This window comes from Ranitomeya imitator, chromosome 6 (genome assembly GCF_032444005.1).
Source record: "Ranitomeya imitator isolate aRanImi1 chromosome 6, aRanImi1.pri, whole genome shotgun sequence".
In the NCBI taxonomy this organism is placed as follows: Eukaryota; Metazoa; Chordata; class Amphibia; order Anura; family Dendrobatidae; genus Ranitomeya; species Ranitomeya imitator.
Genome location: NC_091287.1, coordinates 28,883,794 through 28,955,882, shown reverse-complemented (window position 1 = coordinate 28,955,882; position 72,089 = coordinate 28,883,794). Strand labels below are relative to the sequence as shown.

General features: G+C 46.0%; 1 protein-coding gene and 1 long non-coding RNA gene across 2 annotated transcripts; both read right to left on the bottom strand.

The window, feature by feature from the left end:
* Positions 1 to 22,952: 22,952 nt before the first annotated feature.
* Positions 22,953 to 32,506, bottom strand: LOC138643548 (uncharacterized). Its single transcript, XR_011314177.1, has 3 exons — positions 32,293 to 32,506; positions 26,622 to 26,810; positions 22,953 to 23,062 (listed from the first exon to the last, which is right to left on the bottom strand). It is a non-coding gene; the product is annotated as an uncharacterized lncRNA (long non-coding RNA).
* Positions 32,507 to 34,756: 2,250 nt separating this feature from the next.
* Positions 34,757 to 54,006, bottom strand: LOC138641741 (glycoprotein-N-acetylgalactosamine 3-beta-galactosyltransferase 1-like). Its single transcript, XM_069729368.1, has 3 exons — positions 53,566 to 54,006; positions 44,930 to 45,597; positions 34,757 to 40,215 (listed from the first exon to the last, which is right to left on the bottom strand). Exons 1-3 carry the CDS (start codon positions 53,801 to 53,803, stop codon positions 40,033 to 40,035), a joined length of 1,089 nt encoding a protein of 362 aa, XP_069585469.1. The 5' UTR covers positions 53,804 to 54,006; the 3' UTR covers positions 34,757 to 40,032.
* Positions 54,007 to 72,089: the final 18,083 nt, after the last annotated feature.

Sequence of the window (72,089 nt, the reverse complement as noted above, 5' to 3'; positions counted from 1 at the left end):
AGTTTCAGATCCCGGTCCCAGACTGTACTGAAAGAACTGATGTATTTAGCAGCAATTCTGCAAACATGAAGTGACCTTCCTGCAGCAGCCAACACAGGTCAGTGTCCCGGGCTGCGGGCAATGAACTTTTCAGGGTAGTTTTCCTTTTTTTAAGCCAACTCTATTTTGGCATGCCAGAGAATTGCTTATATAATCCGAATCCTTTGGAAAGATCCAATAGTGCAGGGATACTCCTATTTTGCATGATTTTGTACAGGCTCGGAAGGTACAAGCTTTATTCCTGCCCTTGTTGTTTTAACCCTGGGTGGGGTAGATGCTCTTGTATAGCGCTGTTGCACCAGGAATCACAGTGCATCAGATATTTTAGGACAGGACGTTATTTTGTGGTCACGAATCATCAGAAAGAGGAGACCTTGGCGATGCGGTCCCATCATTATTATTCCTTGCTCATCCCTATTCATTTCGTTCTGGTAGTTGGTGGGTTGCCAGACGTCAGGCCTCCTGTAATATCACGTTGACGTCATATCCTCCTCTCAGGTTAGGCCAATATGGTTGCGGTAAAATTGTAGAGTTCCAGAAAAAGTCATGTAAAATTCAATAAATTCTACATCGGCATTGTCAGACCCCGGACTAATGAAATTAACTGGTTATATAGAAATGTAGGAAGTTATATTTGGGGGTGAATTTTAAATTTACAAAATCCTAATTCTTTTTTTTTTTCACTTTTAATCCATCAATAATACTCATGATCCCCTGCTATACATACATACATACATACATACATACGGGTTGTGTACGCCTGCTATTTATATGATAGGAATGTGTCCACCCCTGGTTGACCTAAAGCTTGTAACCCAAGTTCATCCAGTCGGAGCACTCACACATCTTTTCTTGACTTTCCCTTTTTTGTCCACAGACATTTCCAGGAAAACAAAGTAACATTGTGTACAGAGTCATCCAGCTCTTCAGAGAAACCAGTAAACAAGTCCCAGAGTCACCCACATCACAGCCCGCGTGTCCTTATGAGCCAATGGGGAGTGCGGTTGTACAGAAGACAGGATCACACCTCCTGTTGTTTTCACCAGTGGGGAAAATTGCTGGAAAAGCAAAGAAAACAACCAAGAAACGCCGATTTCCAGCAGAATCCTTGCTGGCTGGGAGGCGTTTACTTTCAGTTTTCTGCAAGCGAAACACTGGGTTCTTTTTGTTGAATTTATTTCCGTGCTGTAAAAAAATAATAAAAAATAATAATAAAAAAAAGAAAAAAATCAGACAATGGGTCTGTAATGCTTAAAAATAGGAAAATAGACTTTTTTTTTACCCTGCCATCCTATCAGTCCTTGTGTATATGGCTGCAGCAATGTGACCGCTGCAGCCAATCACTGACCTCAGTGTGATCGCAGATTGGCCTCCGGTGGTCACACGTTGTAGGCAGGATGTCACTTCTGAAGCTTTATCAATAAAGAACTCCACGGGGCAGTGGAGAGACACCACTGACAATGGTTGGGCTTTAGTGGGTAAATAATGCCTATTTTATTATTTTCCAGCATTACTGACCAGGACAACCACAAATAAACTGCATTCAAAATGAAAAACATTTATTTTTTGAATTATTTTCCTTATTATTTTAATAACAAACTAGTAACATTCGGCAAATCAGCGATGGCCATCACTCACATTGTTCCCTGTCCCTGTGTACTGTAATATCCTTGTACTAATATTTTGTAAACCTTAGTCGTTCCTTTGCATACAGGAGCTTACAATCTGATTTACTGCATATATTGGAATATATGTCGGAGGCAAGGACAGAGGTGTATCTAGGTTTTCTTGCACCCGAGGCAAGAATTCAGCTTGCCCCCCACCGCGTACATATGCGGATTGCACACTTAGTCGCGTGCCAACGACCTGCTTGCCCTAATTCAATGTTCAGAGAAAAACTGAGAAAAGCAGGAAGAAACGATCGTCGTCACGTGACCGTAAGATTGAAAATCGCAGATGAGTGAAGCGGCCATGAGATGACTGCTCAACCAATAAGCAGATCTGAATCCTGACAGTGAGGATATTACACGCTGTTAGGATTGGCTACAGGGCTTTCTTTTGTAATTAAAGGGCTCGTCCAGGTTTGAGATGAAAGTCTGCAGTCACTATAGGTGACTGCAAGCTTCTGAATTCTCACAGCGCATGCACTGGACACTTTTTGGATTCTCCCTTGCACAAGTATGTGATTTGTACACTTCTGGCCCCCTTCAGACAAGACGTGTCCGGCCTCGCTCAATTCATTTTCATTGAGCGAGTCAACGCATGTCCAGTCGGCACGTGACCACATCTATGCAAAGCTCCGCCACAAGAGAATCCTGACAGCGTGTAGTGTGCACTGTGAGAATTCAAAAGTCTGCAGTGACATAGAATGACTGAACACTCATCACAAACTTAGACAACCCCTTAATGCTCCTAACAAAAAAAATACGAGCATTAGTATCACAATTTTTTTTTTTTTACATCAAGGTACCTGATAGATGACGTTGTCTCTGGAGCCGTTCTCCTTCTTTTCTTCATCTTGTCCATACCCCATAATGAGTTTTCTCATCCACAGCTCATCTCTGCAGACCTCCATCTTTTCCGGTCTTCTGCAGCACATCCCCACACGATGCCCTTAAAGATAGCAGTGTCATTATAATGCACCTGAATAAAAATATCTATCCTATGCTAAGCCCCTGAGTAAATAATTGTCCCTCACTATATTCCCCACACAAAATATGACCCCCAAATTGTCCCTCTTATGGTACATGCCCTCCACACTGCCCCCTCCTTTCCATACTAGGCCCACTCTTCACACTGGGTCCCCCTATAATGCTCAGTCTATATGCTATGCCCCCTCAACACATTTACCTTCTCACTTTCCATACTGCCTCCTCACACATCCCTCCTACTCCCCATACTGTGTCCGCATACATTTTCCTCTCATTCCTCATACTGTGTCTACACCCATACTGCCACTCACCATACTATGTCTGCACCTATCCCCACCATACGTGCCTCCCATATCACCCCATCCTCATCATATTATGTCCTCAAATTTCTCCCGCTCGCCATATTGTGTTTGCACCTGTCCCTTTGCTTGCTCCCCAAACTTATGTCCTCAAATCATCACCCTGTTACATTAAACCTCCCCCAGTTGCACTAAATACCCCTCCCCACACACACACAGTAAATACACCCCCACACACAGTAAATACCCCCTGGCGATTTTACACTAAATCCCCCCTCCCCCATCTTTGGTGTCTTCAGCTCTGCCTAGGAGTGGTACCTGGCAGTTACCTGCAGCTCAAGTTGTCGCCACTATCAGGAGCTCCAGTGAACACCAGGTAGCCACTCAGCTATGCCCGTCCTAGGTATGTCAGGGCCCGTGGCATAGTGGGTCCACGAACCTATGCGCCACCTGCGAGCGTGACATCTTAATAGCAGTGAAGGAACTGGTGAAAGACCTTTAACACAGTTTCATTGTATTCTACATAGGTACAACGTCCTTTATATCTTCATAAAAGTTTAATCCCCTTATTTACTGATACAGGGCTCCAAATAGGCAAAGTGGAATGATACAATTCTGTCCGCCGGTTGCCACCACTAGAGGGAGCTCTGGAGCTTTATGTATTCAATTTATACATTGAGCTCAATGATAAATAAGTATGCATTAAGCTCCCCCTAGAGGGGTATGTATGAAGTAACATTGTTAAAATGTATTGTTTTAAGTATCTATAGAAGACCTGTAGTATAATACATAGGTCCTGCTCAGAATCAAACCATTCAGTACCAGTGTGCCACTATAATACACAATGTAAATTCAAAGAAAAAAATAAGCAATACAAACTCCAATGTACTTGTCACGATCCGTTTTTGGATTTGTGACAGCTCTGGTTCCGCTATAATTTAAATGTAGCTTTTTCCTTTCAGGTCAGCAGGGCTTAATGTCAGTTTTCCATGCTGGCAGTTTGCTGCAGCTGTTGAATTGCTAGGTCAGCTGATGTGGGTAGTGACCACTCCCACCATCCGTTAAATAGTCATCTGATGCATCAGCTGACCATTGGTGATAGAGTAATTGTAGCGAACATAGAAAAATTAAAAAAAAAAAACACATATCATAAGATACGGCCTTCCCAAAACCCTGTCTGATGACAAATGCACATCTAGCAGGATATAGCAGGCCTCCACTAATAAAGACAAGGGGCAGCATAGGTGCAAACTACTGATAAAAAAAGCCACCCCCACACCTACCAGATTATGGAGGGGTTGGCTGCCTAGTAGAAAAAAATGCACATTGATATGGCTTGCGTAGGACGCCAGTCACACAGGTAAGTGTGATGCAATGTGTCTGGCTTGCAGCCTATTAATGACGCCCTTGTATTATCAGGCGGGCTGCTCTGCACTATAATGGTATTTGATAGCGTAATTCTATGAAAACCAGTCCTGGAGTGTGCAGCTCTCTGGTGTTAGTGCTGTATCAGCTACAGTTCGGGGTCCTGTTTCCATGTCCTCTGCAGTGTGGAGCTTGGCATCGGTGCCTGGAGCTAAGTTTTGTGTTTTTTACCTTGTCCGTCTTATGCTTGTCACTACCCCCTGTGTTTGTATCATCTACAGTGGTGAAGCTAGCGCCCTTGCTGACCAGTGCACTAGCCAGGGCAGTGTGAGGTGACAGCAAGTGACGAGGTTTGTGACAGCGGGGGGGGGGGGGGGGGGAGGACCCGCTTAGGGCGTTAGGGGAGTGCAGGGACAGGCTAAGGTTGTAGCTCAGGAGGTGTCCCATCCCTCATTTCCTATTTGTTAGGGCCTTCTTCGCCCCTTTACCATCCCGTTGAGTGTGTGTTGTGCTGACCGACCACCCTTCTGGTTGTAACAATACTAGTGCTACCCCTTGTATGTCAATTATTGACAATAGACCAAAATGGTGTCCACTGTTGGCCAGTTGGTTCTGGTACATCCCAGTGCAGAGGTGTTGCTTCCCCCTCACCCCTTTGCAGGAGACCATTTTCATCTGATTGCTAGCCTCCTCGACTATCATTGTGGGAAATAGTAAATGTCATGGGCCCCATGTACTACTTATGTGGAAAGCATAACTGAACTCATAATATTCAGACTGCTACTCCTGTCCTTCGTTATTTGACCTTTGGAGGGTTTCATATCGCCACATCTAGTTCTTCTGCGAATTACCTGCCCTGGTGCACATACACAGGTCGGGTCACCTCTTGCAGCGTGTAAACTTGTTTGTCAGAATATTATTAGTACTTTGCCAGTTGCACGTCCTGATATTGTGATGTAGGACAAAGGTAAAGCAGATAATACTGTCTGCCATATCATGGAGAACAATGGCCAGATTATTTAAATTGGATACCTAGTAGTATAGAAACATCTCTGTTGCTCACTGCTGGTTTTCTCAGCCGAACCAAAGTCCGAAACACACTTGAAAAGCGATGCGTCCAACATAGGGCTTAATGGCGGCGTTAACAGACTGCGTAACACCGCGTTATGCCACGGTGTAACGTAGTCCGTCTAACGGACTGCCTATAACGTAATGTGAACCCAGCCTTAGAAAACTCAGTTACCGACCAAATTCACGGTGTGCATGAGCATCTGCGGAATTTAGAACGTTGTCCTATTCTTGTCTGATGTTGGATTCTCGCTGCACCGCAGTTCGGGGGCTTTGCCGGATTTCTCCTTTCATAATGCGCAAGATGTTTTCTGTTGCTGAAGATCGTGGACTGTGTTCATCACCTGAACTCTTCTTCCGTCGAGCCGTTCTGCTGTGATGGATGCAGTATGTGGTTCCTCCTTGTCTTGCTGAAATATGTCTTTACAATTTTACGTTGAGGAACGTTTTTGTGAAATTGCTCAACATTTTTTCAACACAGTTGTGCACAGATTGGTGACATCTGACCATCTTCGCTTCTGAGAGGCTCTGCCTCTCTGACATGCTCTTCTTATACACAGTCATGTGTCTTAGCTGATAACCAACACTCCAGCTTTTTTTCCCATTAGTACCACTTACTTTTCCAGCCTTGGTCTAACTTTTTTGCTATGTGACAACATTTTTGATCTGTGAGACGTCAGGCCCCACCTGGTGGTGTGGATTCTCTAAGCCTCAGGCCAAGTTGGCATTGGTGCGGCAGCAGGAAGGCATGCGGGCAGCCAGGACTAGGCACACGTCACAATCTCAGGAGCAGTACGATGGATGTAGTGGAACTCAGCAGGAATGAGTACAAACACAGATGATGGAGCACACCAAACATAGGACTAGAGGCTCAATCCCAAGATACAGGTGTGTGTCTTAATAGGCCTCGACTAGGCCTAGGGAAAGGATGTCACAGATCCGCGCCACACCTAGTAAATTGTAAAACCCGACATGGAGCACAACAGAGGGCAGCAGACCCAGGGAAAAGAAGTAGAAAGAAGTAGAACGTGAGATACCCGCAAAAAGTTTGTAACAACATTCCTCTTCTCTCAAAACTCCAGAAATTGGTCTCCAACCTTACCAGATGTTTACAGACTGCCGGAGAAAGGAGAGGGGACCCTACATAATGGTAGACATGGCCCGGGCACAAGTTTTGGAGACGCGTCGCTGCCATCAATTTCTTAATAGACTTACATTTTTCAAATGAAACAAAAAAAAATGTTCGACGTTCAAATAATCGCATTCTTGTTTTCTTTACATTTTACACAATGTCCCAACTTTTTTGCAATTTGGGTTGTATTTTCTTGGTCGTATTACGCAATTTGCCATTTGCAATTTTCATGGCTTGAACCAATAAGACGGTTTCTTGGTTATCTTAGATATGGAATGAACATGGACTAAATGTAAATAAGTTCCATTGGAAAGTCCCCATAAACAGTATTATTGGCTACTTCACCCTATTGCCACATCCCTATACCGGACTGTATAAATGGCGAGGCCTAATTATATACACTTTTACCATTGTATCTCTTATAAACTCCTGTGTGAACTTTCCCCTTGTTGGCTCAGAATGGCGACTATACTCCCTGTAAATGTCATGGGATACTTTGAGGATGATTAATCAGCACCTTTTTACTCTGTATCAAATTATTCTTATCTTTTGGGATACGCTAAAAAGAATGAAGAGAAGGAATAAATAAAAAGAATGAACATAACTTATTGGCCCACAAAATATGGAAATGTATAATAGGATTCTTGGGCGTCTTAGACATGGAATGAATCTGGAATATATGTAGATAATAGGGGAATGGACACATATCTCATATAAACAAGTGTATATTGTATTCCGCATACTTCTTAGCCGGGGAATGAACATGGAATATATATGTAGATAATAGGGGAATGGACACATATCTCATATAAACAAGTGTATATTGTATTCCCCATACTTCTTAGCCGGGGAATGAACATGGAATATACTGTATATGTAGATAATAGGGGAATGGACACATATCTCATATCCATATTCATTCCCCACTTAACAAGCACAGGGAATACAATATACACCTATTTATATGGGTTATTTGTTAATTTCCCTACTATATATATATATATATATATATATATATATATATATATATACACATATACATATATATATATATATATATATATATATATATATATATATACATATATATTTATATATATTTCATGTCTAAGGTGCCCAAGAATCCTATTATATATCTTCATATTTTGGGGGCAAATAAGTTATATTTACTTCTTTTTTATTTATTGCTTTTCTTCATTCTTTTAGCATATCCCATAATAAATTAAGAATAATTTGATACAGAGTAAGGCCGCCGTCACATTAGCAGTATTTGGTCAGTATTTTACATCAGTATTTGTAGCCAAAACCAGGAGTGGAACAATCAGAGGAAAAGTATAATAGAAACATATGCACCACTTCTGTATTTATCACTCCTGGTTTTGGCTTACAAATACTGATGTAAAATACTGACCTAATACTGCTAATGTGACGGCAGCCTAAAAAGATGCTGATTAATCATACTCAGAGTATGAGGATCCCATGACTTCTACATGGAGTAAAGTCGCGGTTCTGAGCCAACTAGGGGAAAGTTCACACAGGAGTTTATAAGAGACACAATGATAAAAGTGCATATAATTAGGCCTTGCCATTTGTACAGTCCGGTATAGGGATGTGGGACAAGGGTGAAGCAGCCAATAAGACTGTTTATGGGGACTTTCCAATGGCAGGTATTACTGCTGACCTCCCGCAGAGGATATTATTGTGGGGAAGGTTACTGGGACTGTGCAATGCAACGGATGGAATTCACACGCTGACATCCGCATCATGTGAGCTGCCCTACAACCTGCAGCTCTTGTCAATTTGCCTGTATCCACACGTTGCATAGTTGATGCAGATTTTATGTATTTCCATGTCTAAAATCCCTGCATATTTTTCTGCAATTCCTCTTGCTATTTTATGCACTTTTTTTTTTGGCAACACACCAATAAAACACAACAAAAACAATACTTAAAATCTGCAACATTTGGACCAAGCTGCGGAATCATAAAAAGCAACAAGAGACTGATTTCCCAACAATGGATTCCGCTCCAAAAAGAATAAAATAACAATGCAGCATGTGAACATCTTCAGATTCATCCACTTTGCTGGTACTGAAAAAAGCTGCAGATTTTACAAGGAAGATCAAGGCGTAAAATCCGCACCAAATACATGACGTGTGAACTTAGCCTTTGACATCACGCCTTGCTGAGACGATTTATTTTTTAATAAATTATTGCCATACATTTATTTTACCTAATTTCTCACCAGCATGGTTTTCTGTAGTAACAGAGAGATTTATTGAAACGCTTGGGTGCAATAATAATAAGGTGGGGGTTGGGCGTCATCAGGCCCAGGATATGTAGCATAATGTAAGTGCTGGAGAGGGTAATATTTTACAACTGGGCTCTTTTTTTTCTAGATAAAGGGCCACATTGTACATTCCTGCAGCTGCTTCATTCACAGAATCACACAACACTGCTAATCTGGAGTGTGGGAATGATGTAGCTGCAGCCTCCTTAAAGGAGCGGCGCACACCCAGCTCTGAGCCTCACTGCCAAGTAAGGGAAAGGTCACACAGAGCTGTTTACCAGGAGACACAATGAGGAAAGTACAATGTGAACATATTTCCAGCAGCACAGCACGACTGCTATAATAATCCCTATCAGTCATAAGCGTCATCTAAACTCTGCGCTGAACCAGACGTAAGAGATGTTCCCGGATCATCACAAGTGTTTACAGCAGAACTTTCCATTGTGACAGAGACCGGGTCCATTACAAAGTGCAGGCGCGGAGGGAAAAAACTGCATCAGAGGCAGCGCGCTATAGAGGAGTAATAAACAGCATCAAAATACTCATTATCTGTGAACCGGAAAAATGTAACTTACTAATATACGCTAAATGGAGCAAAGTATCGGACACATCTTAATCACTGAATTCGGGTTTTTATTCATCCCCATTTCCTCCGGTGTATAACATACTGCCTCCCACCCCAGGTGTATAATAATCGGCCCCTCGCCTCCAGTGTATAATATCTGACCCTTCACCCCAAGTGTATAATAACCGCCCACTGCCCCGGTGGATAAAATCCGGCATCCCATCCCCTGTGTATAACCTCCAGCCCTTCACCCCCCCAGTGTATAATATCTGGCCCCTCGCCACCTGGTATATAATATCCAGCCCCTTGCCCCCCAGTGGGGGTGGTGGATAAAATCGCTCCCCAGTGGGAAAGGTGTAACCGCCCCCAGCCCCCGGTGGATAAAATCCGGCATCCCATCCCCTGTGTATAACCTCCAGCCCTTCACCCCCAATGTATAATATCCAGCCCCATACCCCCCAGTGTATAATATCCAGCCCCTTGCCCCAATGTATAATATCCAGCCCCACACCCCCAGTGTATAATATCTAGCCCCATGTGTAGAATATCCAGACCCACACCCCCAGTGTATAATATCTAGCCCCATTTGCCCCAGTGTATAATATCCAGGCCCTCGCCCCCAGTGTATAACATCCAGCCCCTCACCCCCAGTCTATAATATCCAGCCCCGTTACCCCCAGTGTATAATATCTAACTCCATTTTCCCCAGTGTATAATATCCGGGTCCTCGCCCCCAGTGTATAATATCCAGCCCCATTGCCCCCAGTGTATAATATCCGGGCCCTCGCCCCCAGTGTATAACATCCAGCCCCTCACCCCCAGTCTATAATATCTAGCCCCATTGCCCCCAGTGTATAATATCCAACTCCCAGTGTATACTATCCTGCCTCTTGCCCCCAGTGGATAAAATCTGGCCCCCCATCTCTGGTGTATAACCTGCGGTCCCTCGTCATGCCACCTGCCTTTACTAACATGACAGACTGGCCCCCAGCGCGGTCCTGTAATAGGAGCCACCGGGGTAACAAGTCCGGTCATGACAACGCTCCCTCCTGAATTTTCCACGATCTCATGTAAGTGATATTATTGAAAAGTGGAAGGAAACGCAGCAATTCAGCCACAAAGAGGAGACCCCTTAGCATTACAGATTGGGGGGCCGAGTGCTGAGGAGCAGGGGGCCGAATAGTCACCACCGCTCTGCTGACTCCATAACTGCAGAGTGCAGACCTCCTCTGGTATAACATCAGCACCGCCATTTGTAGAGTACTCCTTGCAAGTAGGGTTTACAGAGGCAGCATCCCAAAGTAACTGTACCCCATAAGAAGACACAATGCTGTAAATAAAACATGGCCGGTGGGGGCTCTGGGTACACACTTTACACTGGGGCTCAGGAGTGTCGGGTTTTCGCCGGCATTTGTGTAGGATCGGAACAATCCCTTTTGTCAATGTCCGGCTGAATTCTACAGTAACTTACACATTATAAGAAACAAATGTAGCAAGTTTATTATTGATGCGGAGATACAAGGAGCGTCTCCACCATTTATAGGACGTCGTCTCCTGCGGGTTTATAAGGACCAGACCCTACCGTCACATTACATGGGAGCACACACTGTCAGCAGTGTCTGTGTGTCACGTCTGCAGTCCGAGCCCCATTACCATTACACAACAAGAGGGGCAACAAACACCGACTGCTGCACAACTACAACGTCTTCCTTTTTGCTACCAATTATATTTGGCGCCAGATGCGGTGGAAATATACACCCGAAATCTGCTGCAAAATTTGCCTTGGATTTAACCCCTTCCATCGCTAAGGATGAAATCGTTCATGTAAGCACGCACCCGCCCCATGCAGTGAGGTCTGCAACAAATCTTCCGGGTGCGGTCTTACCCTTAGGGAATCATGCACTATGGGAAATCTATGGCTTTTTTTCCCAATTTTTACACTTCGGATTTAAAAAAAACCAAAAAGTTTCAATAAACGATATTTCACTTATTGAAGCAGTTTTCATAAGAATTCTGGTGGCAAACTGCTGCAGGAAGTCAGAATCTGGGCTCAGCCCTGGATCTAGGACCCGGGTTCAAGTGTAAATTTCTATCCTGCATGAAGCTGACGGTGGGCATTGACCCAGCGATGGCATAAAGACCAACGCAAAAGGGCACCAACATGGGGGGCATTGGCACCTTTATGGCAGCGCTGTGATTTTCCTTGGGCATCTTTCTTGAGTGGTAGGAAATAAGTACATTTTGCATTGCTTGGAAATAAAAGCCATAGCATCTGTAAGTTAGGCTACTTTCACACTAGCGTCGTACTCGGCCCGTCGCAGTGCGTTGGGCCGAGGTACCGACGCTAGCAGTGAATGCGCCGCACAACGGGGGCAGCGGATGCATTTTTCCAGCGCATCCGCTGCCCCATTGTAAGGTGCGGGGAGGTGGGGGAGGAGTTCCGGCCGCGCATGCGAGGTCGGAAATGGCGGACCGTCGGAAGCAAAAAACGTTACATGTAAAGTTTTTTGCTCCCGGCGGTCCGCCACAACACGGCGCAACCGTCGCACGACGGTTGCGACGTGTGTCAATGCGTCGCTAATGTTAGTCTATGGGGCAAAAACGCATCCTGCAAACAACTTTTGCAGGATGCGTTTTTTCCCCTAAACGACGCATTGCGACGTATTGAAAAAAACGCTAGTGTGAAAGTAGCCTTATGGCGAAATTCTTCTTGAAGGGGTCTTTCAGTTTACTACTGAATTATCGCGATATATATATGCCTATATCATGTGCAGCCACGTCCCCTGCATTCACCTGACAGTTTATTAACGGAAACGCGTCGTGTTTATCAGGAGTGGCGAGAAGGGATCTATAAGTAGAAGCGGTTTACGTGTTCCATGGCCGGCACGGTGATTCCTGTACTCTGGAAGGCTGGGATCGCCAAGGTCATCGGGGCAGATTCTGTGGATGACGTACACGGGATTGTATTCTGTAGTAAAAGAAGAAGGTGGACGTGCAGAACGCACATTGCATTACCCAATAGAGACGTAAGGCTATATTCACACTTTGCGGATTTTGCTGCGGATCCGCAGCGGATTTGACCGCTGCGGATCCGCAGCAGTTTCCCATGAGTTTACATTTCAATGTAAACCTATGGGAAACAAAAAACGCTGTGCACATGCTGCAGAAAAATCCGCGCGGAAACGCTGCGGATTACATTCCGCAGCATGTCACTTCTTTTCTGCGGATTTTCAGCTGCTCCAATAGAAAACTGCAGTTGAAAATCCGCAGAAGAAAACGCAGTAAAAACCGCGATAAATCCGCAGTAATAACCGCGATGGGTTTTCACTGCGGATTTTGCAATTCCGCTGCGGAAAAATCCGCAGTGGAATCTGCAAAGTGTGCACATAGCCTAAAGGGGCGCTACAATCGTGCACATTCACCTTCCCATTTCTAGCCATATAACATGGATTCTTACCCACATTTCTGTTGCGGGGAATATGAATGAATAAAGGATTATGTGTTTTCAGGAGCGCACGAATCCCCCTCCATCTCCACATCCTTCTCGTGCCTTATGATTGACAGTTCGGACCCGCGACATGGCGGACTGGTGGTCCCGAACTGTGCCCTCAGGGGGAGTGAAGACGGTCAGATCCGGACAGCTTCACAGTTGCACTTGCAAACGTTCACTCCTTGACTAGAGAGCAGAGGTGGCCAGTAACCTAGGCAACGAGCGGTAAACTATAACATTAAAATTCCTCTATGTTTGAGATTGCAGAGGGGTAAATTGCAAAGTTGCTTATTTTTTTTACAAACAATTTTACCAATATGCACACATGGGTGGCAGGAAAGACGGATTCGGGCTCGCTATTGTGCTGCTGGGTTTTGCGACCCGATTCCCCGTCCTCTTGTTTGTTAACAGTGTGCGCCACAACTTCTCACCATCCATTAGCAAAGTGGATGGAACCACATGGGCCCCTGATCTGGTGTCTATGCCATTATACCTGGTGAAAACTTGAATCTGCTACTCCCTCCATCTAAATTAATATCAAATGACACAATATCTGAAGCTGGCAGCCAATCTCCACCTATTAAAGAACTACAACTCCCAGCATGCCAGGAGTTCACATCTCTATAGAATATCTATAAGCTATACTTACTGCATTCAGACATTGCACCACCGATTCTTGCTTTCGTACATTCAGGACGGGTGTATGTTCACACGTAGATTAAATATTTTTTTTCCCGCAGTGTGTGCGGATTTTATTTTCCATAGGTTTACATTGTACTGTAAACGCATGGAAAACTGCAGCAAAATCCGCAACGTGTGCACATAGCCTTAAAACGTCATTTGTTAGTTTTCAATTGTGAAAAAAAATAAAATAAAAGCCCAACTTTATAACTATCTTTAAAAAAAAAAAAATGGAGGCGAAGGGAGATCATTTGGAAAAAAAATAATTATATATCTATATATATATATATATATATATATGTATATATATATATATATATATATATATATATATATATATATATATATATATATATATATTTACATTTACATGTGATGAATTTGGCAAAAACATCTTGATTAATCACACCCGCATTGAGGAAGCTCATAAAAAAAAGTGCAAAACCGACAATGAATTAGGTAAAAAAAAAAAAAAAAAGATTAAAAAACAAAACAAAAAGAGAATATAATTCCAAAAAAAAGCGCAAATGCAATGAAGAACCGGCCCCGTTGTCTTATAGATTAATACATAACGTATCGGGTGTGATCTGTATCTGGATATTGCACACACAGGACCCTGCAGTATGTACAACCGTCCTCATCATTCTGCAGCCTCGTTACAATGTATCGGCGCCGCTCTATTACACGGAAGTCTTGCGGTTTGGCGCAGACTGGGGGGAGGGGGCAGCTGCAGAGGAAGTAGGTGAGAGGTCGTGAGGCTGACCCTGGTATAAATAGATCAGTGACTGCTCAGTGGAGCCGCCTGCTGGACACTTACAGAATGGATTTACCGAGAAACTAGGTGAAAGGTCGTGAGGCTGTGTAGTATAAATCCACTACGCGGTGGAGCCACCTGCTGGAGACGGAGAGAATTAGCGCTTAATGCAGAATGTTTTGCTTTTAGACTGTAGCAATTATTATTATTATTATTTATTTATACAGCACCATTAATTCCATGGTGATGTACAGGGTTATAGATATCGTTTACAGTAAACAAATTTACAATGACAGACTGGTACAGAGGGGAGAGGACTTACATTCTATTCTATTGTGCTCATTTATATAACAAATTCATAGTCCACAGCTCTTTACAGACATTTTTATCATTTTTCTCATTGGGCTTCACAATTTAAATTCCCTATCAGATTTTTTTTTTGTTGGAAGGTTTTATTTAAAGGGGTTGTCTTAAACGAGGGTACTCTGATCAGGGAGAGGGGTGGGGGTCACTCGATCTTGCCTAAAGGCAGTGACAGCAGCACTGACAGGTATGATGATATTGCAGTGCATTATAACAGCGATCAGAGTGATAAAAGCTACAATCCCACAGAGGGACTAAGTAAAAAAAGATTTAAAAAAAAAAAAAAAAATAGATATAAAAAAAAAAAAATCACAAACTAAAATGAAAACAGTATTATACCAATAAATACAAATTTTTCTGTAAAAACTAAAAAAAAAAAAAAAAAGTACACATATTTGGTATCACTGCGTCCGGAATAACCTGACCTATAAAAACGGTCACATTCATTAACCCCCTTCAACGAATATCGTAAAGAGAAAAGTAAGGTGAAAAACAATATTTTTTTTTTTTCATCATACTTCCGAACAAAAAGTGGAATAAAACACGACAAAAAAGACGAATGTAAATACAAATGGTATTGCTGAAAAAGTCATTTTGTCCCACAAACACAAGCTCCATCACCGGAAAAATAAAAAAAAAGTTATTATTTAGTATAGCTCTTAGAATAAAATCGATGCAAAAATTATTATTTTTTTCTATAATAAAGTTATTATTGTGTAAAAGCTCCAAAACACAAAAAATATATATAAATCTAGTATCGCTGTAATCGTACTGACTCGAAGAATAAAGCTGCCTGATCAATTTTACCACATGCGGAACGGCATAAACCCCCTCCCCCCCCAATCAATAATTCTTGAATTGTTGGTTTTTGTTCATTTCGGAAAAGAAAGCAATAAAAAAAGTCATGTGCCCGAAAATGATACCAATAAAAACGTCAACTTGTCCCACAAAAGATAAACCTTCACATAGCTCTAGAAAAATTATATCTCTCAAAATATGGCAAGGTAAAAACTTGTTTTTATAAAAAAGAAAATGTATTTTAGTGTGTGACAGCAGCCAAACAAAAAAAACAACAATATAAATGTGGTGTGATAAACCTGCACCTCGCCACCCTGACGTCATTATTACGTCAGAAGGATCACGTAGTACAGTCTCCCCACTTGCACCAACGTAACGTTTTGCACCCTCCTAGGGACATGTAAGGGCAGCTTGGTACAGTCTTAGGCCGGCGTCACACCTAACGTATAAAAATACGGTCCGTTTTTACGGCCGAGATACGCAGAAATGTTCCTGAACAGTGATCCGTATGTCATCTGTATGCAATGCGAGGATGCGATTTTTTTCTCAAAAAAATATCTGTGTCATCCGTATGTGAGACACACACACACACATATATATATATATATATATATATACATATATATATATATACATATATATATATATATATATATATATATATACATATATATATATATATATATATGTATATATATATAGTATATATTTAACATTTTTCGTATTATAGACATTACCACAATGAATTTTAAACAAATCAGTTCAGATGCAGTTGAAGTTCAGACTTTCAGCTTTCATTTGAGGGTATCCACATTAAAATTGGATGAAGGGTTTAGGAGTTTCAGCTCTAAAAAAAACTAAAAACATCTGCCCCCAGACACCCCAGAAAAGGCGCATCTCGGTTAGATGCACCTATTCCGGCACTTAGCTTCTCGCTTCCCACTGCCCTGTGGCATTGGCATATGGGGTAATAAGTAGTGATGAGCGAATATACTCGTTACTCGAGATTTCTCGAGCATGCTCGGGTGACTTCAGAGTATTTTTTAGTGCTCGGAGATTTAGTTTTCATAGCCGCAGCTGAATGATTTACATCTGTTAGCTAGATTGATTACATGTAACCGGGCAACCCCCACATGTACTTATGCCGGCTAACACATGTAAATCATTCAGCTGCGGTGATAAAAACTAAATCTCCGAGCACTAAAAATACTTGGAGGACACCCGAGCGTGCTCGGGAAATCTCGAGTAGCGAGTATATTCGCTCATCACTAGTAATAAGGGGTTAATGTCACCTTGCTAATGTAAGGTGACATTAAGCCTGGTTAATAATGGAGAGGTGTCAATAAGACACCTATCCATTATTAATCCAATAGTATGAAAGGGTTAAAATACACACACACACATTAAGAATAAAGTATTTTAATGAAAGAATGAAACACACAGGTTTAATATCTTTATTGCACACTGAATCCAAGCGAAGCCCTCGTTCTCCTTGGAAAAAATTCCAAAATAAAAAAGCAACAATATCCCATACCTGTCCGCTGTACAGTCAAGTCCCACGCAGTAATCTATATCTGGGGGCACTTACATTTACAACCGGGAATGCTGCTAATGCGTCCGCTCCCGGCTGTAAACGACTGGGGAATGAATGAAATGCAGGGAGCGAAGCTTCAGGGACGGCACCGCTAGTATGAACTCTGTAACGTGGGAAAATATTCAGCAACTTTCTCACACTACAGAGTTCATGTGAGTTTATGCCACCAGGGGGCGCAGCTTTGGTGACGGCACCGCAAGTCACCAAAGCTCTGCTTCCTGCATTTCATTCATTCCCCAGTCATTTACAGTTGGGAGCGGTCGCATTAGCAGCGCTCCCGGTATAGACTGTGCTGACGAAGTGGTGTGATCACCACGAAACGCGTAGGAATAAAGTCTATTCTCTATTACACCTATCTGAACTTCTCTGGTACATTATCCTGACAGGCGAGCAGCGCAGTCTGATGCCCCATTCTCTTCACCTAGCAAAGGATCATCACATCGGGGCTTGCAGCAGCCGCCAATGCTAAGTGCAGTGGTTGTGTCTTACACAACCATAATAGGTGAGTGAATTTATACTATCTCTCACAAATATTCCCTTTATCTCGGATAAGACCCTATGTGCGCTCTATATTCCTTCTAGCTACGGAGTAAAACATTTAAATTACTAGTTTCGTTCTTCCTGCTATAAAACGTACCCTAAGCCTTCTGAAGGGAATTACGCTACTGTTTTGGGTTAGCTTCAGGCCTGTTAATGCAAGCTGGTGGCAGCATACCTCGTCCTGCGCTTTTGGGAGTCGTTGTAGCGACGGCGGCGTTGATAATTATTGTTCCTGCATGAGTGGGAGTAGTTATATCGCCTCGCTGCAGCGTGCCCAATAGCCAGTACATAGCAGGCAGCCTTTCTGGCGACTAATTACCCTAGGTGCAGTACCTAATCTGACCAGAGGGTAAGTGGGCGCCAAAGAGCTGGAAGTTTTCAAGCAGAACTGTAAAGAGGGACATACATAAATCCCTGCAGTTCGTGTTATATTGAAGAGCAGTGGGATAACTAAAATAAGCCTCTGCGGTAAACTAAGAGGTCAATAGCCTTGTCTATGTTTTTCATCACATTGGAGCAGTGGAGGGATAACTAAGATAAGCCCCCTGCACATGTGATAGCCGTCTGTTGGCCTAAAGTCACCCCGATCCGTGACGTAAGGGTGACAGTCACAGTGTGAATCGTGACAACCCCATATGCCAATGCCACAGGACAGTGGGAAGAGAGGCCAAGTGCCTCTAACTGGTTCACAATGGTTTACTGTATGTAAACCATGTCTCATATCCTGTCAGGTTCTGCAATGATTTTACAGAACCCAACAATTGAATTATCGGCTATCTAGCTCTGTATGAAATATATATATATCTATATCTATATATATATATATATCTACTAGATTGTGGCCCGATTCTAACGCATCGGGTATTCTAGAATATGCATGTAGTTTATTTATGAAGATTTCAGAATAATGCAGTGACTACACAGAATTCGGCAATCTGGGCGTGACCAATTAGCGAAGCGGGTTCAAATCCAGGGCCAATTCGTGGCTGGACTGCGTCTGTCGTTGATTGGTCGCGCCCGGCCGGCTGCGAACAATCAGTGAAGCCAGGGCCAGCTCCAGGTTTTTGAGGGCCCCGGGCGAAAGAGTCTCACAGCCCATGTAGCATATAACACAGCCCACGTATTATATAGCACATCCACATAGTATATAGCACATCCACGTAGTATATAGCACAGCCACGTAGTATATAGCACAGCCATGTAGTATATAGCACAGCCACGTAGTATATAGCACAGCCACGTAGTATATAGCACAGCCACGTAGTATATTGCACAGCCACGTAGTATATAGCACAGCCCACGCAGTATATAACATAGCCCACACAGTATATAACACAGCCCACGTAGCATATAGCACAGCCCACGCAGTATATAACAGCCCACACAGTATATAACACAGCCTACATAGTATATAGCACAGCCCACATAGTATATAGCTGAGCCCACACAGTATATAACAGCGCACGTAGTATATAACACAGCCACGTAGTATATAGCACAGCCACGTAGTAAATTGCACAGCCACATTGTATATAGCACAGCCCACGCAGTATATAGCACAGCGACGTAGCATATAACCCAGCCCATGCAGTATATAACACAGCCCACGCAGTATATAACACAGGCCACGTACTGCATAACACAGCCCATGTAGTATATTGCACAGCGATGTAGTATATAACACAGCTCACGCAGTATATAACACAGCCCACGCAGTATATAACACAGCCCACGTAGTATATTGCACAGCGATGTAGTATATAACAACTCACGCAGTATATAACACAGCCCACGTAGTGCATAACACAGCCCATGTAGTATATTGCACAGCGACGTAGTATATAACCCAGCCCATGCAGTATATAACACAGCCCACGTAGTGCATAACACAGCCCATGTAGTATATTGCACAACGATGTAGTATATAACACAGCTCACGCAGTATATAAACACAGACCACGTAGTATATAACACAGCCCACGTAGTATATAACACAGCCACGCAGTATATAATACAGCCCACGTAGTATATAACACAGCCCACTTAGTATATAGCAGTGTGGGCACCATATCCCTGTTAAAAAAAAATAATTAAAATAAAAAATAGTTATATACTCACCTTCCGGCAGCCCCGGGTCTAGCCCAGGCCTTTAGCGATGCTCGTCGCGACGCTCCTTGCGGCAATAACCCATGATGATGTAGTGGTCTCGCGAGACCGCTACATCATCTGGGGTCATTGCCGCAATGCATTCTTGGGACCAGAGTGTCGCGATGAGCGGGAAAGGCTGCCAGGGACGCCGGAAGGTGAGAATATAATGATTTTACATATTTTTACTATTGATGCTGCATAGACTGGGACATGATATGACTTTTTCTATGGGGCACCTGTTATTTCTAGGTACGCCCCTGCTTATTACAGTAAAGAGGCACTCACAGTCAATATTATAAGGAGGCACAATGGGAGGATCGTTATCATTAAGGGGAAAGTAGAGAGGCATTCTTATTATATAAAAAAAAAAGCCCGGGGGGTGTTTTTATTATTATTATTATTATTATTATTATTATTATAAGGAGGTACAGAGTTATTATTATAAGGGGTCAAGAGGAATTATTATAAGGCAGTACAAGTTGTGGTTTGTGTAGAGGTGATAAAATGTGAGTAAATTCCTGGAATAGCAGTAAACTAAAATATCTGCGTGCTACATTTTGCAGGGATGAGTTATGGATGGAAGCAGAGGTCAGGGCAGTCTGGACCGAATACGAAAGGAAAAGGAAAATTAAAGACAACAATCGGCGAGACGTCCCTGGTGAGAACCTGCACAGTATACACAGATATGGTCTGCAGAGCCTTCTAATATACACATTGGTTTGTTTTGAGGTTTTTAAGATGGCACGGTTTTTGTCTCCGTTTTTAAGTATAATATTGGGTGTATCAATATGGTGTGATTTTTAGAGCATTTTTGCTGCAAAACCTCGACAAAAAACATGCAAAAAAAAAAAACACTTGTATTGTTGCAGCTTACAGAAAATGTGCCATTTAAATTGAACTTACATATTACATTACATATAGATTTTTCTCAGTACATTTACATAGATGAGGACCCACAAATGGCAGGGAAGTCCTCACCTTCCCTTCTAGCTATAGGGGACCATTCACTTCTTGTAAGTAAGATAATGAGCGCCATCTGGTGGCCTCGGTTAGGACCAGTCATTTCTGATTGTAGCTGGTCACCGACCTGAGCATCCTAAGGTGGCAATGCACTGACGTGCCAGCCTGTGACCAGCCCCTCTCTAGAATGCTCTGATATTTTCTATCCCATATCACTCACATACGTCTCTTTCAACTGTGCCGTTCTCTATCACATTACCGTAGGCAAAAGAAAAGTAATACTTTCCAGTATCGAGTCCTGACATCCAGCCTCTATGAACTATCCTCTCCTATCTTATGGGTGAAAAAAAGTGAAAAAATGGCAAGTATTATCTGAACCTTCTTTTAGGGTATGTGCACACATCAGGAATCTTCGCATAAAATTTCCTGACAAAAAAACGGACGTTTTTCTTGCATTTTTTTGTGCGGATTTTTCGCGGTTTTTTTTTTCCCGGAGCTTCCCAATGCATTAAATAGCGGAAAATCCACCCCCCCCCAAAAAAAAAAATCAGCAAAATTAATGAACATGCTGCATTTTTTTTCCGTGATGCGTTTTTAGCATGGAAAAAACGCAACATGTGCACAAAAATTGCGGAATGCATTAAAAATGATGGGATGCATAATGTATGCGTTTTTTTAAGCATTTTTGCTGTGGAAAACCACCGAAAAAATGGGCAGAAAAATCCGGAACGTGTGCACATAGCCTAAGGGTTTGATTGTAAGGCTATGTGCACACATTCAGGATTTCTTGCAGAAATTTCCTGAGAAAAACCTGAAATTTTCTGCAAGAAATCTGCATGCGTTTTTTGCGCGTTTTTTACTGCGTTTTTTTTTAGGATTTTTCCAGACATTTACCAATGCATTATATAGTGGGAAATCAGCAAAATTAATGAACATGCTGCGCTTTTTACCGCGATGCGTTTTTTTCATGGAAAAAAACGCATCATGTGCACAAAAATTGCGGAATTTCTTCTAAATGATGGAATGCATAATGTATGCTGTTTTTTTGTGGTTTTATAGCGTTTTTATAGCGAAAAAACCGCAAAAAAAGCGAAAAATCAGCAACGTGTGCACACAGCCTTAAACAACAGCTGAGAATAATCTCCAAATACAACAGAGCTACAATGAGAAATTACCAGCCCTAAAGAGGACCTTTCAACACATTTTTCACGTTGAACTGGACACACAATGTAAAAGTGGCTTCAGTGTGGAACAAAACATTTAATTTTTAATTTAGCCTCTGTTGCAAAGATATTAGCAATCAAAGTATTTGGTACCTAAGCAGTCAATGTTCGTTAAGTCCAATTGGGTGTTATCAGACAAGGGAAGGGTCAATACAGCAGAGGTGCAGTGCTCTGAGAAGAGGAGAGCTGATAGATGGGTTTGTAATGTGGCACAGCTAAGCTCAGCTGTGCTGCTCCTTCCCCACATTGACTGCAGGGATGTTATCTAAAAGGTGTTTGTCATCTGTACTCTGGCATTTTCTAATCATGTAGGAGGTGAGACCAGGAGATCAGAGCTGTAGCCTTGCATCTCACACACTGAGAAATCTACTCTGAGGTATGGTGGGGGCGTATTATTTCTCTACTCTGTTTTTTTCTGCCTGCTTATGATTGGGCAACTCATACAGGGAGAAGTAGTACACGCCCACAGTGAAAACTGTCAGATAACACCCACTTGGACTTTACAAAAGTTAACTCATTAGGCGGCAAATACTTTGATTGCTAATATTTCCACAAGAGAGGTGAAATTTGAAGAAAAAAACCCCAAAACATAATAGTGGCTGCAGAGGGGAATAAAATATTGCATGTCCAGTCCAACCTGAAAAATTTGGTGAAAACAAAAGTCCTCATTAATAAACGCTGATAGAAGCAGTTTTGCTCTGCGTGTCCACCAGATGGCACTCAATAATCACATTACCTGCAGACTCCTAAATTAACCAGACCCTTTACAAGACAATTAATTTAGACATTACTCTTCAACCAGTCTGGGGTAAGATGAAGACTGCCTGACCAGAGCTTCATCTCACCCCAGACTGGTGGAAGGGGGGTGTCTAAATTAATAGTCTTGTAAAGGGTTTGGTTAAATTAGGAGTCTTTTTTGGAGTCTGATAAATTTAGGGGAACTGGGACGGAGCCTGATAAATTTGGGGGCATGAGCTTGCCTTTTCTGTTGCCAGGAGAAGTCATCATAGAGGTCTGGGCCAGGTAGAGAATGGAGACCTTGTCGCTGCAGTAAGGGAGCGCTCCCGAGTCCTTTTCTACATTTGTTTAGTCGATTTCGAAGCCTGAAGTGGGTAAAAGAAGGTAAAAAGGATGGCTCATTTGCACAAAATATCATTTTGATGACGTTTTGAACCCTTTTTTCGACAGGTTCCAGATGCAATCTGCCTGAAAATGACGCCATGTGTTCACTCCCTAACATTGAGCCACAGGCAGCACTGCTGGGCCTAAGATACATTTCTCCGCCTAATTATGGCATTCTTTCTCTTACTTAGCATAATGTTCTGGTATCTAAGATACATCTCTGTATACCACTACATAAGAGGGTCAACAAAAAAAAACAAAAAAAGCTGAAAAGATAAAATTCAGATTTTTTTTTTTTTACAAAACCTGGAAAAAACAAAAACAAACAAAAAAAAAGTATAATAATCAGATTTTTCTATACATTTTTTCACCAAACAGTAAATAACATCGACATACATGGTATTTTTGTAAATGTGACAACCTGTATAATAAACTCAACATATTATCTATGATGACAGGTAAATGGCGAAATAAAAATGAGGCAATTTTTTTTTTTTTTTTAATATAACTAATTTTAAAAATTAACACAAATTTACATATATATATGTATGTATATATATATATATATATATATATATATATATATATATATATATATATATATATATATATATATATATATATATATATATATATATATATATGTATGTATGTATATATATATATATATATATATATATATATATATATATATATATATATATATATATATATATATATATATATATAGTAATATGACATTTAACTATTTCCAGACCACCCGTAGGCTTTCAATGACCGGACGGTCTGAATGTTGCTCCACAATAATATTCTAAAACTTTAAGAATCCGCAGGAGGTTGTCAGCTGCAGGAGCCCCACATAGAAAAGGCAGAGACGGTTTATTACTATCTCTGCCTTCCTAAATGCTGTACACACAGAACCGAATGAGCGCAGTGCAAGATAAATGAAGAAAAATATAAGAAAAAAAAAAACAGGAAAAATAAAATGAGATTAAACAGTTGCTAATCATGGAATTCTTAAGAAAAGGGGGACACAATTAATTATTTTTCTTTTATGTAATCATAAAAAATAGAAATCAGACAAGTTTTCACTTTTATTTTTATTTCCATCCCCCCCAATATTGGCAATAAAAAAAAAGGACAAAAATTAGGCTAAAAAAAAAATTATGAAAAAAAAAAAAAAAAAAAGAGGGAAAAATTATTTGAATAATATGTAAAAAACAACAACACACAACTGTGCCCGGTCTTGAACTGCTTGGGACCAACCAAAAAATCTAAAGCTAGTCTCTTCAACCACAAGACCTCAAGTAACAAAGTTTATGCAAAAAAAAAAAAAAGTTATGGTTGTTTTGGTTAGGGTTTTGTGGGAAGGTAAAAAGAATATATTGTTCTGGTCAAATGAACAAAACCAAAAAGGTTCTAACAGTAAAGAAATGAGAAACTTTTCCAGCGTGCAGCAGCTGCCCCTGCATTATTCAGGGTGCTTGGCATTCATTCTTAGAAATGATAGGAAAATATCAGAGATAAGCGAATTGATGAGTAGGGACGGTTACGGATTGTGACCTGGGCGCCCCCATTATTCTCCTACTCAAGGGTCAGAAATCAGTTGTGATGACTCCGCAACCAGCAGGTGGCAGCATCACTAGAGACCCTAATGGGGAGTATAGCATAAACGGACAATGTGGCACTAACTCTGGAGGAAAGCGCTGTATTATAAGGTTATTGGGGGTTATACATGTCTATAATGGCTGCAGCATGCACCTTTGTTGCAGATTGTCCTTATGCATGGGGAGTAGCGACTTACATCAATGTGGCTCTATCACCACATTTTACAATACAAAGCGTATACATTATTAAATAGATATTTTAGACAGGACAAAGCTGGTGTACTTACTATGAAAATCAATTTCAGGAGGACTTTATAATCACAATATTAAAGCGAGCATTTTATGAGTCCAGCTAAAGAATGAGAGGTGATCAGTCCAAGTGTATTCAGTCTCTGGCCGCCCAGCTTGACAGCTATACAGTCTACATCAAGATCAACCCGAGACCTACAGCTTGTACTGAGTTATATGAGATCTCAGTAGCTGCAGCAGAGAGGAGGAACACTGAGGAGCAGTTACACAGGCTAAATGGGTGGAGATTCTACAACAGCAGAGAGTACGGACACTGAGGAGAGGTCACAGGCTATATGGATGGAGATTTTACAGCAGCAGAGAGGAGGAACACTGAGGAGACGTCACAGGCTAAATGGGTGGAGATTCTACAGCAGCAGAGAGGAGGGACACTGAGGAGAGGTCACACAGGCTAAATGGGTGGAGATTCTACAGCAGCAGAGAGGAGGGACACTGAGGAGAGGTCACAGGCTAAATGGATGGAGATTCTACAGCAGCAGAGAGGAGGGACACTGAGGAGAGGTCACTCAGGCTAAATGGATGGAGATTCTACAGCAGCAGAGAGGAGGGACACTGAGGAGAGGTCACTCAGGCTAAATGGGTGGAGATTCTACAGCAGCAGAGAGGAGGGACACTAAGGAGACGTCACTCAGGCTAAATAGATGGAGATTTTACAGCAGCAGAGAGGAGGGACACTGAGGAGACGTCACTCAGGCTAAATGGGTGGAGATTCTACAGCAGCAGAGAGGAGGGACACTGAGGAGAGGTCACTCAGGCTAAATGGGTGGAGATTCTACAGCAGCAGAGAGGAGGGACACTAAGGAGATGTCACTCAGGTCAGGCTAAATGGATGGAGATTTTACAGCAGCAGAGAGGAGGGACACTGAGGAGAGGTCACTCAGGCTAAATGGATGGAGATTCTACAGCAGCAGAGAGGAGGGACACTGAGGAGAGGTCACTCAGGCTAAATGGGTGGAGATTCTACAGCAGCAGAGAGGAGGGACACTAAGGAGATGTCACTCAGGCTAAATGGATGGAGATTTTACAGCAGCAGAGAGGAGGGACACTGAGGAGACGTCACTCAGGTAAGTCAGGCAAAAATTCAGCAGCAGAGACACTTAGGAGCTGTTGATCAGGAAAGCTGATGGAAATTCAGCAGCAACAGTGTGGAAGGACATTGAGAAGTTGTCAATTGGATTACAAGAGTGGAGATTGAGTTAAAATGTTCATTTTCATAGTAAGTACAACAGCACTAACGGGTATTAAATCTAACATTGTATAGTTTATATTGTGAATGTAAACAATATTATCTGTGATCACTCATATCCAGAAAAAAAAAAGAAATCTATTACTGTATTTACATAAAATTCCAAAGTTTAAGAATTTTTATAAAATAGATAATAAAAATGTATTTAAAACAAGGACACCTCAAAAGGACCCTACCACTGCTGCAAAAAGTTCTACTGCTAGACCCAGAAAAATGGATAGAAGATCACAGAAATTCATACATAGTATATTGTCGGCGCAAAAAGATGGCATGTGCTATGTCTCTACCTCTTTTCCACAGTTTACTGTATCAGGTCTCATTAATAAACCCACTTCTCTCCTAAATAAATAGTAAATAATTGTATTGCGAGTTATTTACCTGGTCATAAGTAATTTGCTGAGGGCCAAAAAGAAATCAAGCAGATCTGGATGGTTCCGTTACCCGTGTTTCGCCATCGTGGCTTCTTCCTGGGGTCATGCAGATTTGTGCCCTGTATATGCCGCTTGTCCTGTTCAGCATTTTTCCTCAATCTTTCCTCTTTTGATTATTACACTGTTGATTTTCTACCTGTAAAATAGGGATTTTTGTGTTACTCACCGTAAAATCCTTTTCTCCGAGATGCTCATTGGGGGACACAGGACTGTGGGTGTATGCTTCTGCCGCCAGGAGGCTGACACTAAGTAAACTTAAAAAAAAAAAAAAGTTAGCTCCTCCTCCATCGTATACACCCTGACACTGGCTACCAGAGACTCCAGTTTGGTGTAAAAAGCAGTAGAACAAAACTCAACAGATAATATAACAGCATAAATACAGAAAATTTTATGTCTAGAAAAGATTCTGACTAACGCAATCAGATATAACAAAAGCAGCCATAAGGCTACCAGGGAGGGAGCTGTGTCCCCCAATGAGCGTCTCGGAGAAAAGGATTTTACGGTGAGTAACACAAAAATCCCTATTTCTCCTTCGCCTCATTGGGGGACACAGGACTGTGGGATGTCCTAAAGCAGTCCCTGGGTGGGAAAAAAATAACTCACCAGTAAAAGACCTCCATATATTGGTTGTCTATAAATGCGCCACTGCCGCTTGAAGAATTCTTCTACCCAGACTTGCATCTGCAGAGGTCTGGGAGTGGACATTATAATGTTTGACAAACGTATGCAGACTAGACCAGGTCGCAGCCTTGCAAACCTGTTCTGCTGAAGCCTGGTGCCGAATGGCCCAGGAGGCCCCCACTGCTCTAGTCGAATGGGCCTTAATTCCATCCGGAACCGTCATGCCCATGGTGCGATAAGACTCCTGAATGGTCGCTCTTATCCACCTGGCCAGGGTAGATTTTGAAGCCGCGCATCCCTTCCTGCGACCCTGCGGAAGGACAAACAGAGCATCTGTCTGGCGAAAAGGAGCCGTTCGGGAAACGTACCTCCTCAGAGCCCTCACCAGATCAACGTATGGAGAGCTTTTTCTACACGGTGCGTAGGTGCCGGACAAAAAGAGGGCAGAACAATATCTTCATTGATGTGAAATGATGAAACAACCTTCGGCAAAAAAGACGGTGCTGGTCTGAGCACTACCTTGTCCTGATGAAAACGCAAAAAAGGGAGGCCGACAAGAAAGGGCTGCCAGCTCCGATACCCGTCTTATGGACATTATGGCCACTACAAATACGACTTTCCAAGAAAGAAACATCAAAGAAACATCTTGAAGAGGCTCAAAAGGAGCGTCCTGTAAAGCCTTTAAGACCAGATTAAGGTCCCAAGCTTCCAAAGGAGTCTTATAAGGAGGAACCTTATGAGCGACTCCCTGGAAAAAAGTCCTGACTTGACGATTAGGAGCAATCTTGCGCTGAAAAAGGACTGATAAAGCCGAAACCTGCCTTTTAAGGGTACTCGGAGCAAGCCCAGAATCCAGGCCTGTTTGAAGGAAGGCTAGAATGTTAGGAACGGAAAAACGCAGAGGAGGCAGCCCGCGCTCTCTGCACCAGGAAAGGAACACCTCCCAAGTGCGATAATAAATCTTGGACGAGACGGACTTACGTGCACTGATCATGGTATCAGCCACTTCTTGAGAAAAACCTGCCCGAGTTAAAACCCAAGATTCAATGGCAAAGGCCGTCAAACGTAGGACCTCTGAGTTCTGGTGGTAGATCGGCCCTTGAGATAGAAGATCCGGCCGATCGGGGAGCCGCCAAGGAACCCCGGCGAGAAGTTGTACCAGGTCTGCATACCAGGTCCGTCGTGGCCAATCTGGAGCGATCAGGATGGCCGGCACTCTCTCTGATTTGATCTTCTTGAATACCCTCGGTAGCAGAGCCAGAGGAGGGAATAGATAAGAGAGATAAAACTGGTTCCACGACATAACCAGCGCATCCACGGCAATTGCCTGGGGGTCTCGGTACCGAGAGACAAACCTGGGAACCTTGGCATTCATCCTGGACGCCATTAGATCCACGTCCGGAGTCCCCCAGAGATGGCATATCTGCAAAAACACCTCGGGATGGAGAGACCATTCCCCGGAGGCTAGGCCCTGACTGCTTAGAAGATCTGCCGCCCAGTTTTCCTCGCCCGGAATGTGGACTGCTGAGATTACAGAGCGATTTTTCTCCGCCCAGAGTAGAATTTGTTTTACCACCTGCATGGCTGCCTTGCTGCGGGTGCCCCCCTGGTGATTGATGTAGGCTACCGCCGTGGCGTTGTCCGATTGTATCCGGACAGGACGACCTGCCAGAAGATGGTGGAAATGTAACAAGGCTAGTCGAACTGCTCGAATCTCTAAGATATTGATGGGGAGATCTGATTCCCGAGGAGACCAGCGTCCCTGAGCTGTGTGTTGAAAAAACACCGCTCCCCAACCCAGGAGACTGGCATCTGTGGAAACCACTAGCCAATTGGTTGGGGAAAAGGGCTTCCCCCTGAGTAGAGATGAGCTGTTTAGCCACCAAGAGAGGGCCTGCCTGACCTGGAGAGACAACCGAAACCTGCGGTTGAGGGAGAGAGGATTTTTGTTCCACACCGATAGGATTGCTTGTTGGAGGGGTCGAAGATGAAACTGCGCAAAAGGAACCGCCTCTATAGTAGCAACCATCTTTCCTAACACCCTCATGCCAGACCGAATCGTATGAGGGCATGGTTGTTGAAGATTCCTCACTTCCCGCCGAAGGGCTAGGACCTTGTCCTGGGGAAGGATTGATAGGGCTTGAGAGGTGTCGAAGATCATGCCTAAAAATGAGATCTTTCGAGACGGCTGTAGGGATGACTTCCTTAAATTTACCAGCCACCCTAAGCGAGAAAGGGTGTCCAGAGTGATGCTGACATTTTATGAACACCCTGGGAGCGGAAGCCAGCCCGAAGGGTAATGCCGTGAACTGGAAGTGTAGATTGTTTACGGCAAACCGGAGAAATCTTTGATGAGGCGGAAAGATGGGAATATGCAGATAAGCATCCTGAATGTCTACTGAGGCCAAAAACTCTCCTTTTTCCACTCCGAAAGTGACGAACGCAGACAAACTTGTTTAAAAGTTTTAAATCTAGAATAGGCCGTACCGCTCCGTCCTTTTTGGGGACTACAAAAAGATTGGAATAAAAACCCCGAAACCTTTCCTCCCTTGGGACAGGAGAAATTACACCGCTGAGATGAAGGGACTCTATGGAGTTGTACAGGTCTTGTCGGAGGGACTCGGACTTGGGAAGACGGGATGGGAAAAAACCGGGGAGGAGGTAGACGGACCAGCTCTATCTTGTAACCTGAAGATACGAGCTCCCCCACCCACCGGTCGTGGACTACTTGAAGCCAGACCTGGTGAAATAAAAGTAGACGTCCGCCTACTCTGCTGGAGGTACTCCGAGGAGGCCTCCAGTCACTTGGCTGAAAATCTTTGAGTCCTAGATCCTCTGGATCTGGTAGACTGGGAACGCATTCTTCCCCCCTGGTTGGCCGAATAGGGCATCCGAACGTCTCGGTCCTGATTGGGTCGACCTTGCGCAGCAGAACTCGATGCTGGAGCCCATCTAGCATTGCGGAAGGGTCTGAAACGTGCTTGAAATTGGCGGCGAAAAGGCTGTCTAATCCTCTGCTGGGGAAGAAACTTACTCTTCCCTCCTGTGGAATCCGAAATCAGCTGATCCAGTTTTTCACCGAACAAGCGGCCACCCTGAAACGGAAGAGTTGTAAGCGATTTTTTAGAGGTAGAGTCCGCCCGCCCTCCTAATAGCAATAGCATTAGCCGCGGCTGCAGAGGCACAATCTGCAGCATCCAAAGATGCATTAATCAGATAACTACCAGCCAGTGCTATCTGAGATGACATTTCCGCCAATTCTGCTGACAAATCGCTTTCTTGACGAGCCCTTGATAAAGACTCTGACCAAGACATCATATCCTTAGCAACCCAGGTTGCCGCGAAAGAAGGGAAAAGCGCCGAACTTGATGCCTCGAAAACGGAGCGAGCCAAGCTTTCAATAAGACGATTCGTAGGATCCTTAATAGCTGAGCCATTAGGGAGCGATAATAAAGTGTTAGAAGCTAAACGGGACACCGGAGGATCCACAGCAGGATTTTCCGCCCAATTACTACAAAGTTTAGTAGCAAGGGGGTACCTAGCTTTCAGAGCCCTCAGCCCTGAAAAACGTTTGTCCGGGTGCTCCCGGTTGCGGCGAATCAGATCCTCAAATTCCGGATGCGAGGCAAATACCCTATGGGTCCGTTTTGCCCGCTTAAATGTGACCTTATGATCTGAGGATGAGGCGAGCTCGTCCTCTATCCCCAGGGACTGATTGACAGCCTCAATGAGGCTATCTACCGACTCCTGAAATCCAGGACTCTCAAAATTAAGGGACCCTTCAGACTCATAGTCTGTCTCAACTTCTCCGCTCTCTGCAGGGGAAGGAGATCGAGATACAGAGCTCCAGGATGCAGAAGCACCTGAGGGCCTGTGTGACGCAGTGCGAATCCGCTTTCCACGCGTCTGTCTAGTGCGAGCGCGACCCCTGCAGGCCGAAGGCTCCTGAGACCCTGCTCCGAGACAGATGGACTGCCAGCCCCGACCGCCGGGGACTGAAGGGATTTGATTGCTTCAGAGAGGGACGCCATGGATTGCGACAAGGACGTGACCCATTCTGGCGGAGCTGCCCCAGAATCTTGAGGGGCAGGAGCCGGAGGGATTGCTGGGGAGCTGGCAGGGGGGGGGGGCTCCTGGGCGCGTTCAGATTCACAGGCCTCGCAGCGGCGATTACTCTGGGCATGCGGGAAAGGGGCACGACAATCTACACAACCGGTAAATAGAACCGTGTGAGATTTAACTCTTCTAGACATAATTATCCGTAAAGCTCTACCCAGGGACAGAGACTGGGACAAAAAAAATACTGCTACAGCAGGTGGAGGTAGAAGCACCTACCCCAGTCCTGTGCCCCCAAGGTTGTAGCAACGGATCCAGACGCACGCTGCCCTCTTCAGAGCCTGGGCTGATAGGGAGCGGTACCGCCATACAGCGCTACGGCCTGTAGTAGGCCTAACGCCGGGAACTCAATTTTTTTTCCCCCCAGAGAGGAAAGGCGGAAACCGGAAGTGGACGCGCCGGAAGGGGAGGAGCCAAATGACGCGGTCTGCTGGACGGAAGCCCGGGCCCTGTGCTGCCCGGCCCACACCAGGAGAAGACAGAGCGGCACAGCCGCACTCTAGCGCCGCACACCGGAGCGCCGCGGCGCCGCCGCCGCAACGCAGGACTGGCCGCATATCAGCGCCAGCCGCCAGGACAATGGCGTCGGAAATGCCACGCTGCAGCACCGCAGCACAGCCACCGGACCTGGCGCATGGAGAAACCAGAAGCGTCAGGTAATTCAAAATCAATAGCGCCCTGCCAGGAGCCCCCCAGCGCCCCAGCAGAGGGGGAAAGCCAAAAAGAAAAGACGGTGCAGGAACCCTATCTCCGTTATCTGCCAGGATAAGGAGAGGGACCGTCCACCACCCCATCTATCACCGCAGCAGAGTCGGGGTGTAGAAAACCTGGGGGGAAACACGGACGACTACGGGCACCTGTACAGCCCAGGGTCTCAATACCTTAGGGTGGTCAGGGCCAAGTCCGGTGAAGAATCCCACGTAGCGGGAAAGGATACGTGGACATGGAATCACACGTGCTTGCCCGTTGATGGTTTTGGGGAGATCGGACCCTCAAAAGGATCCGTCGCCCCTTCAATTCATCGCGTTGAAAAAATGGAGTCCAAGAGAAAGGACTCAGAGGTGTGCCTCCTTGAGACACTAAGCATAAACTGGAGTCTCTGGTAGCCAGTGTCAGGGTGTATACGATGGAAGAGGAGCTAACTTTTTTTTTTTTAAGTTTACTTAGTGTCAGCCTCCTGGCGGCAGAAGCATACACAGTCCTGTGTCCCCCAATGAGGCGAAGGAGAAAGGTAGAAAGGAAGATCCGCAGCATAGCAGATGTATACATAGTGGTGAGAATAAATGTAATCTGAAATATTTGTGCAATGTTATCTCCGGAGGGTGATTGTATTCGGAGAAAGAAGAAGCCGCACAGGTCTAACACGCTGCGCTGGTCGCCGGCACGGATTCATCTGTCTTTCTGCTGAAAACCTGGGAATTAGGTAATGATTTGCAGATGGAACATTTAGGAACATGAAAACTTCATCCAGAACAGATGTCGGCACCTGAAAGTTTTATTTTACCCACTTACATAGCGCCTTTAATTCCACAGCACTTTACAAACATTATTTCTACAGTTACCGGAGGAGTGAAGGCCCTGCTCGCAAGAGCTTATAATCTACGAGGTAGGACAGATACTGGAAAAGAGGTAATTTCAGGTAAATTGACAGTGACAGCTGGGTTGAAGGAGGTGTGAGGGAATAGGGTCATTGGTGTAGGTTGCAGGGCAAGAATATGTAGTTTTGAAGGTCGAAAGGTTTGGGAGTGAAGGGGATTGTCAAAAATGTCATGACGGATAAGTTGATTTTTTTTTTCTCTCAAAGATAGGTGGCCAGATAGTCAGCGCGGAGGTTGTTGACAATGACTTGTACTATAGGGCTCAGGAGGAAGTGGAAAGTTTCAAAGAGTTGTTTTGGATTGTCAGATAGTGATGTGATGAGGGCAGTGAAGTCGCTTGTTTGGCCAGATGGAGAGCAAAGTTATAAGTTTTGAGTATGAACTTGTAGTGGATAAAGTCTTCTGCTGAGTAATTTTTTCCACTGACTCTCAGCTCGGTGAAAACATGTTTGCAGCATGTGACAGTGATGCCATCGTCTTTTTTTGGGTCTTTCCGCGTGTAGCAGGCGCTGCTTCATTCAAGGCATTTTTCCAATGTCTTATTATAATGTGACTGCTAACTCTGGCCAGGAGAGGGATGAGATTGGAACTAAAAGGTGACTGTAGGTTGTGAATCGATACGTGAAAAATATAGCTCTCCATATAACAAAGTGGTGACAGACTGCTGGATCCAGGTTTCAGTGAGAACCAGAAGATTAAAGGAAGAAGTCTTGGATGAAAGGGAGTTTGTTGCACACAGAGAGGGAAAACCAGAGAGCACAAGTAAAAGAGAAAGGAGAAGGCAAGCAAGTAATGTTGATAAGACTAGCAGGGTTTCTATGTGCAGCGGGAAGAGAGTTATATTTTTCCTAGTGGAAGGAGGGCCAGGGTTAGGGAAGATGTCATCTGCAACTAGGAGAAGGAGGGGGACAAAAAAAAATAAAGAGAGCAGGAAGTTCAGAGATATGTACAAGCATTTTGTGTTCTGTATGGTGGTAGTGGATTATGTGAAGTGTTTCAGAATTGTGAGTAGAGCCTTAGAGCTGTACATAGGAAAGGGGAGGAGAGAGGGACTGATGTGGCGAGAGTGCACAGACTATGTAAAAGGGTGAAAGAAAGCAGCAGCTGGGACATATGAAGTAAAGAGATATGGAAAATAAATAATGTAGTACAATTGAAAAAGCAGAGTTTGTGTGAATATCTTGCATAGCTTACCAGTTTCCTGTCCTGTCGAACTGACATATTAAACTGCATAAACATCGACGATATTGAACTTTGAATGATACTGCACACAATCACCTGGAACCAAGCACACATTCTTTCCCTATGCCCATCTGAATATACTCATGTGTCTCCAATGTATTTTTTGTTGACACCGTTTCTCGCCCAAGCTCTGTCCACTTTTCCAGAGATCCAGGACTGCCGTAAAGAGTCCGAGACTTGCCGTAAAGATGATCTTCCAATATTTCAAACAGTTATAAGCCAAATTTCTGATGAATTAAGGGCAGCAGTCTCAATTCTTCCAGATTGCAATCCTATCGATCATCTGTTGATTGATAGGATTGCAATTAAAAAAGTCCAAACCATGGAGTAACGTACAGAATAGAAAGGATATGGCGTGACCAAGATGGTGCTGGATCCCGCAGGACACTTCAGAGATCACGTGGAGCCCACGCATTGATGGGTCTGAGATGTTTGGGCAGCAGGGGTTGGAAACATTATGGCGGATCGGTGTGTAAGAAATGTCTAATAATCACAAATTTCAGGGAATCGTTAAGACACAGGTTTTAATAATAAAAGTCATTACAATCAACTATCAAATCAAAAAAGTCACAAGGCTTCAGTACAAACAGGATATAAAAATATAGGCTTTCCCTAGTTTTTCCTCCACTTCGTATTTCTCCTCGGGGCCCCATGAACTGTTGATGGTCGACCTTTGGACAAAGTTAATGATTAATGGTAAAGGAGAGAGGAAAGCGCTGTCATTGCTGATGTGAAAACACGAGACGTCTGCTGAACATCTGTACGCACCGAGCTTCACCTCGTACCCTGCACCTTCTCTAGTTGGAAAAAATAGGGCTCACTTTTTTTTTTGCAAAACGAAAAGGCAGAAAAAAAAAGAAAAAGGCAATTGTGGAAGTGCGTGGAGGGTAGTGTTACTGCACAAAATGCTAAATATTTGCTAATGTGCATTAGCCTTAGGATGCATCATCTGCAGAGTCTACGTAAAGCGTCCAGCAGGAAATCTGCCGATGTGAACGATGGATGTATCCATAGTCCCCTATTACATGACTACAGTCAGGCTGTAATAGGTCTGGAAGGAACATAGGAACTACAGAGGAACTGAAATATGAAAGCGGGAAACGGATGGCATCGGAGAAATATGCTAAAGTTCCAATTGCTTTGAAAAACACCAGAAAAAGCACCAAAATGCCGACAGGAAGCGGAGATACGAAGAGCTGCTTGGAGCTACGTTGGTTATTCCTGGTGGGCACGATGGGTTCGTTCCATCAAACAGCTCCCTATAGCTCAGCTAGAAACGAGAGGTACATGGCTAGTAGGATCTGATCACAGGCAAAAGCTCAATTCTTCAAAGTTTTATATAAAGAATCCCTCACTCGTAATATCCTATAATGAAGTGCAGCAGACGATACAAGGTCTCAAGTTGCCGGATCCATAATAGCATCATCATATAATCCAGAACACAACCGGTAGGCACTGTTGCGATGACATCTCCAGTTCCTCAGGAGGGTCACGGGATCTGGCCTTCAGGAAACAAAGTAAGATAAAAGGAAGTGCGGTAAACACAGGCAACAAGTCACTAAGAGAGCAGAACTCGAGGGAAAGGGCCAAAGTCTCCAGAAGGAACCGTCCCAACACCTCACCAACCATCACTGGTACCAGCACAGGACTCCACATAGTGCATGGCTGCCCCCTTACACCACGTCTGTGGAGATACAGGAGCCCAATGTGCTAAGGGAATGGGGCAAGAACCTCCATATAAGATCTGAGGTTTGGATAGGTGCCGTTTCCAAATATCAAGAAGACAAGCTTCCTAGACTCTGCGGAAAAGGGTTCTACGACCAGACAGACCCCATAACATCCATGGTAATGGGGGCAGCCATGCTTACAACACAGTCCTTCAATAGGGCACACAAGTTTTGGCATCCGATATGTCAATTAATGCATCATAGGGGTTGAATCCTTGTAGAAAAAGCTAAGTGTGAAGTTAGGGAAACTTCTATCTGCAGGACAAGTGATTACTGGGGTTCCCACTAATTCTGAGAATGGGGCTCTGAAGTGCCCAGACTCAATGGTCGCTCTATTTATGCTGGAAATAGCTGAAAGCGGTCCTACACAGCTCCATTTTAGGCACTAGTGGGACCACCAGTGACCTGCAAGGTACCACTGTTGGGAACTTGCTTAGCTGGTACATCCCCTTTAGGCTAATGTGGACCCCCAATTTGCCCATGTGACTGTATTGTCCCCATTAACAGGGTCCATCTGGAGACGTGAGTTTTTTTTTGTATATGACACTCAGGAATTATGATATTTCCATTATTAACACTAAACAATATACATTTTTTTCTTTTCTAGACTCTACAGCACATCCCCGTCAACCCCTAATAAGACAATGCCCCAGTTAGTCGTATCAGTCCACAAGCACAATAAATAAAAATAAATACTTGATGGGTCACAATGAAATCTCCAGAAACAGATAATCCACTAAAAAAATATCGTCTACGTAAAGTAACGGATCACAGGTGACAACAACGGGAAAACGAAAGTTTGCTCTTTGGTTGAAGCGATTCGGTCCTTCAAGTGGCCCTGTCCAGTGGAGGGCGCTATAAACTACGGGGTAAAAGTACGGGCCTCCAAGAAAGCGGATCAGCCACAATTCAGTCGCAAAGTTCCTCCTGAACACTTTCAGACACTTTATGGCATCGACCTTAACATAGTTTATTTCACTTGAAAATTTTACTAAAGAAATAGAAGGTTTTTTTGTCGGATAGGGATAAAGGGGGGAATTTTGCTATTTTTCTGCATCAGTTTGGTGGCAAAGAACAAAAAAAAACAAATCAGCATGGAAATATTTTAAATAGCTTAAAGGGGTTTTCCCATAAATATAATTTATCCACGATAGGTGATAGATGTATGAGGGCTGGGGTCTGATTGCTAGCCCCTCGCAAATCTCAAAGACAAGGGTCTTGTGGCTCTCAGTGCGAGCGACATTGTAGTGAGCGTGTGAGACCACAAAAGCACACACATTGGACACACATGCACACTCTCAGGATGATCGCACATGCGCACTCCTGCAGAAAGGAACGATGACGTGGTCCCACATGCACGCCCTAGCGGAAAATGAATGAAGCGGCGGTCACACATGCACGCTCCAGCGGAAGGGGAATGAAGCGGCGGTCACACATGCACGCTCCAGCAGAATGAAGCGGCGGTCACACATGCACGCTCCAGCGGAAGGGGAATGAAGCGGCGGTCACACATGCACGCTCCAGCAGAATGAAGCGGCGGTCACACATGCACGCTCCAGCGGAAGGGGAATGAAGCGGCGGTCACACATGCACACTCCAGCAGAATGAAGCGGCGGTCACACATGAGCGCTCCAGTGGAAGGGGAATGAAGCGGCGGTCACACATGCACACTCCAGCAGAATGAAGCGGCGGTCACACATGCACGCTCCAGTGGAAGGGGAATGAAGCGGCGGTCGCACATGAGCGCTCCAGCGGAAAGGGAATGAAGCGGCGGTCAGACATGAGCGCTCCAGCAGAAGGGAATGAAGCGGCGGTCACACATGAGGGCTCCAGTGAAAAGGGAATGAAGTGGTGGTCACACATTCGCACCCTAGCGGAAAGGGAATGAGGCGGCGGTCACACATGAGCGCTCCGGCGGAAAGGGAATGAAGCGGCGGTCAGACATGAGCGCTCCAGCAGAAGGGAATGAAGCGGCGGTCACACATGAGCGCTCCAGTGAAAAGGGAATGAAGCGGTGGTCACACATTCGCACCCTAGCGGAAAGGGAATGAGGCGGCGGTCACACATGAGCACTCCAGCGGAAAGGGAATGAAGCGGCGGTCAGACATGAGCGCTCCAGCAGAAGGGAATGAAGCGGCGGTCACACATGAGCGCTCCAGTGAAAAGGGAATGAAGCGGTGGTCACACATTCGCACCCTAGCGGAAAGGGAATGAAGCGGTGGTCACACATGAGCACTCCAGCGGAAGAAAATGAAGCGGCGGTCAGACATGCGTGCTCCAGCGGAAATGGAATGAAGCGGCGGTCAGACATGCGTGCTCCAGCAGAAACGGAATGAAGCGGCGGTCACACATGCACGCTCCAGTGGAAAGGGAATGAAGCGGCGGTCAAACGTGCACGCTCCAGCAGAAGGAAATGCAGCGGCGGTCACACATGAGCGCTCCAGCGGAAAGGCAATGAAGCGGCGGTCACACATTTGCACTCGCATACTGTAGAAGGGAATGACGTGGTGGTGACACGTGTACTGCCGCAGAAGGGAATGAAGTGGTAGTTAAGCATGTATGCTCCAGCTCCCACAGAAAAAACATGGTGGTTACACATGCGCACCTCTATAGTAGGGAATGAAGCGGTGGATGTGACACATGCGCAATGCTGCACCATTCACAATTGGGGACCCCTGTTCTCATCATTGGCGGGGGTCCCAGCAGTCAAAAAACAACCTCCTATTATGAAGTAATAAATCCTGTTTGTGGGACCATCCCTTTAAAGGGGATCCTTTCAATAAAGCCTCTCGGTCCCACTGTACTGATAAGTGGGCCATCCTGTCCTACAGCCCCCCACCGCGGGAACGCACCATGATATTAGAACAGGGCAGGCAGTGGCGAGTGCACCAGAGCTCCAGGGTGACATACTGAAAAATCACAGCTGATCTCTAAAAAAGAAACAGTGCCCCACCTGACCATGTCTGGAACTGCAGCTCAGCTCTTTGTGGTCAGTGCGGCTATGCTGTTATTTTTTTACTCCAAAAAGTACATTTTGTCCTAATTCTGCACAACCCCTTAAATAAGTAGCTTATTAAATAAGGGCTGAAAACTAAAAAGTTCTGATAAATTACTTGCACAAGACAAAAAAGGAAATTTTAAGGGGGGGGGGGGGAGGAGGCCATGCTTTTTTTTATAACGGAATCTCACCGGCTGTCGGTGCAGCGGCAGCTTCACCGTTCCCACCGGACCGGGGGTGGGGGACATTTACCCAATTGATTGTCAATAGGCTGATTCATAATGCAGTAGCGGGCGACGACCACAACACGTCGTGTCCTTATAGCTGCCGTATATATAAGTGCAGAAACCTTGACAAGTAGTCGGTAACGATATCATGAGACAAGGCCAACAAGCAAAAAAAAAAAAAAAAAAAACTTCATACTAAAGAATTCTGGGTAACGCAAACTATTCAGTGCCAACCACAACAACCGGAGCCATACAGGGGTTGTCGTTTTTTTTTTACAATGCCTTTGTGTTAGAAACGTTCCTCTAAAGTTACATAATAGGTGGATGTCCTGCTGCTGCGGCGGCGATCGGAGACAGATTGGCGGCAAGTGCTTGATTTCTCTGCAGCGCCGCCACTGGGGAAATAAAGTATTACACACCGCCCAAGGACATCATTAGACAGTCAGGGTCACTACGTGATTTGCATCATCCGCAAGTCAATTTCCTAAAAATGAAAAAGTGGCTTGTTGAGTTCCTTTATAGAATTAATATCCTTTAAGAGCATTGTTTGTCCCACCGAAGTCCGGGGACGCAGGACAAGTCCCAAAATGGCTTGGAGTCGATTAGGATGTCCATAGGAAGAAAAAAAAAAAAAAAAAAGAAGAAAAGGCTTCCAGGAGTGCAGGCGAATGTCAAAATGGGTCTTCAATATTTAAGAACCCCCCCACTTCGCCAACGGAGCATTGCACAGATTCCAAATGCCGCCTTTACAGGGGGTGACGTAACCCTCCGATACGGTCACACAGGGGTTCACGACCAGTTTTTGGCTCCCTGGTGATCGTGCCCTCCATTACTCGGCTTTCGCATCTTTGTCCTTCACATTGATTTGCTCTGGATTATTTTGGGAATCTGGACTGTATCTGTAAGAGTACCCGTAGGGACGGAGATGGTTCACCAGGTATTCTAACTGGTACATAGTCGAAGAGTCCACATAATGGAAGGAAACAGCCAGGTCAGAGCAGCAGCCGGGACCCTGAAACACAAAAATACAGGAGGATCACTGCTTGCTTACATGGTACAGAGCTGCTGATTACCACTACCGAGACTTAAAGAAAATCTACATTTTACTTCACCCTTCCAGGTATATAAAGTACTTGCTCCATGTTTCTCCCTCTAAATCCTGTAGGTACAGATAGTACTGCCTCCCTGTTTTCACCTGTAAAGCATGTAGATATAGGCAGGTCATTTGTAGGATAAAAACAAGGAGGCGGCACTATCTGTACCAACACCATATACACGTAGAGCAACAAGGAGGCGGCACTATCTGTACCTACACCATATACACGTAGAGCAACAAGGAGGCGGCACTGTCTGTACCTACACCATATACACGTAGAGCAACAAGGAGGCGGCACTATCTGTACCTACACCATATACACGTAGAGCAACAAGGAGGCGGCGCTATCTGTACCTACATCATATACACAGAGCAACAAGGAGGCAGCACTATCTGTACCTACATCATATACATAGAGCAACAAGGAGGCAGCACTATCTGTACCTACATCATATACACAGAGCAACAAGGAGGCGGCACTATCTGTACCTACATCATATACACAGAGCAACAAGGAGGCGGCACTATCTGTACCTACATCATATACACGTAGAGCGACAAGGAGGCGGCGCTATCTGTACCTACACCATATACACGTAGAGCGACAAGGAGGCGGCACTATCTGTACCTACATCATATACACGTAGAGCGACAAGGAGGCGGCGCTATCTGTACCTACACCATATACACGTAGAGCGACAAGGAGGCGGCGCTATCTGTACCTACACCATATACACGTAGAGCGACAAGGAGGCGGCGCTATCTGTACCTACACCATATACACGTAGAGCAACAAGGAGGCGGCGCTATCTGTACCTACACCATATACACGTAGAGCGACAAGGAGGCGGCGCTATCTGTACCTACACCATATACACGTAGAGCAACAAGGAGGCGGCGCTATCTGTACCTACACCATATACACGTAGAGCAACAAGGAGGCGGCGCTATCTGTACCTACACCATATACACGTAGAGCAACAAGGAGGCGGCGCTATCTGTACCTACACCATATACACGTAGAGCAACAAGGAGGCGGCGCTATCTGTACCTACACCATATACACGTAGAGCAACAAGGAGGCGGCGCTATCTGTACCTACACCATATACACGTAGAGCAACAAGGAGGCGGCACTATCTGTACCTACACCATATACACGTAGAGCAACAAGGAGGCGGCACTATCTGTACCTACACCATATACACGTAGAGCAACAAGGAGGCGGCACTATCTGTACCTACACCATATACACGTAGAGCAACAAGGAGGCGGCACTATCTGTACCTACACCATATACACGTAGAGCAACAAGGAGGCGGCGCTATCTGTACCTACACCATATACACGTAGAGCAACAAGGAGGCGGCACTATCTGTACCTACACCATATACACGTAGAGCAACAAGGAGGCGGCACTATCTGTACCTACACCATATACACGTAGAGCAACAAGGAGGCGGCACTATCTGTACCTACATCATATAAACAGAGCAACAAGGAGGCAGCACTATCTGTACCTACATCATATACATAGAGCAACAAGGAGGCGGCACTATCTGTACCTACATCATATACATAGAGCAACAAGGAGGCAGCACTATCTGTACCTACATCATATACACAGAGCAACAAGGAGGCGGCACTATCTGTACCTACATCATATACACGTAGAGTGACAAGGAGGCGGCGCTATCTGTACCTACACCATATACACGTAGAGCAACAAGGAGGCGGCGCTATCTGTACCTACACCATATACACGTAGAGCAACAAGGAGGCGGCACTATCTGTACCTACATCACATACATGGAAAACTATTGGCACTTTGGTAACATACAAGATAAAACCAGGGAAGACCAAGTAAAGATTGTACCATTGTACCCTCATTCTCCGTGTAAGTGATCTAGATATTACTGCCTCCCTGTTCCTTTATATTTATGATCTAGGCACAGACAGTACTACCCCCTTGTTTTTCTCCATATAAATAATGTAGGTTCTGCCTCCCTGTGTAACCCTCTATATCAGGGATGGACAATTAATTTTCCCAAGGGGCCACATGAGAAACTGACACTGCTGTAAAGGGCCAAACCAGTCGGCACAACTTAAAGGGGCGTTTCCAAACCAAAGGTGAACTTAATACTAAATGTCAAGCTAATTAAAGTACTAATTTAAATATCCTTTTCTAATATACTTCAATTTTATATTCTCTAATGTACCCTCTCCAGTCTGAATTCCTTTTTTTTTTTTTTAAACCTCCAATGGCATTTTGTTTAAGAATCCCCCCTGTATATTCTGGAATGCTCACATAGCACATCATCAGGCGGCAGAGGCTGTGGTCACATCAGTGATGTCTGTTTCAGGGACTGGGCTTGTTCTTGCTCTACAGATAATGCCTTTGTTGTAAATTCTGACGTATGCTCAGTATGAGCTCCCTGTGCTGTATTCCTCTGAATGCACAATGACAGTGCGCTCCCTTGTGCCAGCCAGTAAGAGAGTGCACTGTCAGTGCAAACTGTAATGAGACAACACGGTGACCAGGGACTTGCCCAGTTATTGCTTTATAAAAAGCAGCTGATTATATGGTTATATTTACATGAGCGCATAAAAAACAACATGATTTTCTTTTGGAAAAGGAGATTATTTTTTATCCTCTGTGCCTCTCCTGCACAGGGCGTACAACAGCACAATAACACACAAGTGAGAAGGCAGCAGAGTATATGGTGGGACGGGGGAAGAACAGTTTGGGGAAAACATATCCCATCTGAACGCTGCGTGTAGCGGAGGTGAGGGGGTCATTCACTAGGAATACAAGTGTTCTCTGCTATCAGCCAGAGCTGACACAGTGCCGCCTCATAGGTGCTATTTAATGCAGCAGATGGGTGTTGTAGTCCCTGCTTTGGAAAATTCTGAGAAAAATCAGAATGGTGGATCAGTCCCTCTCCGGCCGGACAGAAGCAGTCAGAGGACGTGGCCCGCTCTATATGATGTAGATACGGGTAGTTCTGCCACTTCCGGCTGCTGGGGCCATTAATATGCAGGACATGTGCTACATTTTCTAATTTAAGGGACCCGCCCAGGTGAAAGGAGAATTCCTCCCAGGAATAATAATCCAGGACATGTGTCATTCAGGCCTCATTTACCATTACACGTCCAGATTGCAGAACGCAGAGCCGAGCCTTTACATAATGGAATGCGAGGAGCCATCATAACCGGAAAGACCGGCTCATCAGGAGGCAGAAAAAGCGCAATAAAAGTCTAAAAGTAATTGCCTTGGGTGACGCCCTAACCCTTATACATACATGTAGCGCAAACGGCAGAAAGCTCAAAACTCAACTCCCCACCCCTGATAATGAGGACCTTATGGTGGTGGTGGATGAGTACAACTCAGGTGTTACCCGTGCAATGGACGGCCAGCAGTGTACACCGGCAAAAAAAAAAAAAAAAAATTTTTTTTTAAATTTGCAGCAGCCAATTTACATTGCAGATTTCTCGTGTACACGTCATTTTGCTGCTACACGCTTGATATCCAGTTGGAACACACGTTAAATCTCGGGTCCATGAAAGGGTTCGGGTTATTCACTTAAAAAAGGGGTTTAAAATAATAATTTAAAAAACAAACAAACAAAAAAAAAAAAAAACTGAAAAATGCGCAAATAGTTTTTTTTGCACATGCATATGCCAAGAATTTTGTTCTTAAAAAAAAAAAAAAGTTAACAAACAAAAATTGCAGAAATCATAACCATTGTATTCGGCGTTTTGGAAAGAAAAAAAAAAAAAAAAAAAAACACAAAAATCAAAACATAAGAAGTGTTTAACATGTAAAAAACCCTGCCACAAATACTAAAACAAACAACCCCTCCTGCCATAAACAAGTATACGAATGGTCCTAATATGGCTAATTGAATATGTGATGGATCATCAGTGGCAAAAAAAATAATAATAATAGGGTAACGCTCTGTGAAAACGGGCGGTGATCACTTTACATTTCTGACGACCATGTCTCAAGTTTTCCATTCGCATTGTTTGGCGATCAGATCCTAAAGTTAAAACATTGGATGAACCCCTTCATGGACAATTTTCAGTTTTTTTCCCCCTTCTCTCCTTAAAAGGTCTATAGCTTTTTTTTTTTTTAATATTATTGTTCTGTTGACATATCTTGTATGAGGGCACCCTGCGATCACTGTGGGGGTCGAGGGCCGATGAGTCCTTGGAATGGATGCTCGGGCAGGATTGCTCAGCTCACTGATTGGAGCCGGCTGTGTAACAGCTGGCACCTGCCCCGTGTGGCGTGGGCTCAGCTCCTGAGCCCGCTCCCTACACGCTGAATGGCTCCGTGAGATCTGTCATTGAGCATTAAGGAGTTAAAAAAAAAAACAAAGTTACACTAACCCAAAACCAGTTTTTAACCCACACCCTCTACCAAGAGGACAGGAGCCCTAACCTCCCCCATCGGGGCTGGCATTATGGGAGACATGCTGGCTAGCCGAACCCAGGTGTTTGCATTCCTCACGGATTAGTTCCAGTTACTTAAAGGTGAAAATCATCTGGTAAAACCTTTATCCTCCCAGAGCCTTGAACATGAAGGCGCTTACACAACTAGGCGGAACAATACACCGCCTGGGTCTTACCTCGATGGCAGGATAATAGTTGTAGTTCCAATACCAGAAAGTCTTTGGCAAATATCCCTGGATGAGATGATGCTCTGGGACGAACGGGTGGAAGGTCTCCTTCCCGCTGGTGTCCCTGGAATCTCCAGCCTTGACGTTAATGTTCTCCATGCACTTCCCAAGCGCCAGGTCCTCCACAGACGAACTGTGCGTGCACTTCTCCTCCTTGAAAGCGTTCACGAACCTTATTAAAGCCTCCCTGCTGAGGACGTAGCCGGCCCCTCCGCTCATGTAGCCCTGTTTGACGTAAGGCTTGAACCTCCGACCAAAATAAATGGGCTCCTCCGGGCTATGCTTGGATAAAAGCCACCGCAGGTTGTCCACCACCACATACGTGTCGTCGTCCGCTTTCATGAACCAGTCGGCTTCATCCAGGTGGTGGTCATGCACATACTGGAAGGCCTTGATGGTTTTCCAGTAGAGCTGGTCCCGGCCCTCCTTGGTGTCCAGCCCCACTGTGGGGAAGTCTTTATTTTCTTCGGAGCTCATGTATAAGACTTTATTGCACCTCTGCGCCCAGGTGGCCTTCACGTGTTTGGTCTTCTTGTCCAGGTTTTGTGGACCAGTCATGACCCAGCACAGGATCCTCACCTTTTTGTGGAGGTCTTCAGAAACATGGACGTCCTCATCTGAAGGAGACAGACAGAGATGTTTAGAGACAACACTGTAGTTAAGTGGTCTCCAACCTTTGGGTGTCCAGCGGTTGCAGAACTACAACTCCCAGCTGTGGCTGTCAAGCAATTATAGGAGTTGTAATTTTGTAAGAGGTGGAGAGTTCCAGGTTGGTGATCACAGCTGTAGACCGAAGATTGTCTGACGCTCTGGAGGACCGGTCCTGTACTACACAGACAGCTAATGGATATCTATGGACACTGGTTTTGGGGCGCCAGGTGTCTGGGAGCGACAGCACCCACCTGGGGGAGGGGTTGGAACATGACGACAGCCACTAGAGGAGGCAGGTGTCTGGGGCAGCCACCAGGAGGGGGGCGCCTGGTGTGACAGTGCTAATGATCCCCATCTTGAGAAAATGGCAGATCCCCCTATCCATCTGTACTAATATGGTTGTATGGAGCAGTGGCAATGCCTTGACGCCTCCTCTCCATCCATTCTCTATGGTACTGCTGAAGATCCTGCAGCGTTCCACCTTTTCCGGAAGTCCCACAGAGAATGAATGGAGCAGAGACGTGGATGCGGCAATTTCCCCTCCACCAACCACAAAGTGACATTTACAAGATTTGGGGGTCGCTGGGTGCTAATAGCCATCAAGGCCGCCGGGGGCCTGCTGAAGGACCCCCATCTACAATGTTAGTACACCTATACTACAGTATTACAGTGTAATCTACGACTGATCGCAGGTTCAACACCCCGAAGGAAAAAAAAATAAAGAGAAATATTAAAAAAATAAATAAACCTAAACTTCTAGATCCCCCCTCTCCTCCCAGTCTTCAAACAGCTCCACTGTCCGAAAAAATAAACGGAATGTATTTCGGAATACAGAGGGCAGATATTTTTCCTGACAGTTTATTATCTTACTGTTAGTAACAGCCCTGTATACATTGGGTAGCTCCATAACAGAACGGACTCATAACAAAAGTTACCGGGTCAAAGAGAACTTTGCAAAAACACAAAATGGCTGTTACCAGGGGGTCACAGAGGTCGGACCCCGCTCCTAGCCGTAAACAGGCGCCATAGCCCAGCACACCGCCTGCGCACGCTGCTGCCTCTCCGTGGGTCTCCGGCAGCTGATCTGGATTTTCTGATTGAATACTTGGCTGTAACCCGACGATCAGAGTGTTGACTGTCAATATCTCTGCTGCCCTGGAATAACAAATCCCCGGGGTGTGCGCCTCCGGCGGCTACATGTCACCATTGTTCCCCTTGTGTGCTGGTGTCTTCATCCATCATCCTCTATGGGGAAGATGGATGGAGTGTGTGACGGGAGCAGCACCTCACTGACCGACCTTCAATGTCTCACTACATTCAAGATCTCTGATTGCCATCAGTGAATGGGAACCAATGACTTAGTTCTGTAACTAAGATCCGAGCCCGATGAGAAGGAAGCCATGTGATCTGACACGGGAGCAGCCGTGGATGGCCGGGGTGGGGGGACGCTGTTTGCAGCAGCTCTCGGTCCCCTTCCATACATCAGGCCATATGTGCAGGAAAGCGAGCCTCTGTTTGCAGCAGCTGGCTGCTCTGGCAGCAGTGTTGGTTGGGGACCCCATTATATACCCCAATAGCCTTGCCATGCCTCAGCCCGACTGAAGAAGAATCACAGGAGGAAAAGTCTGGAGAGCCAAAAAGTGACCTCTCCCCGCCCTGATGAGGACACTCCCTGGCAGATAATAACCTGTCAGTGTGCAGGGCTGGCATTTCCCACAATGCACTCTGCTACAGATGGTGGTGGGAGGTTGGAGGACCCGGACACTAAGGGTACCGTCACACAGTGCCATTTCGATCGCTACGACGGTACGATTCGTGACGTTCCAGCGATATCCATACGATATCGCTGTGTCTGACACGCAGCAGCGATCAGGGACCCTGCTGAGAATCGTACGTCGTAGCAGATCGTTTGGAACTTTCTTTCGTCGCTGGATCTCCCGCTGTCATCGCTAGATCGGTGTGTGTGACACCGATCCAGCGATGCGTTCGCCTGTAACCAGGGTAAACATCGGGTTACTAAGCGCAGGACCGCGCTTAGTAACCCGATGTTTATCCTGGTTACCATCGTAAATGTAAAAACAAACAAACACTACATACTTACATTCCGGTGTCCGTCAGGTCCCTTGCCGTCTGCTTCCCGCACTGACTGACTGCCGGCCGTAAAGTGAAAGCAGAGCACAGCGCGCTGTGCTGTGCTTTCACTTTACGGCCGGCAGTCAGTCAGTGCGGGAAGCAGACGGCAAGGGACAGACACCCGAATGTAAGTATGTAGTGTTTGTTTGTTTTTTACGCTGGTAACCAGGGTAAACATCGGGTTACTAAGTGCGGTCCTGCGCTTAGTTACCCGATGTTTACCCTGGTTACCCGGGGACCTCGGCATCGTTGGTCGCTGGAGAGCTGTCTGTGTGACAGCTCTCCAGCGACCACACAACGACTTACCTACGATCACGGCCAGGTCGTATCGCTGGTCGTGATCGTTGGTAAATCGTATAGTGTGACGGTACCCTTAGTGGTGTAAAGGGGTCTCCAACTACCGATGTCTCTACAGCCCTGCAGATAATACAGAGGAAGAGGAAGATGTCGCCCCATTATCTGGTCTGGGGTCCGCGCTGCGACCACCTCAAGATGCAGCAGAACAGAGGAAGCAGCGACAAACTGGGAGGTAAGGAGTCGCTGCCCACGGAATATCCAAAGCAGAGGAAAAGGGGGTATACATGTATATACAGGGGGCACACACAACAGGGATATTATATACATGTATATACAGGGGGCACACACACACACCGGGGGTGTATATACACACACACACGTATATACAGGGGGCACACACACACACCGGGGGTGTATATACACACACACGTATATACAGGGGGCACTGTTGTGAATTCTGTGGCAGAGTTCACTCCTGTGGTCACAAGTGGTACTTCGGCTGATTCTCTCTGGGATCTTCCGTTTGTGGAGGAAAGTGGTACTGCAGCTTCTGAGTTTCCTCCCTCAGGTGATCTGGTGAGCTCGTTAGCTTCTTCTCTACTTAACTCCACCTGATGCTTTGATCTATGCTTCCTGTCAATGTTTCAGTGTGGGACTTGTTTTTTCCCTGGATCATTCCTGTGGCCTGCTGCTTTGCAAAGCTAAGTTTTGCTTGTGTTATTTTGTTGCTATTTTTCTGTCCAGCTTGCTTTATTGGTTTTTCTCGCCTGCTGGAAGCTCTGAGACGCAGAGGGACCACCTCCGTACCGTTAGTCGGTGCGGAGGGTCTTTTTGTCCCCTCTGCGTGGTTTTTTTATAGGTTTTTGTGCTGACCGCAAAGTTATCTTCCCTATCCTCGTTCTGTTCAGCTAGTCGGGCCTCACTTTGCTAAATCTGTTTCATCTCTGTGTTTGTGTTTTCATCTTACTCACAGTCATTATATGTGGGGGGCTGCCTTTTCCTTTGGGGAATTTCTCTGAGGCAAGGTAGGCTTATTTTTCTATCTTCAGGATTAGCTAGTTTCTCAGGTTGTGACGAGGCGCCTAGGTTCTGGTCAGGAGCGCTCCACGGCTACTTTTAGTGTGGTTTGATAGGCTTAGGGATTGCGGTCTGCAGAGTTCCCACGTCTCAGAGCTCGTTCTATTATTTTGGGTTATTGTCAGTTCACTGTATGTGCTCTGACCTCCATGTCCATTGTGATTCTGAATTGCCTTTCATAACAGGGCACACACACACACCGGGGGTGTATATACACACACACACACACGGGGCACACACACACACCGGGGGTGTATATATATATATATACACACACACATATACAGGGGGCACACACACACACCGGGGGTGTATATACACACACACACACACACACACACACACGTATATACAGGGGGCACACACAACAGGGATATCACATGTATATACAGGGGGCACACACACACACCGGGGGTGTATATACACACACACACCGGGGGTGTATATACACACACACACACACGTATATACAGGGGGCACCCACACACACACACACACCGGGGGTGTATATACACACATGTATATACAGGGGGCACACACACACCGGGGGTGTATATACACACACATGTATATACAGGGGGCACACACACACACACACCGGGGGTGTATATACACACACATGTATATACTGGTGGCATATAATGGGCACACACTGGGGGCATATATGTATACACTGGGGGCATATAATGGGCACACACTGGGGGTATATATGTACAGTGGGGCAAAAAAGTATTTAGTCAGTCAGCAACAGTGCAAGTTCCACCACTTAAAAAGATGAGGCGTCTGTAATTTACATCATAGGTAGACCTCAACTATGGGAGACAAACTGAGAAAAAAAAATACAGAAAATCACATTGTCTGTTTTTTTAACATTTTATTTGCATATTATGGTGGAAAATAAGTATTTGGTCAGAAACAAACAATCAAGATTTCTGGCTCTCACAGACCTGTAACTTCTTCTTTAAGAGTCTCCTCTTTCCTCCACTCATTACCGGTAGTAATGGCGCCTGTTTAAACTTGTTATCAGTATAAAAAGACACCTGTGCACACCCTCAAACAGTCTGACTCCAAACTCCACTATCATGGTGAACACCAAAGAGCTGTCAAAGGACACCAGAAACAAAATTGTAGCCCTGCACCAGGCTGGGAAGACTGAATCTGCAATAGCCAACCAGCTTGGAGTGAAGAAATCAACAGTGGGAGCAATAATTAGAAAATGGAAGACATACAAGACAATTGATAATCTCCCTCGATCTGGGGCTCCACGCAAAATCCCACCCCGTGGGGTCAGAATGATCACAAGAACGGTGAGCAAAAATCCCAGAACCACGCGGGGGGACCTAGTGAATGAACTGCAGAGAGCTGGGACCAATGTAACAAGGCCTACCATAAGTAACACACTACGCCACCATGGACTCAGATCCTGCAGTGCCAGACGTGTCCCACTGCTTAAGCCAGTACATGTCCGGGCCCGTCTGAAGTTTGCTAGAGAGCATTTGGATGATCCAGAGGAGTTTTGGGAGAATGTCCTATGGTCTGATGAAACCAAACTGGAACTGTTTGGTAGAAACACAACTTGTCGTGTTTGGAGGAAAAAGAATACTGAGTTGCATCCATCAAACACCATACCTACTGTAAAGCATGGTGGTGGAAACATCATGCTTTGGGGCTATTTCTCTGCAAAGGGGCCAGGACGACTGATCCGGGTACATGAAAGAATGAATGGGGCCATGTATCGTGAGATTGTGAGTGCAAACCTCCTTCCATCAGCAAGGGCATTGAAGATGAAACGTGGCTGGGTCTTTCAACATGACAATGATCCAAAGCACACCGCCAGGGCAACGAAGGAGTGGCTTCGTAAGAAGCATTTCAAGGTCCTGGAGTGGCCTAGCCAGTCTCCAGATCTCAACCCTATAGAAAACCTTTGGAGGGAGTTGAAAGTCCGTGTTGCCAAGCGAAAAGCCAAAAACATCACTGCTCTAGAGGAGATCTGCATGGAGGAATGGGCCAACATACCAACAACAGTGTGTGGCAACCTTGTGAAGACTTACAGAAAACGTTTGACCTCTGTCATTGCCAACAAAGGATATATTACAAAGTATTGAGATGAAATTTTGTTTCTGACCAAATACTTATTTTCCACCATAATATGCAAATAAAATGTTAAAAAAACAGACAATGTGATTTTCTGGATTTTTTTTTCTCAGTTTGTCTCCCATAGTTGAGGTCTACCTATGATGTAAATTACAGACGCCTCTCATCTTAAGTGGTGGAACTTGCACTATTGCTGACTGACTAAATACTTTTTTGCCCCACTGTATATACTGGTGGCATATAATGGGCACACACTGGGGGCATATAATGGGCACACACTAGGGGCATGCATATATATACATATATATATATATATATATATATATATATATATATATATATATATATATATATATATATATATATATATATATATATATATATATATATATATATATATATAATTGTCTAAGGGTTTTTCTGTCTGTCTGTCCTGGAAATCCCGCGTCTGATTGGTTGAGGCCGCCAGGCCTCGACCAATCAGCGACGGGCACAGCATGGCGACGATGTCATAAAGGTTGCCTTGACCAATCAGCGACGGGCACAGTCTGCCGCAAATTCGCCTTGACCAATCAGCGACGGGCACAGTATCGACGTAGATGTCATAATGGTTGCCATGGCGACGATGAAGGGTTTTTCTGTCTGTCTGTCCTGGAAATCCCGCGTCTCTGATATAATGGGCACACACTGTGGGAATATATGTATATACTGGGGGCACATAATGGGCACACACTGGGGCATATATGTATACACTGGGGGCATATAATGGGCACACACTGGGGGCATATAATGGGCACACGCTGGGGGCATATATGTATACACTGGGGGCATATAATGGGCACACGCTGGGGGCATCTATGTATACACTGGGGGCATATAATGGGCACACGCTGGGGGCATCTATGTATACACTGGGGGCATATAATGGGCACACGCTGGGGGCATCTATGTATACACTGGGGGCATATAATGGGCACGCTGGGGGCATCTATGTATATACAGGGGGCACACGCTGGGGGGCATCTATGTATATACAGGGGGCACACGCTGGGGGGCATCTATGTATATACAGGGGGCACACGCTGGGGGGCATCTATGTATATACAGGGGGCACACGCTGGGGGGCATCTATGTATATACAGGGGGCACACGCTGGGGGGCATCTATGTATATACAGGGGGCACACGCTGGGGGGCATCTATGTATATACAGGGGGCACACGCTGGGGGGCATCTATGTATATACAGGGGGCACACGCTGGGGGGCATCTATGTATATACAGGGGGCACACGCTGGGGGGCATCTATGTATATACAGGGGGCACACGCTGGGGGGCATCTATGTATATACAGGGGGCACACGCTGGGGGGCATCTATGTATATACAGGGGGCACACGCTGGGGGGCATCTATGTATATACAGGGGGCACACGCTGGGGGGCATCTATGTATATACAGGGGGCACACGCTGGGGGGCATCTATGTATATACAGGGGGCACACGCTGGGGGGCATCTATGTATATACAGGGGGCACACGCTGGGGGGCATCTATGTATATACAGGGGGCACACGCTGGGGGGCATCTATGTATATACAGGGGGCACACGCTGGGGGGCATCTATGTATATACAGGGGGCACACGCTGGGGGGCATCTATGTATATACAGGGGGCACACGCTGGGGGGCATCTATGTATATACAGGGGGCACACGCTGGGGGGCATCTATGTATATACAGGGGGCACACGCTGGGGGGCATCTATGTATATACAGGGGGCACACGCTGGGGGGCATCTATGTATATACAGGGGGCACACGCTGGGGGGCATCTATGTATATACAGGGGGCACACGCTGGGGGGCATCTATGTATATACAGGGGGCACACGCTGGGGGGCATCTATGTATATACAGGGGGCACACGCTGGGGGGCATCTATGTATATACAGGGGGCACACGCTGGGGGGCATCTATGTATATACAGGGGGCACACGCTGGGGGGCATCTATGTATATACAGGGGGCACACGCTGGGGGGCATCTATGTATATACAGGGGGCACACGCTGGGGGGGTATCTATGTATATACAGGGGGCACACGCTGGGGGGGTATCTATGTATATACAGGGGGCACACGCTGGGGGGGTATCTATGTATATACAGGGGGCACACGCTGGGGGGTATCTATGTATATACAGGGGGCACACACTGGGGAGCATATAATGGGCACACACTAGGGGCATATATGTATACACTGGGGGCATATAATGGGCACACACTGCGGGTATATAGGTATATACGGGGGCACTTTTCGGCACTTGTCGTGCTGCGGTTACCATGGTGCTGCTGGGCGTCGGCGTTGAAGTTCATGATGTTCCCGGGCAGCGGCCGGTGCTCGTGCTGCTCCCCGTGCCGCCCGTGAGGGTCGTTGTGCAGGATGTCCGCCGGCAGCTCGTCCTTCTCCTGCAGGGCGATGGTGACGATCACGTAGCAGAAGATGAAGCCGATGGCCAGGCCGAACAGGAAGGTGGCCAGACTCAGCACGGACTTAATGGGGGCCATCTCCTGTGTCATCCGCCGGCGGCCCCGTCACATCGCGGTCTGACTCTGGACACTTCGCCGCCCGCAGCGGTCACCGACACCGACTCACCAGGGAACTGCTGCCCGTCTGCTGCGCTACCGCCCAGGCCCCGCCCACCGGAGCCATGACGTTCGGCGAGGGAGAGGTGAACAGCTCTCAGGTATCAGCTGGCCGCTTCCTTGCGTCTGACGTCATCACGCCCAAAAGGAGTCAGCGGGGGTCACGTGGCCCGGCCTGTCCGTCACTGGCGCTCACAAGTCCTGCAGTCCAGAGGAAAACCACAAGTCCCAGCAAATACTGCCAGTCCGCCGTTCACATCCCTGACCAGGAGTGGAACAATTAGAGGAAAAGTATAATAGAAACATCTGTACCACTTCTGCATTTATCACCCACTCCTGGTTTTTGCTGAGAAATACTGATGTAAAATACTGACCAATTACTGAATGTGTGATGGCAGCCTAAAACCGATACAAAATCCTATAATACGGTATCATCGTAAATGCCGCATTATTGGAGTCTTATCAGATGGGAACGTGAATGGTAGAACATCCTGTACTGCCGTAGACCACCAGGGATGCTGACATTAACCCCTTACTGCCCTAGACCACCAGGGATGCTGACATTAACCCCTTACTGCCCTAGACCACCAGGGATGCTGACATTAACCCCTTACTGCCCTAGACCACCAGGGATGCTGACATTAACCCCTTACTGCCCTAGACCACCAGGGATGCTGACATTAACCCCTTACTGCCCTAGACCACCAGGGATGCTGACATTAACCCCTTACTGCCCTAGACCACCAGGGATGCTGACATTAACCCCTTACTGCCCTAGACCACCAGGGATGCTGACATTAACCCCTTACTGCCCTAGACCACCAGGGATGCTGACAATAACCCCTTACTGCCCTAGACCACCAGGGAAGCTGACAATAACCCCTTACTGCCCTAGACCACCAGGGATGCTGACATTAACCCCTTACTGCCCTAGACACCAGGGATGCTGACATTAACCCCTTACTGCCCTAGACCACCAGGGATGCTGACATTAACCCCTTACTGCCCTAGACCACCAGGGAAGCTGACAATAACCCCTTACTGCCCTAGACCACCAGGGATGCTGACATTAACCCCTTACTGCCCTAGACCACCAGGGATGCTGACATTAACCCCTTACTGCCCTAGACCACCAGGGATGCTGACATTAACCCCTTACTGCCCTAGACCACCAGGGATGCTGACATTAACCCCTTACTGCCCTAGACCACCAGGGATGCTGACATTAACCCCTTACTGCCCTAGACCACCAGGGATGCTGACATTAACCCCTTACTGCCCTAGACCACCAGGGATGCTGACATTAACCCCTTACTGCCCTAGACCACCAGGGATGCTGACATTAACCCCTTACTGCCCTAGACCACCAGGGATGCTGACATTAACCCCTTACTGCCCCAGACCACCAGGGATGCTGACATTAACCCCTTACTGCCCTAGACCACCAGGGAAGCTGACAATAACCCCTTACTGCCCTAGACCACCAGGGAAGCTGACAATAACCCCTTACTGCCCTAGACCACCAGGGAAGCTTACATTAACCACTCACTTCCCTAGACCACCAGGGATGCTGACATTAACCCCTTACTGCCCTAGACCACCAGGGATGCTGACATTAACCCCTTACTGCCCTACACTACCAGGGATGCTTACATTACCCACTCACTGCCCTAAACCACCAGGGATGCTGACATTAACCACTCACTGCCCTAGACCGCCAGGGATGCTGACATTAACTCCTTACTGCCCTAAACCACTAGGGATGCTGACATTAACCTCTTTCTGCCCTAGACCACCAGGGATGCTTACATTAACCACTCACTGCCCAAGACCACCAGGGATGCTGACATTAACCCCTTACTGCCCTAGGCAACTAGGGATGCTGACATTAACCCCTTACTGCCCTAGACCACCAGGTATGCTGACATTAACCCCTTACTGCCCTAGACCACCAGGGATGCTTACATTAACCCCTCTGCCGTAGACCACCAGGCATGCTGACATTAACCCCTTGCTGTCCTAGACCACCAGGGATGCTTACATTAACCACTCACTGCCCTAGACCACCAGGGATGCTGACATTAACCCCTTACTGCCCTACACCACCAGGGATGCTGACATTAACCCCTTACTGCCCTAGACCACCAGGGATGCTGACATTAACCCCTTACTGCCCTACACCACCAGGGATGCTGACATTAACCCCTTACTGCCCTAGACCACCAGGGATGCTGACATTAACCCCTTACGGCCCTACACCACCAGGGATGCTTACATTAACCCTTCACTTCTCTAGACCACCAGGGCAGCTGATATTAACCCTTTCAGTCCTAGCGCTTACATTAACCTCTTCACTGCCCCTTCCCTGACATTTACGTTCTTGCTGCTGACGGCGTTAACCCATTCTGTACCCAATCCCCAATACGGTATAGTACATAGTCTTTGCATGCAGCCCCCGGTATGACTTGTGAATAATCCTGGCGGGTTCCTTGTCACATCCTGATATTTTGTGACTCCGGAATCTACCGGACTGGGCAGTGCCATGGTGGCTGCCCTGGAATCCCCGTGAGGCGCGGAGCGGTGACAGCACAGCGCACACGTCAGGCTTTACGTGGCGGCAGCGGCGTGTGACTGAAGCAAATATTTGCCCTCGTCTTCGGTCACTGACAGTCTGCACACAGACCTCAGTGCCGGGGTCAGCGCCAGGGAAGCCGCAGGCTGTAGGATCCGCGGCTGGAACGCTGCCGCCTGTCACTGGCAGCAGCTCCCGCTATAGGCGTGTGTGAGGGGGCTGCTGTTTACGCAATTTCCAGTTGTGGCAACAAAAGACAGAGACTGAGCAAAAACATCAAAAATGTTCATATTCCATGGAAAGATGTCAACTTTGTGAACAGTCGTTATTACAAATTAACACTACAGTAGACACCAGAAATGACAAGCATTCAGAACAAACCACTGGACCACCAGGGATAATCAGTCTGTTACACCAGAATGACTGATAAGCCATCATCGACTATACACATGCCACTGAACTACTAGGGATGAAGAGCATGCCACCGGCCCACCATGGATGATGATGATGTGACTACTGCTGCACCTGGAATAACAGGAATACTCAAACCACTGGATGACTATGGATGATGAGCTGGACACAGGGACGCTATGTCAATGAACAGGTCACTGTCCCAGCATGCAGAATGAGCAAAACACCAGAGCACCAGGGATAATAGAGTGGTATACCAGAATAGATATGAGTCCCCACTGACAATACGCAAACCACCCGACCACCATGGATAATGAACTGATCACGGGATCACAAAGGCAATGAACAAGTCACTGTACCAGCGTGGAAAATGAACAAGCCTCTAGACCAACAGGGAAAATAAGTAGTCCATTATACGAGAGTGACAATAAAACTATGACTGGACCACTAGGGATGTGAAGTTTGCCATTGGACTACCATGGATGATTAAAAGACCACTAGACCACAAGGAATAATAGTCTCTTGTACCAGAATGGATGATAAGCCACCACTGGGCCACTAGGGATGATGATAGCCCAGAACACCTCTGTGACAACGAGCAGGTCACTGTAACATCAAAAAGTTACAAACCACTGGATCACCAGGTGCATTGCGAAGTCAATTGTGCCACCATGGATGATGAGCAAGCCATAGGGCCACTAGAAATGATAACATGACACTTGACCACAGTGGACAGTGAGTACCCACAGCACCATGGATAATAAACACACCACTGGACCACCAGGGATAATGAGAAAACTAGTATAACACCATGGATGATGAGCAAACCGGTGGGTCATTATTAAGAATGAAGAAACCCCTGGACCACCAGGAATATTAGGAATTGTAAAAATAATATTGGACCACCATGAATGATTGGAAAGACACTGGACCACCACGGGAAATTAGAAAGCCCCTATACCACCATTAATGATGAACAGACTGGGCCAGTAGTAATAATAAATATGACACCCGACCACCATGGGTAATGTACAAACCATTGGACCACCAGGAGTAAAATGTAAGCCATTAAACCACCATGGACGGTGAACAGTCTCCTAGTAGTAGTGCGGTCTTTGGAGAAAAATGGATGTTTGATCCCCCAGACCAAGACCCACCGTATACCAGGAACACCCCACAAGACCCGCCATATACTGGGAACACCCCACAGTCCTGCCGTATACCGGGAACACCCCACAAGACCCGCCGTATATCAGGAACACCCCACAAGACCTGCCATATACTGGGAACACCCCACAAGACCTGCTGTACACAGGCAACACCTCGCAAGACCGGCCGTATACCGGGAACACCCCACAAGACCCGCCGTATACCAGGAACACCCCACAAGACCCGCCATATACTGGGAACACCACACAAGACCTGCTGTACACAGGGAACACCTCGCAAGACCGGACGTATACCGGGAACACCCCACAAGACCCGCCGTATACCAGGAACACCCCACAAGACCCGCCGTATACAGGGAACACCCCACAAGACCCACCGTATACCGAGAACACCCCACAAGATCTGCTGTATAACCGGAACACCCCACGAGACCCGCTGTACACCGGGAACACCCCACAAGACCCGCCGTATACCAGAAACACCCCACAAGACCTGTTGTATACTAGGAACACCTCACAAGACCTGCCGTATACCGGGAACACTCCACAAGACCCGTTATATACTGGGAACACCTCACAAGATCTCCATACTTGGTAGACAATGTGTTGTAATAAAGTCCTTTGTGGTCCAGAGCACTGAATGTTATGTTAGTTAAGTCCCCGGTGGTCCAGGTCAGTGAACATGTTAGTGAAGTTCCCGGTGTTCAAGGTCCATTAACATGTTAGTGAAGTCCCCGGTGGTCCAGGTCAGTGAACATGTTAGTGAAGTTCCCAGTGTTCAAGGTCCATTAACATGTTAGTGAAGTCCTCGGTGGTCCAGGTCAGTGAACATGTTAATGAAGTTCTCGGTGGTCCAAGTCAGTGAACATGTTAATGAAGTTCTCGGTGGCCCAGGTCAGTGAACATGTTAATGAAGTTCTCGGTGGTCCAGGTCAGAGAACATGTTAGTGAAGTTCCCGGTGGTCCAGGTCCATGAACATGTTAATGAAGTTCTCAGTGGTCCAGGTCAGTGACCATGTTAGTGAAGTTCCTGGTGGTCCAGTTCCGTGAACATGTTAATGAAGTTCTCGGTGGTCCAGGTCAGTGAAGATGTTAGTGAAGTTCCCGGTGGTCCAGGTCCGTGAACATGCTAGTAAAGTCCCCGATGGTCAAGGTCAATGAACATGTTAGTGAAGTTCCTGGCGGTCCAGGTCAGTGAACATGTTAGTGATGTTCCCGGGGGTTCAGGTCAGTGAACATGTTAGTGAAGTTCCCGGTGGTCCAGGTCAGTGAACATGTTAGTGAAGTTCCCAGAGGTCCAGGTCAGTGAACATGTTAGTGAAGTTCCCGGAGGTCCAGGTCAGTGAACATGTTAGTGAAGTTCCCGGTGTTCAAGGTCCATTAACATGTTAGTGAAGTCCCCGGTGGTCCAGGTCAGTGAACATGTTAGTGAAGTTCCCAGTGTTCAAGGTCCATTAACATGTTAGTGAAGTCCTCGGTGGTCCAGGTCAGTGAACATGTTAATGAAGTTCTCGGTGGTCCAAGTCAGTGAACATGTTAATGAAGTTCTCGGTGGCCCAGGTCAGTGAACATGTTAATGAAGTTCTCGGTGGTCCAGGTCAGAGAACATGTTAGTGAAGTTCCCGGTGGTCCAGGTCCGTGAACATGTTAATGAAGTTCTCAGTGGTCCAGGTCAGTGACCATGTTAGTGAAGTTCCTGGTGGTCCAGTTCCGTGAACATGTTAATGAAGTTCTCGGTGGTCCAGGTCAGTGAACGTTAGTGAAGTTCCCGGTGGTCCAGGTCCGTGAACATGTTAATGAAGTTCTCGGTGGTCCAGGTCAGTGAACATGTTAATGAAGTCCCTGGTGGTCCAGGTCAGTGAACATGCTAGTAAAGTCCCCGATGGTCAAGGTCAGTGAACATGTTAGTGAAGTTCCCGGTGGTTCAGGTCAGTGAACATAGTGAAGTCCACGGTGGTCCAGGTCAGTGAACATGTTAGTGATGTTCCCGGGGGTTCAGGTCAGTGAACATGTTAGTGAAGTTCCCGGTGGTTCAGGTCAGTGAACATAGTGAAGTCCACGGTGGTCCAGGTCAGTGAACATGTTAGTGATGTTCCCGGGGGTTCAGGTCAGTGAACATGTTAGTGAAGTTCCCGGTGGTCCAGGTCAGTGAACATGTTAGTGAAGTTCCCGGAGGTCCAGGTCAGTGAACATGTTAGTGAAGTTCCCGGTGGTTCAGGTCAGTGAATATATTAATGAAGTCCACGGTGGTCCAGGTCAGTGAACATGTTAGTGATGTTCCCGGGGGTTCAGGTCAGTGAACATGTTAGTGAAGTTCCTGGTGGTCCAGGTCAGTGAACATGTTAGTGAAGTTCCCGGTGGTCCAGGTCAGTGAACATGTTAGTGAAGTTCCCGGTGGTTCAGGTCAGTGAATATGTTAGTGAAGTCCACGGTGGTCCAGGTTAGTGAACATGTTAGTGAAGTCCACGGTGGTCCAGGTCAGTGAACATGTTAGTGAAGTTCCCGGAGGTCCAGGTCAGTGAACATGTTAGTGAAGTTCCCGGTGTTCAAGGTCCATTAACATGTTAGTGAAGTCCCCGGTGGTCCAGGTCAGTGAACATGTTAGTGAAGTTCCCAGTGTTCAAGGTCCATTAACATGTTAGTGAAGTCCTCGGTGGTCCAGGTCAGTGAACATGTTAATGAAGTTCTCGGTGGTCCAAGTCAGTGAACATGTTAATGAAGTTCTCGGTGGCCCAGGTCAGTGAACATGTTAATGAAGTTCTCGGTGGTCCAGGTCAGAGAACATGTTAGTGAAGTTCCCGGTGGTCCAGGTCCGTGAACATGTTAATGAAGTTCTCAGTGGTCCAGGTCAGTGACCATGTTAGTGAAGTTCCTGGTGGTCCAGTTCCGTGAACATGTTAATGAAGTTCTCGGTGGTCCAGGTCAGTGAACATGTTAGTGAAGTTCCCGGTGGTCCAGGTCCGTGAACATGTTAATGAAGTTCTCGGTGGTCCAGGTCAGTGAACAGTTTAATGAAGTCCCTGGTGGTCCAGGTCAGTGAACATGCTAGTAAAGTCCCCGATGGTCAAGGTCAATGAACATGTTAGTGAAGTTCCTGGCGGTCCAGGTCAGTGAACATGTTAGTGAAGTTCCCGGCGGTCCAGGTCCATGAACATGTTAGTGAAGTCCACAGTGGTCCAGGTCAGTGAACATGTTAGTGAAGTCCCCGGTGGTCCAGGTCAGTGAACATGTTAGTGAAGTTCCCGGTGGTTCAGGTCAGTGAACATATTAGTGAAGTCCACGGTGGTCCAGGTCAGTGAACATGTTAGTGATGTTCCCGGGGGTTCAGGTCAGTGAACATGTTAGTGAAGTTCCCGGTGGTCCAGGTCAGTGAACATGTTAGTGAAGTTCCCGGAGGTCCAGGTCAGTGAACATGTTAGTGAAGTTCCCGGTGGTTCAGGTCAGTGAATATATTAATGAAGTCCACGGTGGTCCAGGTCAGTGAACATGTTAGTGATGTTCCCGGGGGTTCAGGTCAGTGAACATGTTAGTGAAGTTCCTGGTGGTCCAGGTCAGTGAACATGTTAGTGAAGTTCCCGGTGGTCCAGGTCAGTGAACATGTTAGTGAAGTTCCCGGTGGTTCAGGTCAGTGAATATGTTAGTGAAGTCCACGGTGGTCCAGGTTAGTGAACATGTTAGTGAAGTCCACGGTGGTCCAGGTTAGTGAACATGTTAGTGAAGTCCACGGTGGTCCAGGTCAGTGAACATCCTAGTGAAGTTCCCGGTGGTCCAGATCAGTGAACAGGTTAGTGAAGTTCCCGGTGATTCAGGTCAGTGAACATGTTAGTGAAGTTCCCGGTGGTCCAGGTTAGTGAACATGTTAGTGAAGTCCACGGTGGTCCAGGTCAGTGAACATCCTAGTGAAGTTCCCGGTGGTCCAGGTCAGTGAACATCCTAGTGAAGTTCCCGGTGGTCCAGGTCAGTGAACATATTAGTGAAGTCCACGGTGGTCCAGGTCAGTGAACATGTTAGTGAAGTTCCCGATGGTCCAGGTCAGTGAACATGTTAGTTAAGTCTCTGGTGGTCCAGGGCAGAGATTGTCTAAATAGCATCCCTGGTGGTCCAGGGGAGTAAAAGATTACAAGGTCCCCTTTCAGAGTGCTCTTATGGAGGGTTCTTGGGCAGCTGCTCTCTCTGTCAGCCCCTGATTCTTGGATCTAATCCTATCATATCTATAGCATTAGGAATCTGGGGCCATTACCAATTGCCGCTGGCTCTAGAAGGCTGGTGTCTTGGCTTTGAATAATACAAGAACTGGACATTGATGAGTGGAGGAGATACGGTAAGTGAGATTATGAGAGTCTCCAGGATGTCACTTAATAAGGGAGGGCATTACGGCACAGGGATAATCCCTACGTACACATCATTTCCTACGGTCTACAGTGCGGATCATCCTCTGCTATCATCTGGGACATATTGCAGTGAGTCGGATCTGCTCTGCCGCCCAGACACACACTGGTTACACCCAAACCCAGGATTCCTGCACATGGCAGAACCTGGTCAGTTCCTTAAGTATGAAGATGCATCTATATGGAGGTCCTGGAAAGAAATATATCTTGGTACCGTGTTAGCCAGTAGATAAAAAAATATTTAGAATTGAGAGTCCTCAGTGGTTGATACCTTTTAATGGCTAACTGAATATTACCATCTTTTCAGTTGGCCATTAAAAGGTATCAACCACTGAGGACTCTCAATTCTAAATATTTTTTTATGGAGGTCCTAAGTGTGTAATATACAGGGAATATAAAAAGTCTACACACCCCTGTTACAGTACCAGGTTTTGTCATGTATGAAGAATCCTACAAAGAAGAATCATTTCAGAACTTTTTCCACCTTTAATGTCACCAATAATCTGCACAAATCCATTGAGAAATAAACTGAAATCTTTTCTGGTGGAAAAATGAAAACACAGACCTTAAAATATCGTGGTTGCATAAATCTGCACACCCTTATACTAATACTTTCTTGAAGTCCCCTTTAAATTTATGACGGCATTCAGTCTTTTTAGGCCGGAGTTTATCAGCTCGGCACATCTAGAATTGGAGATATTTGCCTATGGTTCCTCGCAGTAGCTTCAAATCTATCAGATTGCGGGGGAGGGGGGAGATCTCCTGTGTACAGCGCCCTCTTCAGGTTACTCACAGATTTTTAGTATTACCCAGGTCTGAGCTTTGACTGGTCCACTCCAAGAGCTATCTTCTGGAGTTTCTTCTGGTGATTTGGAAGTTACTTAGTGTCTTTATCGCACAGAAAGGTGAAATTCCTCTTCTGCTTTTTAGCAGAAACCTGAAGGTTTTGTTCAAAATTGACTGATATTTGGAAATGTTCATAATTCCCTCCACTTTGAATGAACCCACAGTTCTAGCTGTGAAAAAAAGAGCCCCAAAGCACAATGCTGCCTCCACCATGCCCCACTGTGGGTATGGTGTTATTTTAGTGATGTGCAGTGTTGGGTTTGCACCTGTTGGAATTATGGCCAAAAAGTCCCACCTTGGTCTCATCAGATATAACACATTTTCCCACATGGCTTTTGGCAAACTTCATGTAGGTTTTGGCAAAATATAACCGGACTTGGATGTTTTATGTGCAAGAAAAGGCTTCCGTCTTGCCGCCCCACCCCAAAGGCCGTATCTATGAATAATACAGGAGATTGCTGTCACGTGCAGTACACAACCAGTACCTGCCTGAAATTCCTGCAGCTCCTTTAATGTTGCTGTTGGCCTCTTGTCAGCTTCCAGGACCATCTCTATTTACGCTCTAGGGATAATGATTTCGACCAATTTTAACAATAATTATTTGGTGACATGTTAATTTTGTAGTGCCTGCAGACAAATTAGTCTATTGTCCCTGGTGGGCTAGTGGCTTTTGTATTCCTGGCGGTTGAGTGTCTTTGGCTTTTCAGTGGCCTGCTTGGCATCCACTGATTTTGATTCAGCCCTATTAGTAATACTTGCTCCTAGTGTAAGTCGCTGCCCATCCACGAATGCACATTGTTTTCTGATCTGGTTAGTTTCCCTGTGGATGTACACTGTGTGCAGAATTATTAGGCAAGTTGTATTTTGATCCCATGATCCTTTTTATACATGTTGTCCTACTCCAAGCTGTTCAGGCTTGAGAGCCAACTACCAATTAAGTAAATCAGGTGATGTGCATCTCTGTAATGAGGAGGGGTGTTGTCTGATGACATCAGAACCCTATATAAGGTGTGCTTAATTATTAGGCAACTTCCTTTCCTTTGGCAAAATGGGTCAGAAGAGAGATTTGACGGGTTCTGAAAAGTCCAAAATTGTGAGATGTCTTGCAGAAGGATGCAGCAGTCTTGAAATTGCCAAACTTTTGAAGCGTGATCACCGAACAATCAAGCGTTTCATGGCAAATAGCCAACAGGGTCGCAAGAAGCGTGTTGGGCAAAAAAGGCGCAAAATAACTGCCCATTAATTGAGGAAAATCAAGCGCGAAGCTGCCAAGATGCCATTTGCCACCAGTTTTGCCATATTTCAGAGCTGCAACGTTACTGGAGTAACAAAAAGCACAAGGTGTGCGATACTCAGGGACATGGCCAAGGTAAGGAAGGCTGAAAAACGACCACCTGTGAACAAGAAACATAAGATAAAACGTCAAGACTGGGCCAAGAAATATCTTAAGACGGACTTCTCAAAGGTTTTATGGACTGATGAAATGAGAGTGACTCTTGATGGGCCAGATGGATGGGCCAGAGGCTGGATCAGTAAAGGGCAGAGAGCTCCACTCCGATTCAGATGCCAGCAAGGTGGAGGTGGGGTACCGGTATGGGCTGGTATCATCAAAGATGAACTTGTGGGACCTTTTCAGGTTGAGGATGGAGTGAAGCTCAACTCCCAGACCTGCTGCCAGTTTCTGGAAGACAACTTCTTCAAGCAGTGGTACAGGAAGAAGTCGGTATCGCTCAAGAAAAACATGATTTTCATGCAGGACAATGCTCCATCAGATGCCTCCAACTACTCCACAGCGTGGCTGGCCAGTAAAGGTCTCAAAGGAGAAAAAATAATGACATGGCCCCCTTGTTCACCTGATCTGAACCCCATAGAGAACCTGTGGTCCCTCATAAAATGTGAGATCTACAGGGAGGGAGCACAGTCCACCTCTCGGAGCAGTGTCTGGAGGCTGTGGTGGCCGCTGCACGCAATGTTGGTCGTAAACAGATCAAGCAACTGACAGAATCTATGGATAGAAGGCTGCCGAGTGTCATCATAAAGAAAGGGGGCTATATTGGGCACTAATTTTTGGGGGGTTTCTTTTTGCATGTCAGAAATGTTTATTTCTAAATTTTTTGCAGTTATATTGGTTTACCTGGTGAAAATAAACAAGTGAGATGGGAATATATTTGGTTTTTATTAAGTTGCCTAATAATTCTGCACAGCAATAGTTACCTGCACAAACAGATATCCTCCTAAGATAGCCAAATCTAAAAAAAAAACCACTCCAAGTTCCAAAAATATTAATCTTTGATATTTACGAGTCTTTTGGGTTGATTGAGAACATAATTGTTGATCAATAATAAAAAATAATCCTCTAAAATACAACTTGCCTAATAATTCTGCACACAGTGTAGTGTTCTGTACCAACTATTACCACAATTATATGTTGGTTACTTTGAAGTTCCTGTGAGAATGTTGATCTGCCTGTGATCCCTGGTGGTCTGGTGGCGTTTGTATTTCTTGGTAGTGCAGTAGCCCTGGGTGCTCAGTTGCCGTCCACTAACCTTAAATCATCCATGTCTATTAGAGATGCTCACTGCTTTGCCCCTGCGGAGCGCTGCCTGTGGGACGGCAAATTGTTTCAGATCTGGAACAACTTTAGCAATCATTATTTGGTTAGTCCCTGAGGGCATATGGGTCTACCTAGGAGCCCTGGTGGGTTACTGTTCTTTTTTGTATTCATGGCTGTTGAGTGGTCCTGGCAGATCAGTGGGTATTTGTTACTTTCACAATTATTATGTGATGGTTTGCAGACTTTGAAGTCCCTACGAGTAAGTTAGTATGCCTAGGAAGGAGCCCTGGTGGGTTAGTGGTTTTTTTTGTGTCTGGGCTGTTGAGTGGCCCTGGCTGATCAGTGGGTATTTGTTACTTTTACAATTATTTTTTGATGGTTTGCTGACTTTGTAGTCCCTATGGATATATAGATGTGATTAGGAGCCCTGGTGGGTTAGTGGTTTTTTTTTTTCTTGTATCTGGGCTGTTGAATGATTGTTGAGTGGATATTTGTTACTGTAACAATTATTATGTGATGATGATTTGCTGACTTTGTAGTCTCTGCGGGCATATGGGTCTGCCTAGGAGCTCTGGAGGTTAGTGGGGTTTTTTTGTGTCTGGGCTGTTGAGTGTCTTTGGCTGATCAGTTTGTATCTGTTACTTTAACAATTATTTTTTGATGGTTTGCAGACTTTGTGGTCACTACGAGTATCTTGGTGTGCCAGAAGCCCTGGTGGGTTAGTGTTTTTTGTTTTTTTTTTGTACCTGGGTTGGTGAATGACTGTTGAGTGGGTATCTCTTAATGTAACAATTATTATGTGATGATTTGCTGACTTTGTAGTCACTACGAGTATCTTGGTGTGCCAGGAGCCCTGGTGGGTTAGTGTTTTTTTTTTTGTACCTGGGTTGGTGAATGACTGTTGAGTGGGTATTTCTTATTGTAACAATTATGATGTGATGATTTGCTGACTTTGTAGTCTCTGCGAGCATATGGGTCTGCCTATGAGCCCTGGTGGGTTAGTGTTTTTTTTTGTATCTGGGCTGTTGAGTGGCCCTGGCTGATCAGTGGTTTGTTTGGCATCCACCAACCTTAACGTGACCCTGTCTATTTGCAATGGTCTTTACTTTGGGACGTATTATTTTCAGACCTGCGCTCGGCACTGTTACCGTCCGGTGGCATCTGCTGAGCAGCGTCTTGTAGGTGACGTGTTAGTGGGGCGCACGGTAGAGCGGCCAGGTGGACTTTGCTCATCCATATCAGCTCCAGATTGCAGTCACTAACATAAACCCTGGCAGTGACGGTTTATATACACGTCTGTCGGGTATGGCCAGGATCTGGCTGAAGCCGACTTGTATCCTGCTCACTAATTATGTGTACAAAGTCATTGTTCTTTGTGTGTGTCAATGTGTGACTTGGTCGTCATCCAGTATGTAATGGACGGCAATTAAATCTTTATACTGAACCTGGGTGGAGTACAGGCTGATGGTCCTCTTATTTCTACCATGGGGGTCCATTGCTGGACCTTCTAGCTGGTGCAAGCCCCAAGCTTTGTTTCAGTTTGCTAATGTCTTCAGATCAGTAAGGGCACAACACCCAATAAACCCACCCAACCTAACCATCAGGGGCAACACTTCATAAAGGTGGCCATGCAGTCTAAGGGTAGTTCTGATCCAGGTAAGAACTGGAAAGAATTATGGAGGCAAACCTTCAATTGGTCATATTAACTTTAAAGTAGTGTCCCTGGTGGTCTAGGGTTTTGAAGGGGTTTGTAGTAAAGTCTAAGGCAGTGAAAAGTTGTATAGTAGGATCCCTGGTTGCCAGCGGCAGTGAAGATTTTTGTAGTAGAGTCCATGTTAAGGAGTTTGTATCCCCTGGTGGTCTAGGGTAATGAAGGTTTATTCGTTTCACTCCCATCTTGATTCTGGGACTCCAATATTTTGGGTCCAATTAGAAATTTCTATAATGAAGGGGTTTATAGTAGAGTCAGTGAAGTGATTTGCAGTAGGGCAGTAAAGGTTTATATTCTTCTTTCCCAAGGTGCCAATCTTTCAAGGACACCTAGGAAATTTGGTCCAGTTCCTCACTCTCCAAAAAAAAGCCCAATCCTGAATGAGGTATTCCTATCTCAGACATTCATCATTTCATGTGCGGCGGCCAGAGGTGATAAGTAGAGGCCCTGGTGGTATAGGACAGTCAAGAGGTTTTTATAGTTGAGTCCTGGGTGGTTCAGGGCAGTGAAGGGGATTATAGTAGAGTCCCTGGTGGTCCAAGGCTGTGTTAGTTTATATGCTGAACTCGCAGCAGGTTATTTCTTGGGTTACAATATTTTGGGGCCACTTAGGATTATTGGGCCAGTTTGCGACCACCTAAAATTAGCCCTGTTCTGAAAAGGGGCATGCTCATCAGAGCCATTCATACCAGTCTATATGATTCCAAAACCAACTGATTGGACTATATAACGTTGTTTCTGCAACTCCTATAGGAGTAAATGGCATTACAGCTGGTTTGCACATCTGTTTTTCGTAATCTCTTCCACCGCCTATAGACAGATACTCCCCAGGGGAGAATCTAGGTTTTGAATTCAAATTCTGAATTGTAAAGTGCTGTGAAATATGGTGGTACTATATAAAGGAAAACATATCATTACCAGAATACGATCAGTACATGATTACATCACCAGAACCATCACCAGTACATGAATACATCACAGAACCATCAGCAGTACATGAATACATCACCACAACCACAATCAGTAAATTAGTACATCACCACAACCTCCAATAGTACATGAAAATTTCACCAGAACCAACATCACTAAATTAATATATCACCAGAGCACCATCAGTACATGAATACATCATCAGAACCATCAGTACATGAATATATCACATTAACAGCATCAGTACTTAAATACATCACGAGAATCACCATTTGTGCTTGAATACATCACCAGAACCACCATCAGTACATGAATATATCACATTAACAGCATCAGTACTTGTATACATCACCAGAACCATTATTTGTGCTTGATTATATCACCGGAACCACCATCAGTACATGACTACAGCACCAAGTTTAGTTCAGCAATCAATTGCAGTGTTAGGTCAGCCTCATATACAATTGTATCGCATGAACATACCACTCCAAGTACAGTATGTCCTTACCAATGGTAAGGAGATGCTGGGAGTTATTGTTACCAGCCATAATCAGACTGCGGACCGTACAGGAACCACAGCACTGACGAGACGTAGTTGGTATCACAACTTACATTTACATCAAGGTACCTAATAGGTGACATCTTCTCTGAATGGACTTCTCATTCTTTTGTTCCCCGTGATGACTTTTTACAGCCACAGCTCATCTCTGCGGACTTCCCTCTTTTTCTGCAGCATATCCTGAAACAGAACTCTTAAAAATCATAGTGTCATTATAATATTTTTGAACAAAAATATCTGTCATACACAGGGGCTGATTATCAGAGGGTCAATATGGGCGGTAGCCCAGGGCCCAGTGGTGTGGGGGGGCCCTGGGCTACCGCACAGATTGACCCTCTGCTAATCATCTGTAAATGCCCTCTGGCATTTATGTGCCCCCGGACCCGGTGGGCAGAGAGAGGGGGTCCGCATCGGGCCCCTTTTCATCTGCTCACTGGGCCCCTTCCGGCGCTGCGGCGGTTTCCTATTGACGTGCGGGCACGCGCCCGCACGTCAATAGTTAACAACAGCCGCCAGCCAATTGGAGGCTGGCAGCTGAAGTCAGCCGCAGGCGCACACGTCGCCGGCGTCTGACGTCATTGTCAGTCGCCGGCGAGTGTGCGCTGCTGGAGGGAGCTCGCCGCTGGAGCGCACAGGTCAGGTGAGGAGACTGTTTGTTTTTTTGTTTTGTTTTTTTTTTATAACGGTGGACACACTGGGGGCAATGCTGGAGGACACACTGGGGGCAATGCTGGAGGACACACTGGGGGCAATGCTGGAGGACACACTGGAGGCAATGCTGGAGGACACACTGGGGCAATGCTGGAGACACTGGGGCAATGCTGGAGACACTGGGACAGATTGCTGGACACACTGGGGCAATGCTGGAGACACTGGGACAGATTGATGGAGACACTGGGGCAATGCTGGAGGACACTGGGGCAGATTGCTGGAGACACTGGGGCAGATTGCTGGAGACACTGGGGCAGATTGCTGGAGGCACTGGGGCAGATTGCTGGAGACACTGGGGCAATGCTGGAGACACTGGGGCAGATTGCTGGAGACACTGGGGCAGATTGCTGGAGACACTGGGGTAATGCTGGAGACACTGGGGCAGATTGCTGGAGACACTGGGGCAATGCTGGAGACACGGCAATGCTAGAGACACTGGGGCAGATTGCTGGACACACTGGGGCAATATGCTGGAGACACTGTCTGGGGGCAATGCTGGACACACTGGGGCAGATGATTGCTGGAGACACTGGGGCAATGCTGGACACACTGGGGCAGATGATTGCTGGAGACACTGGGGCAATGCTGGAGACACTGGGGCAATGCTGGAGACACTGGGGCAGATTGCTGGAGACACTGGGGCAATGCTGGAGGACACTGGGGCAGATTGCTGTAGACACTGGGGCAGATTGCTGGAGACACTGGGGCAATGCTGGAGACACTGGGGCAGATTGCTGGAGACACTGGGGCAATGCTGGAGACACTGGGGTAATGCTGGAGACACTGGGGCAGATTGCTGGAGACACGGGCAATGCTGGAGACACGGGCAATGCTAGAGACACTGGGGCAGATTGCTGGACACACTGGGGCAATATGCTGGAGACACTGTCTGGGGGCAATGCTGGACACACTGGGGCAGATGATTGCTGGAGACACTGGGGCAATGCTGGACACACTGGGGCAGATGATTGCTGGAGACACTGGGGCAATGCTGGAGACACTGGGGCAATGCTGGAGACACTGGGGCAATGCTGGAGCCACTGGGGCAGATTGCTGGAGACACTGGGACAATGCTGGAGGACACTGGGGCAGATTGCTGGAGACACTGGGGCAATGCTGGAAACACTGGGGCAGATTGCTGGAGACACTGGGGCAATGCTGGAGACACTGGGGTAATGCTGGAGACACTGGGGCAGATTGCTGGAGACACTGGGGCAATGCTGGAGACACGGGTAATGCTAGAGACACTGGGGCAGATTGCTGGACACACTGGGGCAATGCTGGATACACTGGGGCAGATTGCTGGACACACTGGGGGCAATATGCTAGAGACACGGTCTGGGGCAATGCTGGACAGACTGGGGCAGATGATTGCTGGAGACACTGGGGCAATGCTGGAGACACTGGGGCAATGCTGGAGACACAGGGGCAGATTGCTGGATACACTGGGGCAATGCTGGAGGACACTGGGGCAGATTGCTGGAGACACTGGGGCAGATTGCTGGAGACACTGGGACAATGCTAGAGGACACTGGGCAGATTGCTGGAGACACTGGGGCAATGCTGGATACACTGGGGCAATGCTGGATACACTGGGGCAATGCTGGAGACACTGGGGCAGATTGCTGGAGACACTGGGGCAGATTGCTGGAGACTCTGGGGCAATGCTGGAGACACTGGGGTAATGCTGGAGACACTGGGGCAGATTGCTGGAGACACTGGGGCAATGCTGGAGACACTGGGGCAATGCTGGAGACACTGGGGCAATGCTAGAGACACTGGGGCAGATGTTATGAACTGGTGATTTAGAACCACAATGGACCTGATAGTTACTAATAACATAGGACGAGCTCTGAGATGTGGGAACTCTGCTGACCGCAATCCCTAATCCTAAAACACCACACTAGAGGTAGCCGTGGAGCGCTCCTGACCAGACCTAGGCGCCTCGGGCACAGCCTGAGAAACTAGCTAGCCCTGAAGATAGAAAAATAAGCCTACCTTGCCTCAGAGAAATTCCCCAAAGGAAAAGGCAGCCCCCCACATATAATGACTGTGAGTAAAGATGAAAATACAAACACAGAGATGAAATAGATTTTAGCAAAGCGAGGCCCGACTTACTGAATAAACCGAGGATAGGAAAGATAGCTTTGCGGTCAGCACAAAAACCTACAAACAACCACGCAGAGGGCGCAAAAAGACCCTTAGCACCGACTAACGGTACGGAGGTGCTCCCTCTGCGTCCCAGAGCTTCCAGCAAGCAAGACAAACCAATATAGCAAGCTGGACAGAAAAAATAGCAAACAAAAGTAACACAAGCAGAACTTAGCTTATGCAGGGCAGACAGGCCACAAGACGATCCAGGAGAGAGC

Excerpts from the sequence above, each read along its gene's own strand:
- LOC138641741 (XM_069729368.1), bottom strand. The coding sequence starts at position 53,803 with ATGACACAGGAGATGGCCCCCATTAAGTCCGTGCTGAGTCTGGCCACC. Across the intron at positions 45,598-53,565 it reads CGACGCCCAGCAGCACCATG|ATGAGGACGTCCATGTTTCT; the intron begins GTAACCGCAGCA and ends TGTCTCCTTCAG. Across the intron at positions 40,216-44,929 it reads ACTATTATCCTGCCATCGAG|GGTCCCGGCTGCTGCTCTGA; the intron begins GTAAGACCCAGG and ends TTTGTGTTTCAG.